Below are 63,623 nucleotides of genomic sequence, written 5' to 3' on the forward strand. Positions count from 1 at the left end.
TAAAATTAAGGGTGTGGTTGCTGTGTTGCTCCAACAAAATTATGAGAAAATGAGACTGGGGTGAAGGTGGGGAACAGTACAGGTTGTGAAAGATTCAGTAGCTGATAGTAGAGATAATCCTCTCTTGAAATCTGACAGTCTAATTCTAAACAACACATTTGTTGAGCAAACCTTTTATCAGTATAGTAGTACTTCCAAACTACTTAGAGCTCAGATTTTTGCTCATGCATAAGCCTCAGTGAAGTTAAAGGGCTTTCAGTACCAGAAGACTCAGGTGCATGAAGACATTATTTCCCTTTCAACCAGCTTTTATTTATGAATTACGACTAGTATTATTAATTGTTGTTTTCTTTGTTATTTTATTTATACCCTGCCCATCTGGCTGGCTTACAACATATATAAAGCATAGTAAAACATCAAACATTAAAAACTTCCCAATACAGGGCTGCCTTCTGTGATGCCACAGATAAATAAGAAATCTGTTCAGTCCATGTTCTACAATTTGCAGAGCCACCCGCTGATGTAAATGATACTCTTTATAATCAGAACGTTGCTTCTTTTGAAATAGTGTATTGATTCACTACTACTGTTAAACAGTGCATTCCTATACATGTCTTCTCAGAAGTAAGTCAAACTGAGTTCATTAAGGCTTAATAACAGGTAATTGGATATAGAATTGTAGCGCTAAGGCTCCATGGACTCTACATCACATGGGTTAACATTCTATCAAGACTTGCTTTTTGTCTTGAAAGTTTTAAATGTCATCGTCTTAAGAAAAGAGCTTGGAATCTTAATGGTTTTCACTGACAACTCCTAGCTGAAGAGCAATTTTGTAGCATAATGGTTCTCACTGCATGCTTTTCTTCTTGCCATAATTTTAAACGCACAACTCACTTTCCCATATCCACTTCCCACACTGACTGAGAGAATCCAGTCTTTGAAGATATCTGTCTCTGACGCAGGGAGACAAAAATGAAAATACGACTAGAGATGACTGTGAACAGCAGCAGTCAGATACAGACTATAATTTCAAAGAATAGACTGGAGATCAGCATCAGGCATCCTAATGTAGGGTGCTTTCAGATATATTTATTAAGTATTCATTCTGATTGTTTTGTGGGGAGGTTAGATGACATTACATCACAACTGTAACTTCACACTTTCCAGTGCATTTCCCCTCTGCTTTCCTTATTGGGAAAAGACTGATCTTTTGGGGAAGCAGGTTTGTTGCACAGGACCTCCCAATTAACTATAATTGCACAACCTGAAATTGAAGTTATATTATTGAATCCCATTCCAATTAGCAAGGGTCTGGAAGTAGCCTCAGACTTGATTCCACAGTGAGCTAACTACAGAAAGGCTGTGATGATCCTTTACAGATGAGTATTGCAGTGTACATGGTACTTTGAGGCAGAAAACTGTTTATTTACCAGGCAAAATAGGTTATGAAATAATGACCAGCGTTGCCAATAAAGGGAAAAAGAGTTTCGATATTTCAGGCCAGAGCTCCCCCTTGTGTTATATAGGCCACTTTACAATAAACAGAGAGATACTGACCATGGTATAGCATACGAGGCTGTTCTGCTCTTTTAGAACCATCAAGGCAGATCTAAACACCATTCATCCCGTGTTTGCGTCTCACATGACATGGTGGTGCTTTTTTTCTGGACTTTTTTCTGGCCACCTACACAGGCATGTTTCCCATTTGGGAGTACAATCCTATGTGTGTTTACTATGCCTGTGTTCTATGGGGCTTGCTCCCTATGCCCAATAGCGGGAGCCTTAAATCAAATGGTCAGTTCAATTTCCATTCTGCTTGTTATGTTTATACATACCAGGGGTGCAAACTTAAATAAAATATGGAGGGGCAGGTAAGCCCCGTCTTGCATAACCAATCACAAATTGTGGCACAGGAACACCATTTGAATGGCAATGCCTATCAACTTTTGAGAGGCCCAGGGCCCCTCAAATATTTTTTTTGGGGGGGCGAAGGGACCTTGGACCCTAGAAGTTGGCTCCTAGGACAGTCATTTGCTCCTTTAACTGTATGCATTAATCTGGATCTGAATGGTTGTGCTGGCAGTCACATATCCCTACATGGAGGTTCCAGGCTGAGACTAATTAGCATATTTTTTGCACCATAACACTCACTTTTTTCCTCCTAGAAAGTAAGGGGAAATGTCTGTGCGTGTTGTGGAGGAAATGCCTATGGGTGCCGTGCCTACAGATTTTCCTCCTCTAAAAACTACGTGCGTGTTATGGTCGGGTGCGTGTTATAGAGCGAAAAATACGGTACTTCCTTGGTGACAAGCAATAGCCTTGTGCAGATGCTAACAACACTAGTGCCCTGCTTGCAACAAGCCCTGATTCGAGACATACAAACCACAACCTTTTTTTTTTTTTTAATGGCCTAAATATAAAATATTTTTTTGTGTTAAGCCTCATTCTTGAGTGGTGGGGTGATATACAGTGTTCCATGTTAGGAAACCTCCTGCAGTTCAGTGAAAGTGCAGCACAAGCATGGTTTGGTTGGCATTGCACCAGACAAGGAAAATTTGCTCCCTTTTATCCTATGTGAGCAAGATTACTCGAGCCAACCAAACTCTGCTTCCTATCGGCCACCGTACTCTTCTTCCCCTAGAGATAGGAATATGTAGAGTAACAAGCATATCTGAAAAACAAACAAACAAAGGGACTAGGAATACAACTGTTGAAATCAATGGACTAAACTTTGTCCTAACTAAACTTATTTTAATCGGTCTACTTTGCATATGACTTAGTGCATGGGTAGGCAAACTAAGGCCCAGGGGTCGGATCCGGCTCAATCGCCTTCTAAATCTGGCCCGCAGACGGTCCGGGAATCAGCGTGTTTTTACATTAGAATGTGTGCTTTTATTTAAAATGCATCTCTGGGTTATTTGTGGGGCATAGGAATTTGTTCATTATTATTTTTCAAAATATAGTCCGGCCCCCCACAAGGTCTGAGGGATAGTGGACCGCCCCCCTGCTGAAAAAGTTTGCTGACCCCTGGCTTAGTAGGTCCCACCCAAATAGCCTTGTGGCACCTTGTTTGAGAGTGCAGATTGTGAACTGCGAGGATGGGGAAATAAAATGAATAGAAGTCCAGAAAGTAATAATTACGCAATTCACTGTGTTCATTCTGATGTTGAACTTTCTTGATAACATATACATACTTGCCTTGGTAACAACCTTGCTTGTTGTGTTTTAAAATTATGTTATTTAGTTGCAAACTGCCTTGAAAGGATTTCTATTCTATTCTATTCTGAAAGGTGGGGTATAAATGATTGTAGCAACAATTAGCACGTGGTGTGATAAAAACCCTTTGTCGAAATTCAGTTCAAAGGATAGCACTGAGTCTCCTGACATATTTTAAATCAGTGGTTTAATGTTGAAGTCTCCCTTTGAAGTTCCTTTGACTTTGAGGTCACTTACACTTTCAACCTGTCACTATTTTGGGGTGGGATTCAATCACATACCAGCAAGTTAGAACTCCTGCGCAACTAACTTGTGCACACAAACAATTCCCAAAAAAATAAGTCAGTCTGCCTGCAGACGGTTGATTTTCTGGTGTGCTCTACGCTGAAGCTGTATACATGTAAGTACTGTACATTAGCAATCACTTTCCTATATAAGGTGATGCTTTTGTGTCCATTATGTAGTTGCACAGCTGAGTTCAGAAAGTAAAACTCCTGCATGGTCTGGCACAGAAATAGTTGTAAAACAGGGAATGGTGAGGGTGAGGGGAGAAGATAAGTGTTAATTGTCACCTCCCTCATAAGGCCAGTATGTCCAGGCTCTAAAATTTCCAGACTGCACTGCTGACTGGCCTTGGTTACTATGCACCTAGACTTGAGTGTGCGTGCAATAAGCTGTTTCCCTTCAGGCAGCAAAATATTTTAGGCCTGCCCTGGATGACTCCAGGCTTTAGTGTTATGAGAAGGAGAAACACTTCAATATGAGGATAACTTTCTCTCTCTGCTTCCTTCCTCCAAAGGCAATATGGCAAAAATAATATTCAGCAGTTTGTTTCTCCTGCTGCTAGAGCAGAAAACATGGCTTGGGTCATCTAAAAAAAAATGTCCCTAAATCAATGTTTTAATATAATGAAAGCTGCGCGTGAAAAGAACATGAACATTTGCCCTTGCTGCTTCTTTGTAGTTTGGGAGGAAGGAATGATGACACAATGTTACTAAATCACAGCTATCATTATGCAGTCTGGTGTTACTTTATTGATTATGCAAATAATGAGGCACGTGGTAGAATAGTACCCATAGTTTACAGCACAATTTGGCATCCATGAAGTATATATTTTAGTTTATTTTCTCCTTCTCCCCTCCCAACCCCTTCCAATAAATTCTGTTACTGATACAAAATAAGCAATACACATAACTACTACACACAATTTCTTATCTGTCACAATTTTGGCATATACACTTGGATACATTCAGAAAAAGTTTATTTGAATGTTTATTGCTTTATTTTTATTTTTATGTATTTGTTGTGTGTCATGTGCTCTAAAGTAAACAAAGATACATAATCTACCAAACCATGTTAAACAGTTAAAAGATGCACATGAATAAAAACTTCGTTACAAAAAATAAATAAATCACAGCTATAATTAAAGTTCTGCTCTCTCTCTCCCCCCCCCCCCGTTATCTCCCGTTGCGTGGAAATGGTCTGTAACAGGCTTCCAAATCAAAGGCTAGTCAGTCTTCACGTTCTTGTGTCTATGTTTGCTTTCTTTTTGAAGTGCGAGGACCGTTTAGCTGACCACGCGAAACGCCTGAATTTCACGAATCCTGAATGGGAAAACTTCGGAAAGAGAAGCCGACTCTCGTAAGCGACACGTTGTTACTCCCCCCCGCTTCCCACTGCAACCGCCAATATTCTAGTCGCCGCGGCCTCGAGCGAAGGCTGCCAGCAACCATACCGGCCTTTTGCCGAGGCACGTCCCTCGGCGCCAGCCGTTGGGGTCTTGTGATTTCGAACAGGGAAATGAGCCAATCGGAGAGGAGGAGGGGCGGGGAGGCGCTCAGTTTGAGGCGAGACGCGGCCGACGGAGGCCACGGCGGAGAGCAGCGGCGTCGACGACGACTGGGATGGAGGCCTTGGAAAGTCGCGGGAGAGGCTTGGCGAAGCTGGCGGTGCAGCAGCAGCTCCGAGCCGCCTATGGGATCAAGGTGAAGAACCGGCCGGCGAAAGGGAAGCCCTTGCCCGCCGCTGCCGGGGAGGGGAAGGTGAGTGGAGTCGGGGGAAAGGGGGCGAGGCGGCAGAGGCGGCAGAGGCAGAGAAGGGCGCCGCCCTCACGCCAACCGGGGAGCCCTGGAGGACTCGGAGCAGGGAAGCCCGGGGCTTGGAGCCAGTGGCGTAGCGTGGGTTGTCAGCACCCGGGGCAAGGCAAGTAATTTGCGCCCCCTAACCCGTGGATTTGCGCCTCCTAACCCTAACCCCCAGATGCTGCGCCCGGTGCGGCCGGCCCCCCCTGCACCCCCCACGCTACGCCACTGCTTGGAGCTCCCCTTCGCCGCCCGGTTTTCACCGGGTTCAGGCGACTCAGGGCCCTTTTCAGCTTTTCCGCTGCCCGCCTGCTGCGCGGGAGGCGAGAAAAAAGTCGGGGGGGGGGGTCTGACCAGATAGCTGAGCCTTGTGCCACCACGTCCACCCTTCCGATAATAATACAAAGAATAAATAAATAATAATATTACTTATACCCCGCCCACTCTGTGCAAAGGTGCGCTAAAGTCATTCAAAAACAAAAGCACTGGGTTGAGAAGGCGCTCTTAGAAGGCGACCCGCTTGACTTTGGGGGGGGGGGACCTTCTAAAAAAAAAGGCTAGATTTTCTGTGCAGACTTCTAGGTCCTTACTCAGGCTGCCTGTCCTTTGAATAAGGAGAAACTATCCAGTCATGTCAGCCTCATCTTTTTGAAAACGTAGGAAGCTTCTTCATACTGAATTATTGGACTCCCTAGTCTTTTAGTATTGACTCTTCAAGAGTTTAGGATCCAAGATCCGTATTTAAACCCAAACGGGTATTTGTGGGGAGGGACTTCATTTTTTTATTTATTTAAACCATGTAACTTCGCAATTCTAGTTGTGATTACTGTAGATCAGGCTGCAGGTGAGAGCATACCACCAGTTGAGATCAAACGTCTGACTGACAGGGGCTCTTGATTTCCAGGCAGGATTCTTTCCCAGCCCTTCCGGGAGATGCCAGGGACTTGCTGTGGCCTTATTAAAAATGATGGGTTGCATGAGGTGTGCAGTCCGATCCTATGCATTTTTACTCAAAAGTAAAGCCAGCTGTGTTCAATAGGGTCAATTGTGAAGTATGTCCCGTTAAAGCCAGTGGGAGTTGCTTCTGAGTAGCCATGCTTTGGATTGTGCTGCAAGGTGTGCTTTCTTTATTTTCTTGCATAGGTCAAGGGAGAGAATGTTCCCTTTTCTCAAACTTCAGAAAAAGCAAACCTTAGAAATAGGCTGGAGTGAGGATGCGTTGATTCAGTGAGGACTTGTCTTGCAGGCATAATAGTGGGCTTCTTTCTTCCTCAATATGAGTGAGAAGATATTGCAGTTCAGTAAGGCAACAAAAGACCTCTGTTGCATAAATAGTAATGTTTTTACTCCCAGTAGCTATGTATGGAGCGCTTCCGTCGCTTTCTTTTTTAGGAAGCAGTAAGACTAGATGCTGTGGCTTTATTCTTCTTGTACATAAACATGATAACTACACAGGAGCCTATTTCATCAGACTCATCATATATGGAGTGTTATCCAGAGTTAGCAGGTATATGCACATACATGTGTGCAATGGGAGGGGGGATTAGCTGTGAGGCCACAGGCAATGATTTTAAAAATACAGAATAAGGGTTGCATTAAAACTTAAATGTATGCAACTGATTGTAGTGACCATTCACAAAAGATGGATGTGCACTCACATCAGGATAACTGTTAAAATCAATACTGCTTTGTATTGATTTAAACTGCCCTGTGATCTTCGGATGAAGGGCAGTATATAAATTTAATAAATAATTTATGAATGGTCACTGTAATTAGTTATATACATTTATACTTTAATGCAGTTATCACTGTGTTTCTTGCAACACAGTTACCTTGATTTTATTATGCAGCCATCAAAAGTACTTTTGAGTGGCCACCTTAATTAGTTTACACAACTTTCATCTTTAATGTAATTATCACTGTCCGGTGTTTTTCATTGAGCTCTGATCTCATAGATTCCACCCCCCTTCTCTGCTCCCATTTCCTACCAACCCAGGATAAAATCCTTTCATCTGATGAAATAAGCTCAAGCCTGTGATAAGTTGTTGTTGTTGTTATGGTTAGTTTTTAAGGTGCCACAGGATTCATTATGTGTTTGCTGCAATATAGCTAGCTACTCCTAAGGAAAGTATCATAAGGATGTGCCTTTAGGTTCCTCATGAACGCATAGACACAAGTAAAGGTTTTCTTTCAGCTCTGGTTAGAGCATAGAGTAAAAAATGGATTTTGTTTACCCTATTTTGTGCTATTGTGTATATTTCTCTCTTTAATAATCATCCCACCCCACCTTACTTCCTGTAGTGCAGCCCTCATATTTAAAGGAGCAACTTAAATTATTTGAAAGACACTTAGATTGAGGCCAGTCTAGATGGCTCATATTACAAAAATGCAAAAATTTCAACTTCCATGTCAAAATAGAGCTAGCATAGGGGTCCCTCTTATGCTTCATTTTAAGGCAAAGATAAAATTTGTGTTCTGGGGCAAAGGTAAAGGAGCATGCAGTTACATTCGCTTGAATAAGTAACTAAGAATGCATGTATATAAGGATCAGGTATTGTGTGATTAGATAAAAATATTATCTATGGTCCCGTCTTAGGCTGCAAAACGAGTAGTTCTTTCATCCGATGAAACAAGCTGTAAGATACAAAATTTGTATTGTACTAAATCAGTATTCAATGAACCACTAATAGAAGGTATAACTTGTGGAATTTCTTTTCTCTGGATTTTCCACTTTAAAATATTAAATTATGTAAATCACTATCATAGGGTAGAATGGAAGCAATGATTTGTGTTTGCAGTTGTGCACAATAATTTCAGAAATGTTTACATCACAAAAAGTTATTTTAGACAGGTCTGTTGGCATTAGCGAGTCCCTTTACATCCAGTACAGAGTAAGTGCAAGTTAATTCTGCTGATGCAAGTGCTGTTCATGCACTTCAAAAGATATTAAGACAAGTTTAAAAGGGTGTTTAATTCATAAGAATCAGTAGTTCTAGTATCCTTTGTGCACTACCTCTGTGTTCTGCTACTTGTTGAAAAAAGTTGTTTTGTTTTGTTTCTTAGGGCAAAATATTTGGAATAGCTCTTCATGAATTACCTCATCAAGATGTGCCTGAATATGATCGTATACCTTGGTAAGCAAAACCTATAATATAGCAGACATAAGGCATAATTAGGTCTTCATGCAGTTTATTCTGGTAGAAACATAAAAGTGAACCTGGGGAGAGAATAATTCATGCAATCAATTTGTTTCTGTCCCCCACCCCACAAATGGTTTGTGCCAAGAAAGGAAAGTTATTCATATTGATGAGGGGAAAGGAAATTGCAACATTCCCATGATCACACCAGCAGGCGTACAATGACCTTTTGTCCTGATAGAAGGGAGATCATTTGCTTTTCTAGTAGAGCATTGTGAAACAGTGCTGTTTGAAATTGTGTAACTGGAGGTGGTGAAAAGCAATTGCAATAGATAACATTTGGGGAGAAAAACTATTTTTTCATTTGCAAGCTATTGGTCAGGAGCACAAGATGCAGGACAGCTGAACTGATTAAATCTTAAACTGCCCTGCTTAACCCCACTTTTGTGCCTCCAAGTTCCAGGGTCTGGGCTTAGTGCTTGTGTTTCCACAGCCTCCCCCCCTACCTTTTTGCTTCTTACTCTGCCAGAATTATCAGACTGTCAAATTATCTCCAGCTGTCAATTTGTATCCTTCCCGCCCCAACGCAGCTTGACACAACTGTTTCAAATATATACCCAAAAGAAGGAAACAGTCTCCAAGGTCCAAGTCAAATTGTTACTAAATCTCCATGGCTGTAATGTCTCTTTGTCTCCCATTCACAAAAACGTCCCTTGCCGAACCTGTCTGCAGAAATCAGAAACTGACTTCTTTTTTGGCTTCCTTTTCGCCAAATCAGTCAATTTAAACCTAATTTTTTTATATAAAGCTTTGTTTGGCTTTTACCTCTAATTGGAAGATCTGCTGCTTCTGGTGACAGTGTGTGGCTTCGGCAATAGAGTGCGTTGGAGCCGTGAGCGGACTCAAGCCCTTTCCCTTTCCCCCGCGTGCAAAATGATGTTACTTTCTGATATATATCAGTATGGACATAATTTTATATTTCTTTGTTTGCAAATATTGAATTCTTAATGCCAAACACACTGACTGTTTTTCGTTTTTTCCTTTAGCTTCTTAGTTGAGGCATGTAAATATTTAGAAGAACACATTGGCACTGAAGGGCTCTTCAGAATATCCGGATCAGTTGTTCGCATAAAAGCATTAAAGGTACAGTACAACTGTCTTTCTCAGTCTGTCTAAGTAAAGTGCCTAACAATACCAGCTATGCACTGTACAAAATTAAAAATAAGGCAGGTTCTACCTACACTTCCATAACCACTTAAAGTAAATGGTTAACACTATCTGTGCCAATATGCCTTCAAATATCTCAATATTTTTTACAAATGGCTGTATGGTCTTCCACCCAGTTCTGTGCTTTTTCACTATGGCAATGTCAGTTTTAAAACTTATGTATTTTATTTTTAGGGTAAACTGGATCAAGGTGAAAACTGCCTGTCAACTGCTCAGCCCTGCGATGTTGCAGGGCTTCTGAAGCAGTTTTTCAGAGAACTCCCTGAGCCCATTCTCCCAAGTGACCTGCAAGAAGCTCTCATCAAAGCCCAACAATTGGGCAGCGAGGAGAAGAATTCTGCCACACTGCTGCTTTCCTGTCTTATGAATGACAGAATAATCAATATACTCAGATATTTTTTCATGTTTCTCAAAAAAGTGTCTCTAAGGTAAGTTGTGCTTGGAATAGCACTAAAATGTTTCACATCATGGGAGTGCAGTTTTTGTTCCTTGCCTTTTATTTAATTTAGTAGGATATCTTTTCTTGCCACTGAACAGGTAGCTAGAAAAACACACGTGCGCACGCTATTTTTAAAGAATAAAAACAAATCTCAGGGGGTCTTCCACAAACAAAAATAAATATGTAGATATATGAAGCAGTATAATCTCCACCCCAATCATCTGTTCCCATACCAATGATTCCCATGTAGAGGAGTTCCTTCCTAACATCAACCCAGTTTCTAAACGACTACACTAATTTAAGGCTAAACATTCACTTGGCCTTTGGGTCATAACTTGTAGTTTAGAAAAGAAAGATATATCAAATATAAAAGTACTAACTTAAAGCATGTGCATACATGCACTACTCCCCCCCAAAATAAGTGAGGAATAAAAAACTGCATTGAAATTATTAGACAAACTGTTAGCAGATGGAAATATCCCCCCAAGAAAACTTGATCTTTCTATAAAACTATTCTGCAACCTGTATGCTTAGATTTCATGAAATACTTGTATTTCATTTCTCTTGAGTGCTCACAAAGCTTAGGTGTCTTGCCTTGTCTACGAAGGAATAATATCTAATTTTAACCAAATGAACCTTGCTTCTTCCCCCTTACCAATGCAGGAACCAGCTCTTGAGTTAAATAACAATTGCTGAATGGCTATATCACTCCATCAGAGTGTTCCATCAGAACAGTATACTCAAATGCCCCACCCATTTCTTTTCCCTTGGTCATGCTGCTTACTCTGAATTTCCCTTTGTGTCTCTTCCTCCCTACCCCAGTACTTCCCCAAATCTAATAGGGAATGTTGAAAATGGTCCCTTCTTAATCCCGTGCCAATATGAGATAATTAACAGCAATAGTTAAACTTGGGAAAGCATGGCATAGGTTCCAAAGTAGCTCCCACATGACTTGAAGTGCTTTTTTACGTTTTTCTCCTTGCCCAAGATGGCTGCAAGCTTGAGGAATCAGAATCTTGTGCTGCTTAGGGTAAGCTAGTTGCAGAAGGTCTAGAAAATAGCTGTATTAACGAGCCAATGCTCAAGAGCTCTTCAAGTGCAGTGCTGATTAGCCGTTTGTGCAGGGGAAATAATAATTGCCTGCAGTCTTAAAATCAGAAATTGTATACAGTCATACCTCATTTTATGTTTGCTTCATGTTAACGTTTTTTCAGGTTGCATCCCGCGGCGACCCGGAAGTACTGGAAAGGGTTACTTCTGGGTTTCGCCGCTCGCGCATGCACAGAAGCACCAAATCGCGCTGCGCAAATACGGCACTTCAGGTTGCGGGCTTTTCATGTTGCGAACAGGCCTCCGGAACGGATCCCGTTCGCAACCAAAGGTACCACTGTACTAGTATGAAACTTCTGATGCCATTCTCTTTTTGATTTTCTTTTCCAGATCTGCTGAGAACAAAATGAGCAGTAGCAACCTGGCAGTTATCTTTGTTCCAAACCTCTTGCAATCAAATGAAGCTGACAAGATGTCGGCTCATACAGAGAGAAAGCTTCGTTTGCAGGCGGCAGTTCTGCAGACGCTTATTGATCATGCAGAAAAAATAGGTACGGTGATAATTTTGTGTGACATAGAAATTTTTAGCAGTTGTGATATTCCTTGCACGGGCAGCTCCTGGGTTGGGCGCATCTGAATGATGCGCAATTGCGAACATGCGCATGGCACTGGACCCAGAAGTAGCGCCCCCAAAGTCATAAAGACATCATGAAAAGGGACAGGGATGGAGTGGGCTTATGGAATGGAATCCCCGCATAACATGCATAACAATTGTTCCCTAATTCAGGGCATGTACCAAAGTTCATCCTGGAAAAGATACCTACTATGCTTGGCATTGATGATCCTGTCTCCACTCCTTCACGGCAAGAATATGAAGAAAGTGAAGGTGAAACTCCAGGTGAACCCACAAGGAGGAGGAGGAGGAGGAGCATGGGAGGTGAGTGTGCTTCCCTTTGCACTTACCTGTAACAAGGGGAAAGTAGCTATACGAGAACCTTCAAATTGCTAAACTAAAGGGGAAAGTACACTTACATTTAATGTTAATGATAAGAATGCTTAATTTCAGTGAGCCGTGTATGTGGAATGTATTTTGATTCTGGGAGCAGGTTGCTTAACAATTGATCTAGGGTTATATATTTAGACCACACACCTATAAATCAATATGTGTCCTGCTTTGGTGTTTTTGTCCAAAAGTGGTTTTAGTCTACCTTATGAGCAATTTGAGTTAGTAGGAAATAGTTGGACAGGAATAGAGCATTTAAATTGTCCTTAGCCAATAAGTAGCGTGCTGGTTTTTTTTTAGTTTTTTTTTTTAAGGAGCACACTTTTGCATCTATTTATCAGTATTGATTTGTACACTCATATTTCTGTGTCCTCTATGAGGTGGCAAGGGAAATTTGATTATTTGGCTATAGATAATAGAAAAGCTAGCTGCTCTTGAAACCTTAACTGTGTTGCCCTTAGTGACCTAAGGGCACTTGACCTTGAGATTGCAATCTACATATGTAACAGATTGCAGATTTATCAGTGAACATGGTAAATATGATGTAAGATCTTCACTATTTCTTATTTTACGTATATATGGGCAAACCTTTAGCACTAGTGATCAGTTGCACTAGCAATAGTGCTATTTCCACATCTGAGTTTTAGATATACGCTGATGTAATATTGATCTTTAGCACGTGATTGCTTACTATGGCCTGATTCACACAATGCTAAGCTAAACTATGGCATACCGTGAATAAACGAAAATAAAGGTTCTTGGATCAAAGATCGTGACTAACTGCTGTAGCTAAGCATGGCTTAACTTAGCATAATGTCTGTACCCAGGCTTGTGGTTGTCTCACTCCAAGCAAACCATAAGCTGCAACCAAGGTTTGTTTTTGGTTTACCATTTGTGGTTAATCTTAGGCAGACAAGCCCAGGTTTGGAAGTAACAGGGTAAACCATGGCTTAGCCTTGGATAGTGTGCTGGCAGCAGCAAGGGTAGAGCACAGGAGTCATGATTTTTGTTCCAGTAACCTGCTAGTTTGCACTAAGCCATAGATTGGCTTATTATTAGTAGTAGTAGCAGCAGTATTTAAGTCTTTATTTATTTATTTCCCACCACATGGTCCTAGGGCAGGTCTCAGCAAATTTAAAGATAAAATATTAAAAACAGTTTGAAACAATTGCATGCAAATTATGTACAAACTGGACCTGTGTTTTGAGTTTGTGAATTTTTTTATATTTGCTTTTCCCCTATGTTCATTCTGTTTAATTTATTATTTTTGAAAAGTATTAACTGTGCAAAGAAAATTCTATGTCTCATTTTGCTGGGATCTCAAATTGTCATGGAAGGATTATTTAACACTTTGGTCATTTTAACCCATTTCTTTGCAGGGAGCTTACTTTCCAGCCTTGCTGGGCAGATTAAAGGGAGGGAATCCAAGTGGAAGAAAATTATCCTGGGTCTTCCAGCTAACCTTCAGAAAAATAACCTTTAAAAAAGTTTATTGAAGGGCGGCGGGGCCTAACAACATTGTGCTTCATAGTTTGGCATGGGCAACATACAACCCACAGAGTGGAACTCTCATTTGTCCAAGGCAGGAACATGTAACTAGGCTGCTTTATTTGTCCTCTGCTTCTGTTTTCGTCCCTGCCTTTGCCCAAAGCAGAGTTCCTCCTCTACTTTAGAGCTCAGGCCTATGTACTTTTCCTTAATTCTTCTTCCTCTCCCGTCCCCAGTTCTCCTGCACTAAATTTCCCCCTGCAGTGTGTACTTCTCCCTTAAGTAGCTGAGGGGTACATGTGGGGAAATGCTTTCCTTTCCTTTTGTCCCTTACTGCAACCTTCACCTCCTGCTTGGGCCTGTGGCACCACTCAAGAAACTCCTATACAGTGGTACTTTCGTTCCCAAACTTAATCTGTTTCCGGGAGTCCATTTTAATCCCGAACCCATTCAAAAACCAAGGCACGGCTTCCAGTTGGCTGCAGGAGCTTCCTGCACTTAATCGGAAGCAGTGTTGGACATTCAGCATCCAAAAAAAGTTCACAAACTGGAACACTTGCTTCTGGGTTTATGGCACTCGGGAGCCGATTTCATCAAGAGCCAAGCCGTTTGACTACCAAGGTACCACTGTACCTTCAAAAAGGGACAGTTTATCCATTTAAAAGTTCTCCTTTTTTTATTAGAAAAAGAATTCATTCAAAGATGTAGGGGGTGCAGACACAGCTGATATTAAGGAGTTTAGTTCTGAGTGTCCAACCCTCCTACAAGTGTTCAAGCTGCTTTTCCTCAACTTCATCTGATTTTCTTCACATCTCAGTCCATCACTATTCCAAGGAAGGAGAAGTTGTCAGTGCTGACCCTAAATCTAGTCAAGCTAAAGTTTCACATGAGCATTTCTGAACACCAGTCTCCTGATTCACATACCACACCCAAAAGGAAAAATCTACCCAAATCCAACTTCCCCTGCTATATGGGTCAAAACCCAGAATATTACCTCAGCCAGGATATCTCCTGCCACCATCTCTTCAGAGAGAAAAGAGGGACAGTGAAGTGACAGAGGACTCTTGGAGCTATAAGATGGCTTAATGGTTTTGATTACAGTATTTACTTGACAACAATGATTTCTGCCTTAGGTTTGCATTCTTTTGAGCAGGATCCAGCACATGGCACTTCCAAAGAAGCTTCTCTTCTGCCAGCAACAAAATTTCCTTAGAGGATTTCCCCTATAGGTTTTAGATACTTGAGTCAAAGTGGACCATACATTTAGGCAGAAATAAATTTAACAGTGTGCACAATTACAGCATGGATAGCCTAACATTCCCTTCAGATGTTGTTGGGCTGCAAATCTCATCAGCTTCAGCCAGAATGACCAGTGGCCAGGAATGATGGGAGTTGGCATCCAGCAACATCTGGAGGGCACCACATTGGCCATCTGTACATTAAACAAGCCCCATAATAGCCCTGCTGTCAGGGCTGGAATGGAATTGTGATGCCCCCTTCCAGGAAGGGGCAAAAAAAGAAATTTGATTTGACCTTAAAGAGGGTTATGAGGCCCTGGCTTTTCCCATAAGGGCAGCTTCTATCCTCATAGCAAGAGCCAGCCATTTGTAGTTCAAGCACTTAACTCCAGTTCCAGACTGACTAGATAAGCTACACAGGGACCACCCCGCAATTATCTAGATTGATGCCACAATGGATGTGTTAATTTTTCACCAGAGCCATTGTGGTTGGTGTTGTAACTAGAATGTCAACATGGCTAAAACACTGGAATGTAGAATTGGCATCCCAAAGTAATCTAGCTTTAGTCCCCTTTAAAGAAGCTGGCCTCCTTGGAGAGGAAGCACTGAAGGAGGTTTTAGCAGAGACACAAGCATTTACTGTCTGTTTCCAGAAGAAGGCAGGCTGCAATCAAAGAGACAGTCCTTTTCCTTTTGTCAAGACTCCAGGAGCAGCAAACCTTTTTGGCACTGTCATTCCTCAGAAACCAGAGCTTCACAACTTAAACCAAACCAGACAAGCACCATTGTGACATCCAGATCCCGGTGGGGAGTGGCTCCATTCTCCATTTTGTAATGCACAGTACATGATAGAACTTGTTTGACTGTCTTGGGACAGTGTCTGCTCATCCCCAACCTCCATGTCCATTCAGAAATGTTGAATGATAAAAGCAGGCATCACCCACTTATTGGAGAAAGAGGCAAAGGAACTTGTTACCCCAGAAAAGAGATTCTAATCTTTGTGCTTCCTACTGAGCCTCAAGTACCTGACCTCATCAGGTTAGCTTCCACCCCCAGGGCCATGCAAGACCTCTGGAACATTTGTACAAATATGTTTTTTCTCAAATTTCCTCAATGGCTATCTTTAACCATCCCGTAGGATAGTTCATCTGGGGTGATCATCTGTATGTTCTGGGGTCTCTTATCCCCCTCATCAGTAAGGATTCTCAGAGTCTGGCAAGTGATCTCTCCACTTTGAAGATCCATAGCGAAACAAGCATCAGAATTCTTGCTTTTACCTAACCAGGCATGCAACAAGGTCTTGGGCAAAATGGTCTCAATCAAGAAGCCTAAGGTCTTCTCTTCTTTCAGCGCCAAACCTTTGGGTTCATATCCTCATCCAAAGAGATTCATCAGAGGGGCTTCCTTAATCTGCCTGCCCACCAGTTTCCTTCCTGGCAATTAAACATGAACTTTTATGCTTTATCTCACCTGCTGTTTGAACTCCTTAAGGCAGTTCCAGTCCATCTAACCTTGCTCAAAGCCACCTTCATCACCATAAGCAAGATTCATCTGAGCCCAGTTCCTTATCAGTTAACAAGAACCTCTGAATCTTCCGTAAGGCTAGAGTTATTCTGAGAACTGATCAGTCTTCATCTGAAGGTTGACAACATGTTCCACATATCCCAAGAGTTAATTTCCCCCTCTTTTGTCCCAATTCTAGTCATTCTCAGGAGCATCTTTGGCATAACCTAGACATTAGGCAGACCCTTGAGTTACTCATTTAAAGAGCAGGGGCCTTTAGATAATCTTATCAGCTGTTCCTTTTTATTCTGTGACCCTGGTCATAGGAGGGGATGAGAAGTGACTGGCTTCACTGTAGCACACTGAATCAAGGCCCACATAACATTGGCCTATGAATCCCAGTGCTTACCCACTCCATTGTGCATTACTGATATCTCCATTTTAATGAGCCACTATTAAGATAGGTCTATACATGCAAGAAGAGTTCTCCAAAACCTACTACTTCCTGACTAGGCAGCCACCTTTATTTCTGCCTGCTCTTTGTCTATCTATAGCTTTTATATGTCTCTCAAAATGGATTCCTCCCATGCCACACTGAGAATGGAACATCAGTTTCTTTCCTTGAATATTCCTTCTTGTTTGGCAACGTAGAGATATCCATTGCCACACTCAAGTTGTGGCATTATTTTATTCAGGTAGCTGTTTGCTTGCATGCATGAAAACTCCCAATCGAAGTTTGTTTGTGGCAGGCTTTTTTCTTTTCCTACTACTATATGGCTGCCCCCACCCACCCACTTCTCTTATCTAAACCTAATGTTTCTTACGAGATCCCTTCTGCTTGGACATGGTGCCGAACTGGAGGAGGAGCCAGAAGGGGAGGGAGAGGATAATCAAATTGCCTAGTCACAAGTCCCTGCCTTGGCTGAATGAAAGAGATACAGCTTACATAGTCACTGTCTCCACAGGCAAAACATGAACCTTCATGGTAAGGAACCCAAATCTTGTAACTGAATACTTTTAAAGGTTCTAGTGAAGCGTTTCTGAATACCATTTTCCATTTCATGGGGCTGGCATAAATGTGCTAACCTAAGAGGTAGGGCCTTAGAGCGAAACAAGTACTTATTTCAATAGTTGTATGCATCTTCGTCAGCACGACTGGGATTCATTGTGCTGAAACAGTAATTTTTTTAAGGATCAGCTTGGTAACGGCACATAACAATTTTGACAAATTGGGTTTCAGCTTAAACAGAAGTACAAAAATTGATGCATCATTAAGAAGCTATCCTTTCTCTTTTTTAATAACAAAAATCACTTTATATTTAGAAATTGAGCAATATAAAATTCCTAGTAAAAGCTTGATTGCTTGGTGTGTCTTCAATTTCAGATATTGTTAGTGGAGCTCTGAATAAACTTAAATCTAACAGAACCCCCTCCACTACACCACAGAAAGACAGGCATGGTAGGTATAGTGCATTTGCATGGAGCACTTCATACCTTGTCCTCAAGACTTGTGCATTTTATAACAAGACTGTGCTCGGATAGGGTGCTGCAGATTACTATAACAAGTCTGTAATACTGGCTTGCTTGCCCTTGCCGTTGCACTTGCACTGATTGTAATGGTCTGAGTTTCAGAGTTAGAAACTGGGCTGCTTTTTGCTACTGCATACTGGGGCTTAGGTCCCATTGATATGCTATCCATCAATGCAAATTACTAAAGAATCTCTCTTAACTTGGGTACATTTTCCTTCAGAAACATTGCTTTTCTCCTAAATAAATTTTGCCAATGAGATATCCTTGTCTAACATTGCAAAGAGTGCATGGCTTTAAATGTTTGTTATCTGCAAGGGGAGATGAGACTTTCTAGAAGTTATGGAAATAAAATTTGTGTTTTTTTTTTAAAAGGCAGGAATTTACTAACTGCAGGAGGAAGTAAGCAACCACTTAAAAATGTTTCCTATCTGTATTTTCTATTAACCTATTATTTCACCTATAAAAAATGTGAGTGCCACACCTGCTCTAGCTACTAGTGCAAATACCAAGTTCCACTGTTTCAACTGTACAGCAGTTTTATCTTGTTGCTGTCTGCCATTTTAAAGCTTTTATTTCATCTGTTGTTTTCTTTACAGTCTTTTCATCAGTGACTCCAGTGATACTTACACCAAATTTTAAACGTAAATGTCCAACTGATTCCTCTCAAGGTTTCTCTAACAAGAAAAGGCGATCTATCAGGCATAACTTGGCTCTTGAATTGCTACCAAGTAGCCTTTTTAGCGTTGGATCAACACCTGGTTCAGGTAAAGTAATGATTATTTAAATATTTTCTCCAGCCTAATCAGTTCAGAATTCTGTCCCTCATGGTAACCCTCTTTGCCTTACAAAACTGTAGAGTTACTGCAGTCAAACATGGCTACATAAAGATGACTGTTTTGCATTTATTGTTTATGTTCCTAATTGTACTTGCATTATGAGCCCTCTCATGCATTGGGCTAAGTTATGGATTGGCGCCCATGGGAGACAAATCAGCTTCCCTAACATATGTATGAAAAAGCATATAAAGGAGAGTGGATGGGTTAAGTCCCAAGAGAGACGTTCTGTCTTCAATAACTAATTTGAAAACAGTTAAATACACAATTTCTTGAACAACTTTAATGAGAACTTACAAATTTTCAGTGAAAAATGGAGACCCAGATCATAGGTTTTTAAAAGGGGAAATAATTTTGTAGTTATTTCAACAATAGATCATTTAAACACTTCTCTCTAACCTATTCACAGCTCATTTTGAAACAAGCCCTAATGTATCTCTTGACGCACCTCAGAGTTCTGCGTCTATCTCAGTCAGTAGTGAAAAGCACCTGCCTAGTGTAGGAAGTCGAAGAAGCAAAAGAATTGCCAGCAAAAAAGTACATAGGTAAGTTTGTCAGAAGATTGGCATTACAGGAACAGAGGGGGAAATGCTGCCTATGTTTCATGATGTTTAAAGAAGTCTATATAGAACTCTAAATTTTCTAGATTAAATACAATTTCCAAGTGAAATGAGTTAACTGAATTCTGTGACCTTGGTTCTTTTAAAAACTGGAGTTTATATTTTGGCTCCCATCCTCTCAGTGCATCATCAAATGTATTTTCAAATCATTTAATGGGGTAGAACTTTGTACAGTCTTTCACACCGTCTCCCACAATTTAGGTATAAATGGCCTGTTTTATGCTTAAGGGGTGGTTACTGTGTTGGAGCCAAACTTAACCTGTAAATGGAAGGACCTTCTATCAACATAATGCTTTTATCCACCACATTATTCACTGGGGTCTCTCAACTCTCCAGAGCAGATTTTTGAAGAGCACAAAGGGAACTTGCAAAAGCTGCTTCCTGCACCCTTTTTTGCCAGTAGCAGTACCCCTTGAGTGAAACTCTACTTGGGAAGCTCCCACTGGCAGAAGCAAAGTCTGGATCCAAGCCAAATTATGTACATTATTAGACTTAAAACCTAGGGTATTTGAGTTCAGGACAATGTGTACTCAGCCTATTTCTGATTCTTTTCAGGGTTGAGTCTGGAAAAATGGGTTGCTTTTCTCCTAAGGTTAGTCGGAAAGAAATGGTGCGCAGGTCATTGCGATTAAAGTTCATTCTGGGAAGGAGCAGCAAAGAGGTACTATTTAACATCTCTTGTTATTGTATTAGACTCTTAAGAGAAGTGATTACTTTCAGTCTTGCGGAGCTTTCAGTTAATTGTTGCAACTGTAGAGAATTTTTTTAACGTTAACCGATTTTTAAATGCTTTTAAAGTAATCAAATATTTCCATGACCCATAAATTCAGGCCGTTTGTATGCGTTTTTATATTACTTATTGGTTTTCTGTTGAGTTTTTGTCTTAGTGATGTTGTGTACTCTGAGATTTAAAAAAATATTAAGTGCCGTATTTTTCGCACCATAGGGCGCACCGGACCATAGGGCGCACCCAGTTTTCAGGGGGGGGGAAATCAAGAAAAAAAAATCTGATGCGGCCAGTCAGTCCCTTCTCCCTCCTGTGGAAAAGCCCGCAAGAGCGCACAGAGCTTGTGTGCGGCTCTTGGGGGCTTTTCCCGCCTGCCTCCCCCCTGCATTCGCTCCATAGGACGCACACACATTTCCCCTTGCTTTTTAGGAGGGAAAAAGTGCGTCCTATGGTGAGAAAAATACGATATTTATAAATGATTTTATGTAAACAAACTGCATTCTCTGTGCAGATATGCACTGGAACTGAAGCAGGGAGCCCTTCTCTCTTGATGACTTGTGATCTTGTTCCAATTGTAATCTCTAGTTTCCAAAAGCCTGTCCCAGCTACAGTATTTGTGTTTTAGGTTGTTTTTAACAAGTAAGTAAGTAAGTAAGTAAGTAAGTAAATAAACAAATAAGGGGCTGAAAGGTTAATCCATATGATGGAGAATGTTTGGCAAATGTCACAAATTCTAAATACTGCATGCTGAAGTCCGTGAAGGTCTGTACTACTGCCATTTCTCTGTCCCTTGTTCACCTACTCAGCTGTCTCCAAATAGGTGATCCCTGTTTGTGTTCCTCTTCTACAGCTGCTTGATGTCTATCTCTTGCCATTTGCAGCTTTTTCTCAGTTGTAGCCAGTTATTCCTATAGACTTTGGATTGTGGTGCTACCATGAATTCCCAATGCAACACACTACTTTTTCCCATTCACATGACAGACTTAACATTGCAAGCTTTTCATTGCATTCCTTGTTTAAATATATAGTACAGCAGCATCTTTAAATTCTGATTCTTTCCTTAAATTGTAAAAGCAGTAAAAGCATTTGTGCTGTCTACATAAAATAAACTTTTTTTTATCCTAAAAAGAATACTGCAGTGGAACATCTGCCTAGCAACAGATCTGAAAATGTTGGTCGTCGACTTGCAAGTCAACAAAATGTTGAAAGTGGGGTGAATCATGGAAAGATAGCTGCATTTTTAAGCCCATGTGTTGGTGAATATATAACAAAAAAAGGTAAATTTGGTTTACCCTCTAAGTGTCAAATGTTGCTTTCTATATTATAAATAAAATTACCAAGCATGTCTGAAACAGGTATGGCATTCCAATCATGATACCAGTTTCAGACAATTTGAGATATTGCCCAGCCCTAGTTGGGACTGGTGCTTTATAGCTTGTTCACTGCTCAGCCCTGACTTCAAATGATATGAAGTGGCCTAGTTTGCTGATGACACCAAATTCCTTGGAGCAGTAAACTGGTTGGCCACTCTTATAGGGACTCTTGCTTTCTGATCTTCAAACAGGTAGATACTATTCGGGCTGAATGCTAAGGTCACAGATTTTTATTGGCTGTTTGATCTTTAGAGAAGGAGCTGAGATGATCTAAGCTGATCTTGGGCACACATGTTCTGAAAGATTGCTGAGAGAAGTATTAGTGTGGATCAAGACAGTAGCATGGTGTGCATGTACTTTCTCTTTTCCTAAGGAGAATTTGATAGTAACATCTATAGGTTGGAGTAGGGCAGTCCACAGACCAAAATGAACACACATATTTATGAGCACAAGTGATTATTTTTCTGGAGCATCCAATCTCGTATTTGGTATAAAAGAAGTAACCATAACAAACTATATGGTCATTCTCGGTGTTTAAATGAATCTTGCTCCCCCTTCCTTCCTGAAACCTGAAATGGCACCAGAGATTGAGGTAGTGATCACCAGTTTAATACCCATTGTTGTGTTCCCAAGGTTAGGAAAAACGTAAGTGTGGTGTGTCTGTTCCTTCTGCATTTTTTCTTGGAAGTGGTGTCACCCGTGATCGTATGGTAGAAAGTTTCACTTTATACAGGCAAACAGGCAAATGTGTTATTCAGATGTCAGCAGCCTTGAACTGTGGACACATCTGGAATTTTCTGAGAGTGCTGCGGGTACCACCTCTCTGATTACTTCACTCCCCACTCCAGACAAAAGAGAAAAACATCATCATTATGTTTTGCTTTTCCAATGGGTCTGGGTAAAAAGTCGAATCAAATAGAATTGCGGCAGATCTTGAATTTTTATCATTTTACACAATTCCTGCCCCCAAAATCAATTGTCAAATAAAAGCTTATGGTGGTGGACTGCACAGAAAAATTGCAGATCCAGTTCTTGCCAGCAGCACAAGAACATTGATCCAAGGCACAGATTCTCATGACAGTTTTGTGGTCATCCTATGTAACTCAGACTAATCATGGAGTATATATGTGGACCCAGAGATTACCTATTAGTTGATGGTGGTTTTGAACAGATCCCTTGTAAAGAGTGTGCAGATGATAAGCATTTGTACCACATATCCATGTTTATGTGCTATGGCAATACTGGAAAGCAACAGGTTTTTGTGGTTCAATCAATTGAGAAAGATACAGGGGTTTTGGATTATTTTTTATGGGATGTGGGGAACCCAAGAATAAACTGGAATTTTAAAAGGATGTGTTTTACTGTGTGCACGCATGCACATGAGCTATCTCCTGACATTTGTGACATGGCACTTTTTACCTACTGGTCACTCCATTTTCCTTTCCTCAAGCCTCCCAGATTGCTTCCCTTTCCCTACTACCTCAGTGATTACTCTGCTTTCTGTTCAGCTGCTGGTCAGATCCTGATTTCAGCCTTGAAAAGCAGGTATAGCTGAAAGAGGAAGTGGGAAGGAGCATCACTTCTGCCTTCAACTCTATGTACTTTTCAAGGGAGAAAAAAAGGCAACCCCCATTTTACCTCATGATTAAGAGTGCAGTGAGCAGGTGCCAAAGTCCTTAATGGCACTACTGCAACAACAAGCATCACATTGGCGATCCCAAGTGGTTTCAGTGTAAATTTAATCAGCAAGATTATAACTTTCTGATATACTTACTGTGTGTGGTTTTTTGTTTTTTTTAAGATTCCAAAAACATCAGCAAGTCAGAGGAAAACTTGCAAATTGAAAACCATCATAATGAAACAACCTACCGAATGTCCTGGACTGGCCCCAGTACTGCAGGGTCTGAGAAGACTAGCAATAGGGCGGCTGCTTTAATGGCATGTCGTGAAGCAGAAACCTCTTTTTCTGAGCGTCTTCTTACAACTAGAATACCACCAATCATTCCTGTTAAGTCAAGACCCACTGATGCAAGTTCTGAACAGGAAAGCAAAAAACAACAAACTTCTTTTTGTGAGGATGAAAATGATTTGACTGCAGACACTTTATTGAAAATTAAGACAGCATTTTCTGAATCGGGAAGCAACCTTCATAATTTATTTGAAACTGAGCCTTCAAAGTTAAATTTAACACAAGGTACAGCATGCTTTTCAGAACTCAATCTAGAGGAAGAGCTCTCTAAAGCCCAAGCTCAGAAATTGACAAATGTAGAACAGAAGACTCCATTTGTAGGTTCTGCGAATAAATCAAACGTCTCCGACAAACGTCTGCCAAATATGGATCAAGTCAAAGCTGTAGACAGTTCCCTCTTCCCAAACAATACAGAGACTAATCTTCCAGTCCATGATCTTAGCAAAAGTGAGGGATCAATAAAAAAGGAGCACTTGACCATAATGACATCTCCAGGGATGCATTTAAATAGCACAAACACCCTGAAAAATGAGACATTGGAATCGGATAAAAAAACCGATGAAGAATTTAGATACTGTTACTCAGAAATTAAAGAATGTCTTGAAAAAGGGGAGCTTCTTTCTCAGTTGCCAGAAGATGACGACAGAAACAATACATGTTATCTACACATGGAAACTATTGAGAAATCTACATTTTCCCCTCCAGGAAAGGTTGCTGACCATATACATTGGTTCAACAAACTTTCATTAAATGAGCCATGTTCTGCAACCAAAGCCAAATCACCACTTAAATTTCAACGTACGCCTGTCCGTCAGTCAGTACGGAGAATGAACTCCCTCTTGGAGGCTAACAAGCCGTCAGTTGCTTGTGGATTAATAAAAGCTGGCAATGACTGTCCTTCTCTTGTTAAATCAGTGAGTTTTGAAACCGCATTGCCGTCCTACATAGAAAATACCTCTAGTACATCTACAGCTTCTTTGCTTTCTTCTGAATCAACCTGCAAGCAAGAGTCTACTTGCAATCGGTATTCTCTGCCTTCCAAATCCTGCCCACAACAAATACATCCATCGCAGCAAGCCAACAGGCCTGGTACAACCTGCAAAGAGACACTGACTACCAGTCATCAATCCAAGTCAGTCCTTGAGGACCTAACTAATCACGAAGCACCAAAAGCTGTTGTAAAAACGAACACAAACGTAAATATTCTGGTTGCTACACCTGACAAATGTGATTTCAGGCGAAAATTGTCAGAAAAGAAGGTTCGCTATAGAGGGTCTCCAAAGAACCCAATAGCTACAACCAAACTCCTTCCAGTTGTTAAACCTCTTGACTTATAGGTTAAACAACCCAATTCCTGGCATGTTTCCTATAGACTTCAGTGGTCTTTGTATTTAGGATTGTAGCCAAAGTCTCTTGTTTATCTTAAACTATCAATCTGCTTCTTTATTATTATTTTTTTAAAAAAATCTGTCGTTTTTGTTTTTAAATAAGATTCTTTCTTGAATTGAGAGGAAATGTAAGCTGCAACTGAAACTTGAATAAGTTCTGTTGGGTAGTGTTTACCTTGTGGCTTCTAATAAGTATTTGCCTTTCATATTTTGACTGGATTTTAGAGGGGGTGGGGAAGCTTGAAAATGCTGCTGGTTACAGTTACGAAGAATCTGTTTTTAGTTGATCTTGTAGTGTGAGATGTTTAAAATTGCATTTGTAAGGAAGTGCATTCCTCACTTGCAAAGTATAACACTGTGTTTGCAAGTCTTGGTTCACAGTCATGAGTCTCACAATATAGTTAGTTCTTACAACATTTTAAGTGTCTGTAAGGTTGATATCGGGTACTGGTGCTCAGGTAAAAGCAGCTGTTAAGAAGCTCACAGCTTGTCTACTGATCGGAGGTGCATTTTTTTGTTGACTCAAACAAATAGCCACCAAATAAAAACATTGGCAAGTTAAGCAACTATGTAATTGTAGGTGGATGCACACAGAGGATGCTAGCACAATTTACGGTAAATATTCCAATGCTGCTGGATGCACATTATTTTCTAACTGCAAATTATGGGTAGGGGTATGCGCAAAAGAACTTGCAGGTCTTAATTTCTTAAAGTAATGTGGTACAGCAAACCACATGATTAAAAATAATGAAATATGCCTATTATGTCACCACAATAAAACTGTATAGAGCCATACTGTTCATTTGCACAGATATTTTGCTCTGTCTGCTGTAATATTGAAACTGTTCAGTTCTGTTTATAGTACATAAATTATTTAAACTTGAAGTTGATTTTTATTTAGCTTTTCTATGTAATTTGATTTGTGATAGTGCTAAATTTATTTTTTCCAAAATAAAAAACTTATTTTTTTTCTCTTTAATGTGTGTGTGGTTCTTGATTCGTGGACGATTCTTAATTTGCTGTGCTTGTGCGTTTTAATGTATAATATTAGCTACTTCTTTTCCAGGCCACCCAAGTTAACTAGGAAAATATCCATCTTTATAATACCACTTAGATTTAGTAATACAGTATCACTTTATAAAGTATCTCCATTCTTATATAGTACTGCTTACAACTACAATTAGGTTTGTTCAGTGCTTTTTTTCTTTAAAAAAGTTTAGGGGTATTCTCATTTTGATTAAAGAAAATCACCATTTTATAGTACAGATCAGGAAAAATAAATACAGTAAATGGACAAAAGTACAAAGATTCACAAAATGTTTCGGGGTATGCGTACTCCCAGAAAAAAGCACTGGATTTGTTACAGTTTATTAACTATGAAGAGAGGTCCTGCAAATTACAGCAGCCTAGGTTCCTTCGGAGTCCCAAGTCTGCCTTTTAGAGGAGACTGGCTGAGCCTGTTATCACTAAAGGAAATCCCAACCTCTTATCACCAGGAACTTAAATTTAAATAATCTTAATTTGCTCAATTATTATACAAACCTAAAGTTTCCCTTCTCTTCCCTCTGCCCTTCTACAGAGCTGTGGAGTACTGTTACTCACAGGCTCTGCCTGACTTTTCCTCCCAGAAACTAGAATACTTACTACTTTTGTGGACTGGGGGGTGTTGGTAAACAAGACCCAGTGAAATCAATGTGCATGACTACTTGGGCCCATTAATTTCAATGGGTCTAATCTGGATAGAACTTAGTTGGATACAAAGCTCCTCAAGGCCATATATGATAAGATTAACTTTTTAGAACCAATTCAACAGAAGGAACATTTCTTAACTGCAAAAGGAAATAACCATTAAAATTTGTGTAGCAACCTCTTGTGCACCGAAGCTGGAAGAAGCTCCCTAAAGATGTATAGCCTGATTTAGGGTTGCCATATTAAAAAATGTACTCAGGACTAAAGGGAGAAAGGTGCTAAGAGGAAGGCACGCTTGGCAAATCCACACCGTTATCAACTCCCACCAGGAAACCAATGTTCCCACTGTGGAAGGACGTGTGGATCCAGAATTGGTCTCCACAGTCACTTACAGACTCATTGTTAAAACTGTGTTTAAGGAAGACAATCTTACTCGGCTACGAGTGATCGCCAGAGAAGAAGATTCCAAACAGTGAAAATCCAGACAGAAAAGTTGAGTTTTTTTGGCAGAATCACAAAAAATTAATCTGCAAAAACTGCACTGCTGCCATGAGCTGCTATACATACAGATTTTCCTGGAAATTTTGTGGGGGGTTTTGTCCAGGAAATTCTGGACATATGGTGACCCTACATGGTGGTGAGTAAAACATGGTTGTGTGAGTCTTGTACAGACCATAGGATGGGCGAAGTAATCAAAATCCTGAGATGAGGGGTTGGCTGTGGAAACTCCTGGCAGCAGTTTTCTTCCTGGCTTCATAACCCCACCTTCAGAAAATCTCACAGCCTTTTCTATCCAAGCAATGACTCCCCCTTCTCCTGTACCAAACTAGTAGAATGACATTTAGCTGGTAAAATTATTCCAGGGTTAGGCTTAGCTGTAGTGAATTAATTCAACAGCTTTCAAGGAAGGAACTGTAAGACAAGGTAGACTGGGTGGCTGTCTTGTAACCTCTAAAGATCACTGAACCAGAATAGGTTTCCCAGCTATCAATTCCTCCTGGAACCGAAACATTGGTTTTCACCTGACCCAGGTTTGCAAATTGTGGTTATTTTCTCAAATTTTCATGGAGTATAAGGTGGTCAGTGGCTACCAGCTGTGCTGGCTATGTACTACCTCTAATAGAGGTGGCAATATAGGTCTGATGATCAGTTCCTGGGAGTCACAAAATGGGGAGAGAGCTTGCTGTGCTCGTGAGCTTTCCCATGGGAACTTGGCTACCATGAGCACAGTGGTGCTGGGCTTGATCGGCCTTTGGCTCAATCCCGCAGGGCTCTTGCATTGTAGATGCGGGTTGGAAGTGCCTAGTGCAAGTTTTAATCCCCAAACTCTGGAAGAGTTGGGGGAGGCTGCGGCGGACTATTAAGAAGCTCCTATTTCTTCTTTGGTGATAAGCCGTAGCCAAGCAAGATTGTCTTCCATTAACACGGCTTTAATAGTGAGTCTGTGACTGTGGAGGCCAATTCTGGAGGGCCTTCTCGGTGGCGGCACCCGCCCTGTGGAACGCCCTCCCACCAGATGTCAAAGAGAAAAATAACTACCAAACTTTTAGAAGACATCTGAAGGCAGCCCTGTTTAGGGAAGCTTTTAATGTCTAATAGGTTATTGTAGTTTAGTGTTCTGTTGGAAGCCGCCCAGAGTGGCTGGGGAAACCCAGCCAGATGGGCGGGGTATAAATAATAATAATAATAATAATAATAATAATAATTATTATTATTATTATTATTATTCCACAGTGGGTGGGAGTTGATCACGGTGAGGGTTTCCCAAGCGTGCCTTCCTCTTAGCACCTTTCTCCCTTTAGTCCTGAGTTCGAGTGTCTTCAACGCCCAAAGGCTGTTCTCCAATTGCAGCGCTCGCAAGCCAGTGTTTCCCAGTTATCCCCGTATCAAAACACCAGGAGAGGACTCGCTGCAGGGCGGGGCGGGGAGGGGGAGAGATTCAGTGGCCAAAAAGCAAACAAAACCATCTGCGCCCTCCCACCCTTGAGCGTCAGGCCTCTTATCTGCAGCGTGTGTAAATGGGAGGACAAAAAAAAAAAAGAAAGCCCATCTGCCGGGGCTCGCGTCTCCCTCAGGGAATCCTGGCAACCGTTCCTGCTGCTGCACCTGCGAGGAGAGAGGAGAAGGATGCGGCGGCGGAGGACAGAGCCTCCCCCCCCCCCCGCCTTGAATGATTCATAGTTCATCGCGCTGTGCGTCTACGCGGGCAGCCTCGCTCTGCGCCTGGCCGAGCAGGTGACGCTCGAAGCAGCCGGCGAGCCGCAGAAGCGAGAGGGGAAGAGAGAGAGCGAGCGCGCGGCCCTCGGGCTTCTCCTGGTCCAAAGTGGTGAGTGCGTCGCCTCCTTCCCTTGGGAAACGGAATGGCGGCGGAGGGGGACCGGCAATACCCAGGAGCGCTGAGCAGCGGCGACGCGGGAGAACTGGGGCTGCAGGGGGCACGGGCTCGAGGGGGGGGCGGCAGGGAGGTTTCCCCGCTTCCTTTCTCCCCGAGGAGCGGGGAGGTCTTTGCTGAGGTGGTGGTGGGGGGCCAAGAATGGGAAGCGCTGCTCTCGGGTGGAGTCTCGCGCTTCCTACTCCTCCCTCTACAATAGGGAGAATTTGGGTCGCCACCCAGCCCTTGTTTTCTGGTAGCGGGGGACGGGGGAGAGAGAAGATTGAAATGAGGAAAAATTCGTCTCGAAACCCCTTAACTAGGATATTTTAAAAAACGCGGGGGGGGGGCATACAAAACGAATAGCCTTTGAAAGGCATTCGTGGGCCACTCCTCTTGTTTTCCCGCTTAGGTAGGCCTCCCGTGTTGGCTTAATAATAATAATAATAATAATAATAATAATGCCGCATGTGCTGAGCCGGGTATGAAATAAGCTTTCCCAGCATGCACCGTGAACGTGAAGAAATGAAATAAAGGCTTCAATTTTGTGTCCACTTGGCAGTGTAAAGCTACAAAATCCTCTTGTGTTCCCAGTTACAGTGGTGCCTCGCAAGACGAAATTAATTCGTTGCGCAAGTCTCTTCGTCTTGCGAGTTTTTCGTCTTGCGATGCACGGTTTCCCATAGGAATGCATTGAAAATCAATTAATGCGTTCCTTGGGAAACCGCCTTCAGACCAGGTCCGGGGACCTGAAGGCTGGGGGGGGGGACAAGGGCTTTTCTTCCCACCCCCAGCATTTTAAAAAACCCCGGGACAGCGGAGGACTTCTCCGCTGTCCGGGCGATCTTAAAATGCTGGCGGACGGCATTTTAAAATCGCCCCGGGACAGCGGAGGACTTCTCCGCTGTCCGGGGCGATTTAAAAGCCCCTGGGAAGGCAGGCAGAGGGGACAAAGACTTTTGCCCCCCGCCAGCCTTCAGAAGGTGTTCCCGCCCCCCGCCCCGCTTCGGAGCACCGGGAGAAGCGATCTCCCCGCAGCCCCTTGCTTCAAAAGAGGTCCGGGGGCAGTGGGAAGCGCTTCCCGCTGTCCCCGGACCTGGGGCTGCGGGGAGATGATCGCTTCTCCCCGCCGCCCCTTGCTTCAAAAGAGAAGACCCGCTGTCCCCGGGGCAAGCTTCGTTTTGCGAAGCAAGCCCATAGGGAAATTCGTCTTGCGAGGCAACTCGAAAATGAAAAAACCTTTCGTTTTGCGAGTTTTTTGTCTCGCGAGGCGTTCGTCTTGCGGGGTACCACTGTATCTGGGAGTGACCCCCCCCATTGAGTTTGATGGGGTTTATTTCTGAGTAGACAGGTGCCGGAAGTTTCATTAAACTGAGGAAACAAAACATGCCTAGCCTCTAGGATGCGGCTGGGATCTTTTACAAAGGTAAACAAGATGGTAAGGTGATGTGATTTGGTGTGTTCTGTCTGTTTAATCTCTTCCACCTTTTGGAGAATCCTATCTAATTCGAATAAACAGGATGAAAGGGGAGAGGGGGACATGCGGGGAACATCTTACATGTAGGAGCATGACAGGTTACAAGTTCCTTGAGTAAAATAAACAATGCATCAGTTACAGAAAATGTTCTGATTTCTAAATCAAGGCTGGCAGCCCATGACCATTCTGCCATTTCCAAATAAAAATCCTTGACTAGGCAGTGCAGCACAGCATTGTACAATTTAATTGTAAAGGAACTGAGGCTTGATTTCAAATCAAAGCTAATAGATTCGGGACCCAAACTGAAATAATAACTAAAAGATAGAAAGAGAAATACAGCTTGAAACATACAGCTTGAAAAATCGTTTAATACTCAACAGTAAGTTATTTGCATTATTTAGTCGCACTTGTTCAATTGGCAGTGCAGAGTTGAATATAAAGGCTCTGGAGCCAAATTCCAGTTCTTTATTGCAGAATTACTAATACCACTATTATTACTATTATTTATTAAATTTCCTATACTACCCTTTATCCAAGGATCAGAGGTTGGTTTACAATATGAAAACACAAAAATATATAACATACTAACAAACAAAAACAATACCCCTACCACTGCCATTTTAAAAGGCCATAGATTGTTTAATTAGCTAAAGGGCTGGGAGAAGAATAATGGTTTTGCCTGGTGCCTAAATATATGTAACAAAGCCACCAGGTGGGCCTCCTTGGGGAGCTGCTACAGAAAAGGCCCATTCTTATGTTGCTGTCCTCTGGACCTCTCGTGGAGGAAGCACACAAAGAAGGGCCGCCGAAGATGTTCAAAGGGTCTGGTTTGGTCCATATTAAGATAGGCAGTCCTTGAGGTATTGTGGTCTGGAGCCATTTAAGGCTTTATAGGTCAAAACCAGCACTTTGAATTGGGCCCAGAAACTAATTGGCAGCCAATGCAGTCAGGCCAGGATTGGCGTTATATGCCTGGTAAGCAACCTGACTTGAATTCTGTAGCAGCTGAAGTTTCCAAACTTCAGCCCCATGTATAATTGTTGGCTATTTGCAGATTAGTTGCGCTGTAGAAGGCGTGCTGGGGAGACCACACATTACAAGGAATGCAAAAGTAACAAAAACTCCTTTTACAATATATCAATAAGCATAACCCATCCACCAGGGTACTGCTACATGCTGCTCTTTATATACCATACCCAACGGCTTAATTAACATAACTTAATAGCACCTGCTATACTTCTTCACAGCTATAAAACTAGGTCACGTTATTTGCTCTGGCCTTTAAAGAAATACACATCTTGTGGAACAATAATAAACCTTCAAATTTAAAGAGGCCATTCAACAATAATGTGTTGCAGTAATCTAAACTAGAGGTTATCAGAGCATAGGCAGCAGAGGCCATTTGAGCCTCAAGAGGCAGCAATGGATTGAGAAGTACCCCCAAGCTGCATACCTACTCCTTCAGAGGGAGAGTAGTACCATCAAGAGCAGACAACCTCCCATCCATCCAGTTTAGGGAACTGCCCACTAACAGTGCATTGTAGTCAAAGTGATTCCATCCAGATATTGTGGACTACAACTCCCATCATCCATGACCCTTGGCCATGCTGACCGAGGCTAATGGGAATTGCAGCCCACAAGATTCTGAAGGTGGGGTACCACATTGGCTACCTTGGGTGGTTTATAGAGTTCAAGCTTGGGTTTCTCTTCTTAGTTTTGGTTTTGCTTTTTTTAAAAAAAAGTCTCTTGTGGTCCACTCACAGTTAGGTTGCCCCCTTCCCCTAGCTAGAGGGGAGGGAATCAGAGTGGATCATCTTCTCCAACCATCTCCTTACCTTCTTGTTTTTAATAATAATTTTTATTAGTTTTCAATTATAATCCAATAATAGCCTCATTATAACAATACCAATTTATAGTACAATTATTAATACCAATTGTTCGAATACCAAATTATATAATTTAGATAAAGTGGCCCCCCACGTGCTAGAATTGATGGCTTGATTATTTGCTTTATTTCTGCGTTCCAAAATCTTACTAATTTACATTACATTCCAGTCATAATAATTATCTCCTTACCTTCTTGGTTATGACCTACATTTTTCCTAACAAAGGATATCTCTGTCCATGGCCTATGAAAGAACATTTACAGTCATTTTGGCCCCATCTACCCTGCTCAAACCCCTGATCTCACAGTACCATATACATGTAATCTACCTTTGTATAAAAGGTCCCACCACTGGTTTGTGAAACGTTGCCTTTGGGAAACTAGTATATTTATTTGCCTACAGAAGCTGACCAGTTCCTTTAAAAAAGAAGAAGAAAAAGGAGGAGGTGTGTTATTTTATATTTTCATTCATTTATTTCTTTGGCACAGGTTGCAAAATACAGATTGACGGCAGCATGGCTACTACTGTGCTTTGCAGCATGATACTTCTGCTGACCTTTAGACTGGCTTTGACTTTTAGTCACAATCCCAGGAGCCCAGACAGAGTTTCTGAAGCTGATATCCAAAGACTTCTGCATGGGGTAATGGAGCAGCTGGGCATTGCTAGACCCAGAGTCGAATACCCAGCGCACCAAGCAATGAATCTTGTAGGCCCACAGAATATTGAAGGTGAATATTCATCATTCTGAATTATTATTGCTGTTAACTTTTATAATCATTCAGTTTTTAAACCAATACTTAACTGTCATTCTGTATGTGATTCCTTAGCTCTGGATTCATATCAAATGAAAAAAACCTATCATTGAAAATAAGGTTAGTTACAGGTTAGTGTTAGATGGTTTATTCAATTTGTGAAGCAAGTGTTGCTGATTAATGGTAGAGTCCTAAGCACATTCATTAGAGAATGAGTTCCCCTGAACTCTGGGACGTGCTTCTGAGTAACGATGCTTAGGAACACTCTGAAAAATTGTTTTCTCTCTCTAGTTAAGGCTATGGGCCAGTTCAAGCACTGCTTCCATCTTGTGGAGGCAGCTGGAAATTCTTCTTTGCAGTAACAGCTCCACGTGGCTGTCATAACAGGTTAAAGCTGCTAAAGACATGGATTGTCAATTGTGTAGAGAGTCTCCTTGTCAGTATGCCCCTTACATTTTGCCAGGCATTTGGCTTGTTTAACTCCTCCCCCATTCCTTGTGGTCCTCTCCACGCACAGTTGCTATTTGCATTCACACAATATCCCATCAAGTTTGGCTCTGTGAGTAGCTCTAAAGTGCAGCTTTATTTCTGTGTTCCAAAATCTTACTAAGCCAAAAAATCTTGTATATTTCTTTTGCTTCTTTTACTTGTGTTAGTAGCTGTAATTTATGACTGTGAATGTATTATATATAATTGTTTTCGTGCCTGAAAAAAAAAAACATTTTTGTTTAGGCAAGCTTATCCAGATATGTAGAATGTTGATATGCATTTTAACTTGTTTTTGGCTTATTGTTGATTTTAATTATTTTTTGGATGGTTTAAATAGCTGTTTTTAACTGCTTTTATTGATAATTTTGTTGTTTTATTCTTTTTGTAAACCACTTGCAGGGTTTTATTTTCTAACAACCAAGCATTATATACATTCTATTGAATAAATAAATGGTTGCAAGCCACTTTGGGGATTTGTTGCTGAAAGGCAAAGTAGACATTAAAAAAAGTAAGCAAATTTCCTGATAGCTACTGGCATAGAAGTTCTCCATGCCATTGGAGTCCTCCATGGGTTGCATTGTTTATGACTACCATATTGAGCTGTTGCTATGTTGGAAGCATTCCCTGCAGCTTCTATGTGAGCTTTAACAATTGAATCCCATTCTCATTAAGGAAGAAAGCCCAACAGCTTGTATACTTCTGCACCAGGGGTGGGGGACCTGTGGTCCTCCATAGGTTGTACTGCGACCTTCTGGCTGGGGCCGATGGGTGTTGGAGTTCCCTGCCCTTATTCTACACCAATAGAAGTTAGTGAAATAGAATAAGGCATTGAAATGTTACAGATCATGACATTGTATCGCCAGTATATGACATCTGTGTCAAATGCATAAGCACCAGCACAAATGTTGACCATTGTGGTTCCAGAACACCTGATGCAGTGGCGTAGTGTGGGTTGTCAGCACCCGGGGCAAGGCAAGTAATTTGCGCCCCCTAACCCGTGGATTTGCGCACCCTAACCCTAACCCCCAGATGTTGCACCCGGTTCGGCCGGCCCCCCCTGCACCCCCCACGCTACGCCACTGACCTGATGTGCTCCAATTTTAAACTGTGAGCAGCATAAAACACACTGCAGTGCTTTAATCCCCCCCCCAACAATTACTCAAATTGTTTACAGGTTTCTCTTCAGATGCAAATAGCAGTTTGACAGGTGGAGGGTAATTTTAGTCAGGGGCACAGCAGAAGTGGGAAAGGGTTTAACTCCTCCCCCATTCCTTGTGGTCCTCTCCACACACAGTTGCCCTCGGAACTGGCCCTCAGTGTCATGGAGGTGGAGACGTTCCTTCAATTATACAGGCCTCTTCAACTGTTAAAGGGGGGGGGAGGCTCAAAACTTTCCTGACCTTTGCAGTTCTTTCTATTGAGATTTCATCAGCATATAAAATGCCACTTTTTAGCCACATCACAGCATAAAAGAAAGATCATTTTAGAACATTTTAAACATTTACTTAAGGTAATGTAAAACTGCTGTACAACTCTGCCTTTCTAGTTATCACTGAGACTCTGAAATATGTCTAAATGTGTTCATGAGACTTGCATTGTTGATTATGCAGTCAGGGACCGTGTTGTTATTAAAATAGGTTTCAGTGGGCTACCTTGATAAATGCTTTGCTGTTCCTTGCTTAGACATTAGGTGGCTGTTGAGTGCTGGAAGTAAGTTCTAGGAATCCAGTTAAGACTGTATTTATACAGTTTAGTCAGCGGATGGTGCACTGTATGTTAACAGCTAAGCAGCAGCCAAATGCATTTTGGAAGTGTGTAATGGAATAATGTCCAAGATGTTAGTGTTACAAATCAAAGCTTTATCTTAACAACAATTTATTTGCTGGTGACTGTGTTTCCTTTGAAGACCTGCTATAATTCCTTATAAGAACAATAAAATAATTAAGTATAGCAGTAACTGCAGCCTTCCTGAATTTTCTACTCATATTGCTGTGCAGTCTTGCTTGGTGTAATTTAACCATCTACAGACAGATTATTTAAAGAGCAGGGAGTGGGGGAGTATAAAAGCATGTATTCAGAAGAGCAGTTCTTTTTTAATAGACTATCATAAACCAGAATTTGGAGACAAAAGATTTAATCTGCCCTGAGTTCATCTTCATCAAGTATTTCATGGTGGGTGGAGCCTTACGTTCCTCAGAGGGCTGAGTGAGCCGGTGGGGAGGGGGATTTAGAGATATCTTATAATCTGTATTCCAAGGACCATGAGCAAGGAATGCTAAATTGAACTGTCTCATTATGGCAGTGCACCATAGGCTTTCTTTCACATGACAGCTTGTCGGCGCTGAGCAATTGTGTAGCCTTTCCTCAGAAAGTGCCAATGAGACTTGCCACTTATACCTAATCTATTTACTTAGTGCCTTTCTACCCCACCTTTGAGGGCATATTACCCTTACAAGGCAGTTTACAGGAAAATAAAATTAAACTACTAGCACTTAAATAACACAGAGTCCAGAGAGAAAAGTATTGATAACTCTTTACTGAGGAAATTATGGGTGGTGGTGGGGGACTTGAGAAAGGAACAGAGCAGTTTTGTCTTTCTTAGTTCAGGCTTTGTACGTAGCAGGGAGGCATTTAATCAAACCTACAGAGGAAAGTTCTTGCAGAACAACACAGCCAATCGGAGCACATGCTGCCTCAGTGAACATCATGCCATTATGCTGGGTTGCTCAGTAAGACCTCCACCCATCAACTCTCTTGGCTAGTTGACTTCAATATTAAATGAATGATCTCTGCTTCTGCACTGCCAACAAAAAACATCCAAGAATTAACAATAACACTAGAAGAATTTAAAATTTCCCAGCACAGCAAATAAATAAAGAATAGACCTGAATAAAATATAAAATTCAAAACTGAAAGCATGCAGTATTTATTCCCACCCCACCATGCCAGCACATGTAGGGACATGAGGCAGAGCATGTGACACCCCCCTCCCCGCCATTGTGCTGGAATTACCTGCTCAGGAATAACATGAACATGACTTATGAGGCTGGAGAATATTGAGTAAACCAAGATTACTCAGTATGAGTATTGCCTCCACAGGTGACTATTGTGTGTATTATGTGATAAATTTGCACTGTGTCCAGGCAACAGTCTCATCAAGAGGGTGGCCTTGATGCTATCATCGTCATTGAGAGGGTGGTCTATTAACTTTCATGGTTGACAAGGCAGCGTGTTTATACTGTGTTATTTTGATTTTTGAGCTGTGCTTCTAGTAAGCCTAACATCGAAAGAACAATGCTAGAATTAATGGCGTGTTTGAATTACTGTTAGCAATATAGCAGTCAGTACTTTGTTTCTGTCACCCTGGTCCTTTGCTAGGTAAACACTTTATGAAGGTTTACAAAATCACTCAAAAGTGCAAAAATAAGGCATTAAAATTGTGGGATTAAACAAAGGAACTAGGCTAGGGAGAAATTTTGAACTGAAGGAAACAATAATGTGTATTGGCATAAAAATTGCTTTGTATGTAGTCCAGGGGAATTTTGGCAAGCACTTGACATTTTAACTATGTACACACAGTAAATAATAGACTATATCTGGAGGCTCTGAGATGCTTTTTTTCATAGTGGGCAGAACTCTGGTGCAAGAGGTCTGTACAATGTACGGAAGTTGACTTGATGGTGTCTGAAGGATGTTCTGCAACTAAATGGTAAACAAGAATATCTAAACACTTGGAGGAATGTAACACAAAACAATTAAATCTCCATCTTTGGGGTTTCAAAGCATATAACATTCATTTGAAAAGCCTGTGTTTTTGTGCATTGTAGAGATGCTGCAGATGCCGAAAACTCTTGTTTGTTAGCACAATGACCAAAAGGATATAATAGTGGGAATCATTTCCTGTAGACTCGCTACTCCACTCCATAACATATCTACACTAAAAACTTGTATTGGTGAGGTTGCCATGTACACATCACTAGAACAGAGGGTATGTACCACAAGAAAAGAGGAGACAAAGTTGCACACACACACATGATGCATATTTAGAAATAATTTCAGGAATTTAGTTACAATTTTACAAAAGGGAAGCCAATTAATTTCCCACCGAAACAACTACAGTACAAATAAAAAATAGTAATTAGAAATAAATAAGATGTGCAAAAGAAGCTCAAGGCAGCTAGCAACCTTAATATACTATATGGAAGTGCTAAAGCACAATAATATACCATGAACACAAAACTGAAAATATATGGAAAATACAAAACAACTGCACTCTATTGACAACTAAAGAAATTAATTCCAATTCTTTTGGGTTATGGTGATTTTTACTATGAGGCAAGGTGGCAGTCTTGTTCTTGTTTATTAACCTTAATTAATTGGCAAGCCAGCAGCTCACAGCTGCTATTCACTGCAGATTGAATCCTCAAATGCCCCCGTTTCCTTTTTCAGTGAGATGGGCGTATGGGGGCAGCCATTTCTTCCTCCGTATGATATCCCTGAAAAAGGATATTGTGCCGTTTCCAAAGAGCACTTGATGCTTTGATTCATAATGCACTGCAGCTGCAAGCTATTGGCTTGCCAGTTAATTAAGCTTTTTTTAAAAAGGTTGTAGAGAAGAAGAGGAAAACCAACCATAGGCTACCTCGCAATTCTGGACTAAGAGTGAAAGAGGACAGGTTTGGCATGAAAGAGGACCCTTGGCAAAGCTATGTACTAGATTTACTGTACCAGTTTTAATGGTCATGGGTTTTCCCGAAGAATACAGTGGTACCTCAGGTTAAGTACTTAATTCGTTTCGGAGGTCCGTTCTTAACCTGAAACTGTTCTTAACCTGAAGGACCACTTTAGCTAATAGGGCCTCTGGCTGCCGCTGCGCCGCCAGAGCACGATTTCTGTTCTCATCCTGAAGCAAAGTTCTTAACCTGAAGCACTATTTCTGGGTTAGCAGAGTCTGTAACCTGAAGCATATGTAACCTGAAGCGTCTGTAACCTGAGGTACCACTGTATTGGGAGTTTTGTGAGGAACGTTCTGAGGTTTTCTCTTAGAGATCCCTAGCCTTCCTTCCCCAAAGAAGTGGAGTTTCCTGTGAGAAGGAATGACTGTTAAACCTTTCTATGTCTGTGGCACAGAGAGGCCTTTACAGTTTGAGTTACAGAACAGGAAGCTTTAAATTATTATTATTATTATTATTATTATTATTATTATTATTATTATTATTAAGTTTTATAAACAAGAATAATGTTATACAAATAAGTATACCAAGTTTTCTCATGTTATTTGTATATCACAAAAACATCATAATAAATGTGGAAGAATATCTACAACATGTGTTTCATTATTAGTGGTCAATGTATGAGTTTATGAATTGATTTAAACAATTAGGAAGAAAAAGAAGAAGGGAAGAGCGGGAGCGGGGAGGTTATGCTTTTGTTATTCTACTGAGTGTGTGTGAGGGGTTGTGTCAGCGTTACTTGTGTGGGTTCTCTTACTATTCACTTGTTGTACTTCCTTGGTGGTGAGAGAGGTTGGGTGTGGCTGGTTGTCTTTGGCTGTCTTTACTTTTTAGCTATAAAGGGAGCTTTGGTAATTTTGACAGAATTTGAACAAATCGGAAACAGATAAGCAAATGAGGAATACATTGTTTCCCACTCTCACAGTGAAGTGAAAAGAAGACTCACGGGCAGGTACTAACATGTTGGAGAACACTTTAACTTTTTAACAAGCCTGTTTTGAAAGCTCATTCCCTCCAGATTAAGAATTTGCAAGGTAGCAAGTGATGTGATGCAGAAGGAGTAAGGTCTGAAGAAATCTGAATTGTGTGCTCCAGTGTACCCTCTTTGGCAGTTAATGCTGGATCGACCATTCCAGAATAAATAATCTGTTGTTGCTCTTTGATCCATTAAACTACTGGTGTGCCAGTAGTGGCTGCTTCTCATTATCCCATCAAAGACAAAAAGACATGAATTACTTCAACCTGCCCACCTCCACTATTTTTAGATGAATAGATGTGTTCTTTTCATGAAATCTATATTGACATGGGAGAGAGAGATGCAACAAGTAGGAATTTTGGATAATTGAACATAACAGAAAAAAACTGCCGTGCTGGACCAAATTAGGATCTGTGCAGTATACCACTGCTTTCAACAGTGATCAGTCAGATGCTTCTTTGATTTCAATGTCAGCACATGGACTAAAGTTATTTGTCCCCAGCACCAGGGACTCTGAGGTGTGTGCTGCCTGTGAGCTCTTTACCTCAAGAAAAGGGTAAGCTGACCACAGGCTATATGAGACACCCAACAAATTAATTCAGCTTGTGGCTTTTTGTGGACTGCCATTCATTGTTCATCACCTAAGCTAAGAGGCAAGTCAAACAAACACGACAAAAGAAATCTGAGGCGTTCTTGAACCTGCTGTACTTTGTGTGTAAATTTTTATTAAAATAAAACTAGACCTAAAGTTAATTTTCAAAATATTTCTATTGTTTTCTGTTAACCAATTCCAAATAGTCACTATTCTCCAATTAAATTTGGCTGTGCAGAAAGGAAGTGCAGAATCCTGAATTCCAAATTTGTGATTTTAAGGATACTAATATTGCTTTGCACTTTTTTTGTATGGAATTTCTTAGCCAGTTGCCTATACTTATTCACACCCTTCATTAACTAGTTCACATGTGAAAGACATAAAAGATGCACAGAAACAATGTTTTGCGTATGATTAGCATTTTTCTCAAAACATCTGGACTCTTTTCCTATGGTTACTTAGGTAATTTCTAAACCAAATTATAATTTCTGCAAAGCTACACATTGTATAGCATTTTAAATGATATGCTTAACTTTGTCTTCTTGCATTATGCTGTTGTCCCACAGCACTTGATTGCAGCTTTGCAGAGTCATTTACATGAAGATTTATAGCATGACAAAGTGTTGTCCATGTTCCAAGGGAAAATCTTCATTCTTGCATGTTCTTAATCATCTCTTAACTATTTTGAAAAAAGCAGTTTTTACTCGTGGAGATATAAATCCTTATTTATGATCCTGTTTGTTACATGATTAATAAATAAATAAAATAGCCAAGACTTCCTGCCAAGTCACTGACAGCCTGCAACTTGTCATTATGGTTCATTGTAAACCCCCCCCCCCACATTTATACATTGCTTGATTGTGATAAAACCTCAGTATACAAAAAGAATAGAGCAATAAAATTATCAGTAAAGAACAGTTAAAATTTAGTATTTAAAATCTTCAAAAATATTTAAAAGCAACAATAAGCTAGAACCAGATTAAAACATATGACAGCCTCTGCTTGTCAGGATAGGCTTGCCTGAACAATAATGGTTTTAGCAGGCTATTCCCATTATAGTTCACTCCATGGCGGCTGAAGTGCATTCATGGGAAAGCTGTTCCCATCCTACCTGCTTTCTGCATAGTATAATAGCTTCAAGTAAGGCCCTGCTTCAGATCTAAAGTGGTGGTGGGGAGATGGTTGGCCTAGTATGGTTAATCTATACCAGGCATGGCCAAATTTGGCCCTCCAGCTGTTTTGGGACTACAACTCCCATCATCCCTAGCTAACAGGGCCAGTGGTCAGGGATGATGGGAATTGTAGTCCCAAAACAGCTGGAGGGCCAAGTTTGGCCATGCCTGATCTACCCTGTCCTCCTTATTGGCTAGCTTATGACATCACCAAAATGCTACATCGTGATGGTGAAGCAATTGTGAGGCACTAATGTCACATTCACCCCATCCATTTAAAGCACATAGCTTCCCCCAAAGAATTCTGGAAACTGTAGCTTATCTCTCACAGGGCTACAATACCCAGCACCCTCAACAAACTACAGTTCCCATGATTCTTTAGGGGAAGCCATGTGTTTTAAATGTATGGTTGGATTTGACCTAAGGCTACTGGGATTCGGTGTGACCCTAAAACAGATGGGAAAATGCTAGCTGTGGATCTTGACTAGGATGAATGAACACTTTCTCCATCTTCAGGAAGCCTCCTTAGGCCAATGACTGAGATTTCAGATGCCCATATTTTAAGAGTTCTGCTTTTCCTTTTCTGAGTTTGCTACCCTTGGGGTCTTTCTTCCTGAATCCATGCAGTATTTGAGGCTAGTGTTAATGTACATCCTCAAGTGCACATCCAGTTTCAAATCCAGATGTTGTCCAAGAAGAAATGGACGTGGAAAGTTATTGAAAGGGAACAGAGGGAGGCTTCATGTTCTGTCATATTGTCCATTAATGTAGCCCTCTTGATGTTAGAGAAGTAAACCAGGGTCTTGACTTTGGTTTCTTAGTAATTCTAATGTAGTAAAATCGTTATGTTATCAAAAAGATGCTGCGTATGGTTCTGTCTTTATTAGGTGGTGCCCATGAAGGACTTCAGCACCTTGGTCCTTATGGAAATATACCAAATATTGTAGCTGAGTTGACAGGTGACAACATACCTAAAGATTTCAGTGAAGATCAGGGATACCCAGATCCTCCAAATCCTTGCCCAATTGGAAAGACAGGTAAGTTGCATGGACTTACTACAGAGTTTTGTGTTAAATTCTGCAAGAGAAGTGAGAGGCATTGCAGCCAGCAAAAAGACTCAAAGGAGGATGTGAAGCATGGCCACTAGGAGTGTGACTTGGGGAGAATCCTAAGGGTTAGACAGAGAGATGTGGAGGGCCGCATTCAGCCCCTGAGCTGACATTCCCCATCCCTGTTTTACATTAATCCACATTTTTCTACTAAGAGTGAATTATGAACATAATCGTGGGATTTAGATTCTATTTAATTTACACGACTGGCTCTGCTTCCAAGGTGCAGATTTAGAAAATATTGGCCATTTTTGCCAATGGAGGCAACAGGTAGGATGAACAACTGGGGACTAATTAGTAATGGGAACAGGAATGGGGGAAGTGAAAAGGAATGGTGCAGGTGATTGACGCCTTGACCATGGTCTGCTTTTGCATAACTGGCCAGTGTTTTCTTCAGATACTGATGACGGTGTTCACCACACAGAAAGGTGGAAAGTCCATGAGATTATATATTCCATTGTAGCAACCCCATAATGTAAATATGTCATACAGGATTTTGGGTTATTCACGTAATCATTTTCCAGGATGCTTTAAAAAATCCTAAGCACACTTACCATAAAGGTGCCTAAAGTAAGGAATGCTTAAGATTAGGACAGCGACCCTTCCACAAAACAGTGTCCATTGTTCATTATAACAAAGCTGCCTGATCCTATGTAGGCTTATTCAGTTCTGAGATAAGCATCCAAAGGGTTGTTGTCCAGTAGCACAATCCTGTGCATGTCTACTCAGAAGTACATCTCACTGAGTTCCATGTGACTTATTTCTAGGTATTGTGTGTATAGAATGGTAGCCTTGGTCTTCTTCCCCTTTCTAACTGAGTCTAAGGCAGAGCTAGGAAAACAGGAAACAACGTTATTGACATTTTCAGTGAATACTTCCAGGTGACTTAAGTACTTATGTGGGATGAAACACATTCAGAAACCTCTTGTGGCATGCTTGAGAATAGAAAACTATTGTGTAATTTCTTTTTCCAGAAATAACATCTCAATTCTTAGTTTTCTGTTTATCTCTCTAGATTTTTCCCTTCTTCTTCTCCTTTTTTCCTATATTGTTTAGCCCAATAGACTCTGTTAGTGGTTAAAATGTCAAGATTGAAATAATAACTCCCGTAGTATGTCTATCAAAAATAGATTTCTGGCCTCCCCCCCCCCCTAATTTTAAAACTACAGCCAAAATGTTGTTGGTTCGACTAAGATGCATCCAGATATGAAAATGGATAGCATTCCTTGGAAACTCTTGCTGTCATTGTAAAACTGTTCTTTTGGACACTTTCTGGCTAGTGAATCATATGTTACTTGCATTTAAGCAAAGCGGTTTTCAGAGATTTAAATATAAACTCCAGTCTGTGCCCAAGTAAAGATTGTAAAAACATATTACATGTTAAACTTATTAGAGAATTTCCTCAGTGAGGTTTGTGGACTGGCATATTGAAAGATGGGCCTCTCTTAGTGGTTTCCACAGTAAGATGTTCTGTCCAGATTTAAACATCTTGGCACCCAAACCTTTCACTATTAGGGCCCCTACTGCTCTGCTGTGGCCTCATCCCTTTCCTGAAGTAGTAAACATAAGAGATGGTAAATTATGGCTTGTTTCCATTTCCAGGACTGGCCAATTGTCTTTTTTGTTCTGTAGGGTTGCTCTGAAATTACACCTGCAAGCTCCTTTAGTAGTACCCTTTGGTATAACTCATCAGGCCCTGGAGATTTGAATTCATTTAAAGTGGCTAGGTTTTCCCTTACCACCACTTTTCCTATCTTGGGCTGCAGTTTCCTCCTTGCATCATTTATTCTGTTATCACCAGATTGGGCACTTACTGAGCAGGCTAAGCATCTTTCTGCTAATAAATGCCCTGGAAGAAGCTCATCTTCCAACAGATATACTATTTGGCCTCCCCTCTGCCCACAATTCTTATACAGTGGTACCTCTGGTTACGTACATAATTCATTCCAGAGGTCTGTTCTTAACCTGAAGCACCACTTTAACTAATGGGGCCTCCTGCTGCTGCCGTGCCGCCGCCGCACAATTTCTGTTCTCATCCTGAAGCAAAGTTCTTAACCCGAGGTACTATTTCTGGGTTAGCGGAGTCTGTAACCTGAAGCATATGTAACCCGAGGTACCACTGTATTTCAAAAACTCAGGGGGTATTTGATAAAGCTGAATGTTGGAAGATTCAGAACAAATGGAAAGCATTTCTTCACACAATGCATAGTTAAGCTACAAGTATTGGCTACCATCTTAGAAGGCTTTAAAAGATAATTGGACAAATTCATGGAGGATAAAGCTAGCAGTGGCTTCTAGCTATGATTGCTATGCCCTATCTCCCCTGCCAGAGGCAGTATGCTTCTGGGTACTAGTTCCTGGGAATCTCAGGTGAGGACAGTGGTGTGATGCTCAGATTCAGCTTTGTGGGCTTCACAGGGCATCTGGTTGGCCACTGTGAGACCAGAGTGATTGGCTTGTTCGACCTCTGGCCTGATCTAGCAGGCTCTTATGTTCTTAGCATTTTACAAGAACAGTATTTGATAAAGATCTATTTCTTAGCTAGGTTTTGAGGTTCTTCTTTTGATTTTTGGTACTGCCTTTTTTATTTAATATTTGAACAGCAGTTCGTTTGACTTACACATTAAACATATTCAAAATAAAAAAATTCCTTCCAGTAGCACCTTAAAGACCAACTAAGTTAGTTCTTGGTATGAGCTTTCGTGTGCATGCACACTTCTTCAGATACAGATGTAACTTAGTTGGTCTTTAAGGTGCTACTGGAAGGAATTTTTTTATTTTGACTATGGCAGACCAACACGGCTACCTATCTACTACATTAAACATATGACCCAGCAAGAAATCAGTAAAGAAATGAATTTTACTTTATGTCTCTTGCAAGGAATGGTGGAAATGAGTGTTGCCTCCAAAGAGGAAAAGTACCGTTTCCTAATCCTCTATCCTTTTATTATAAAATTCATTGCATATGTTCATGATGTGGTTTTGCTGATATATTTTACAAGATGTCAAGCAGCTCAGCCCCCTCCCCCATTTTTTCTTCTTCAGTTGATGATGGATGCCTTGAAAACACACCAGATACAGCTCAGTTCAGCAAAGAATACCAACTTCACCAGCATCTTTTTGATCCAGAACATGACTATCCAAGCATGGGAAAATGGGTGCGTAAATCTTGTTTACTTTGGAAATCTCCAAATAATGCTGAATTAGCTAAGAAAAGGTTTTTGTAACAAACTTTATAAAAGAAGACTGTCAAACACACCTTTAGAGCTAGATTGCAACTGACACAAAAGGACATTAATCTGCTACACCCTGTTATGTTCACTATCTATATATTTTGTGTATGAAGAATCTAACAAAACATTGAGAACTTTAGAATGAAGGAAGCTGCATTACAAGGTTGCTATAAAGCTTTCAATTTAGTTCATCGCAGCTTAAAAGCTGTCAATGCTCAGTTGATAAATACATTGGTTTAGCAATGCTTGTTCACAAGAAAATACTCCATTATAGCTGACTCAATTTTAGATTTATAGCACTGATCACCTTTAGGATTCCTAAACTTTTAGTCAGTCATGTGAAAATTACCACGTGCTGGAAATTCTTATTACATTGTGCTTGATTATCAAAGATTGCAACATTAAACAAACCAGATGTTGAACTCGAAATAACTATTTATGCCTGTTCCACTTAGGTTTTTTTGGTAAGTTATTTATTTTTGTACCTCTACTTTGAAAACTTTCAGGTACTTGTGTCGAAAGGTGCATTCCTAAAACATAAGCCATAATCTAGCCATAATTTATCCCATTGGTTTCAGTAGACTAGATTGAGACACATGCTTAACTCATTCAGTGAAATAGTGGGTTAAACTTGCCTAATTTTGGCCATCTTGTGCAAATAATATGTTTTTTAAAATACACTACACACTTAAAATGTTTTGCAAAATACATTACTATGTCTCTTATAAAGCAGTAGCTCATTATACGATGGAAGAAAGATTGGCGATAAATATAAATAATGATGATGATGATGATGATGTTAATATGATTTTGAAAACAAAATAAGAAAATTGAGATCCAAATGAGATCCAGATAAAAGCATGACAGTTTCTGCCTCATACATCCTCTGATGTAAAATATGCTTAATTCTTGTTCAGTTCCAAGAGGAGCAAGAGATGTTCAGTGTCTCATCAAAAGTCTGAACTCTCCACTAGGGGAAACTTGCGCTGTATTTTCAAATTTACCCTTATTGCAGGGATAATGTTCTTATATATCAGATTTCATAACCTTATCTGCACTCTGCTGCTTATTATATTTAAGCATTAGTTATGGTTTCAAAATATTCTCAGGCAGACAAAACAGAATATGATATTTGTTGAGCCGAGTCTGTCTTTTCTTTCACAGTGCAACTTTTTGCCTTAATTACAGTCCAGCTTTTTTTAAAAAAAGAAATTGTAGGAAAACATTTATAGAAGATTCAGGAAGAACAATAAGTTAAGGGAAAGTACACTTGATACCATGAAGAAATAATGTACAGTTCTGTTGTTGTTGTTGTTGTTGTTTTACATGTTAAATTGATTCCCCCCCCCAAGTGAGTTTGCAGAAATTAACTGTAGCCAAGAATGTCTCTTCTTGGCCAATTTCATCTCTGTTTCCTTGTCTCTTTGGCACAGCTCTGATGAAATAGTTGAGGCCAGGCAAAAAGCAATGTCTTGTGAACTTGGGTTTTAAATTAACATGAGAAATACTAAACAGATAATGTTTGGCACAAAAGACGCCAGCCCTTGGGCCAAGTAAGCTTATACTTACATTGTGCCAGATCTGAAGATAGGCTGCTGTAATGCCAGAATGACCACCAAATCCAATGCATGCTTAACCTAGAAGGGGAAACACACGCAAGAAGTACAGAAATGGCATAAGAACAGCAGACGCACCTCCGGCATCCCTAGAAACAAATGTCACGTTGAGAGCAAAGCCAAGTGAGCTCCTGGGACTGAAACAAACACCACAAGCAATCACACACAGCCACTCTCTAACCACTCAGTCGCAGCCGCAGAATGGCGTCAGATGCTCCACAGGGCCTTTATCGCCCCCTCCTCCCATAGCTCCAACACCCAGTCACACAGATGCCGGGAGCCAAGGGGCTGCAAGACAAGCCATGATTCTGTCTCTCATTCTACACAATGCGGGTCCCTGCTTTGAATCCAGGGGACAACCTCAGTTGGAAAGTGAAGAAGACTCACCTGCCAACCCAGACACATCTGAGCCATTCGGCAAGAGCGCTGCATCAACCAAGAGTCTGCTTTGCTTGGGCCAGTCCACCCTTTGGGCCTACTACCTCCCTCGGGCAGCCCCAGTGACTTAGGCTGTGTACACATTCCTGTTTACTCTGCATCCAGTGCATTCCCACTTCCGGTTTGGGAAGCATCCCCTCCTCCTCCTCCTCCCACCTGACTGCTTCATCCCCCCCTCCCCCAGGAGCACTCATTTCCCTTGTGCCCATGAGGTAAGGTTACCAGACATCCCCATTTCCCAGGGACAGTCCCCGGATTTACAAATCAGTCCCCTGACAAAATCCATCTATTTAGTAGGAAGTTGAAAAATGTCCCCCAATTCATTGAAGGAAATCTGGTAACCGAAACATGAGGGGACCATAGTTAGCTGCTGCCTCTTGAGCCCATCAAGCTCTCCACACCCGGGACTAGGCTTGGGAACTGGGATCCAGATCACTGTGCTCTAGCCACAAAGGAAGAGACACACGTAGCAAAATCAGAGCCTTTACCGAACAGTGTCCACAACGAAGGAGCTCCTGAGAAATAGCAACACGTGTGGGTTTATCAGCCATTAACTCCAGAAGGGCTTCTGCACTTTGGACACACAGCATGGTAGCAGGTAATGTGTTGCTTACAGCCTCAGCTCCATGCTAGGAAAATGTTTTGCCTGCCCGTCATGTGGTATGAAAGAGGTACCCATTGTCTGACTTGCATTCTTCCTGTGCGTGGGTTTTGTACTGCTGGTGGTGTGCTCTTTCATGGCAACATGGATGGAACAGGTGGAGATATGTGTGGGGTTCATATATCCCACCCACGTACACACTACTGAGCTAGGGGAACCAGTGGCCTGACACAGTATAGTGGTACCTTGGTTCCCTAATGGCTTAGTTGTCAAACAAATCGGCTCCCGAATGCTGCAAACCCAGAAGTGTTCCGGTTTGCGAACGTTTTTCAGAAGCCAAACGTCCAATGCGGCTTCCGCTTGAGTGCAGGAAGCTCCTGCCGCCAATCGGAAGCCATGGCTTGGTTTTCGAATGCTTTTGGGAGTCGAACAGACTCCCGAAATTGATTAAGTTTGAGAACCAAGGTACCACTGTATAAGGTTGCTCTTTAGGTGCTGTGTTCCTGTGTCTCCAATCCCATTTCAGCCACCTCAGCCGATGAATCAGCTGCTGCATACATCACATGGTGGGCAGAATATCTTGAATTCTACCAGCACTGCAAGGCTCCGGATACACCCTAGAACCCCAGGGGAGGCAGGGGCTTTCTCAAGAACAGGACGTGTCCTAAAGCATTTGTTTCTCAGAAATCAAGGTTTAATTTCAGAAGTGATGGTTTTGTGAAACTCTCACCACATCTGTTGTTATTGTGACTGTTGGGTCAATTGCTTACATAGCAATTACGCAGTAATCTGATTACGCAGTAATCATATATATATATATGACAGACACACACACACAGAGGTTTTCTCTTAATTTCTCTTAAACCTTTTTTTAGTGCAGCACCACTGAATAATTGCAATTGAAACAAAAATCTGTTGAGCATGTGTCTGACATTCCAGACCTTATTTGAGCTCACTACATCTATGAAATATAGCAATATGTGGAAACACTTGTACAGGCTGTGGTCATAGTCATCGCCTTTTTAAATTTTATTTTTTTTAATAGTTTTCTGTCTGCCAAGACAACTCTGGCAGTTTTTAAAAGGTTCACTCTATTAAAAACGTTCTAGACCAAACAGGTTTTATTTTTTTGAAGGTTTATTAGGATGCTACCTAAATGAAGGAAGGAATTGTGACTAGGATTTCTTTACCCAGAGGGTGCTTAACAGTCTGCGGGGGAAGCAGTTGAGATAAGAATTCTTTAAAAGAATTAAATTGTGTTACACACAGAAGCCACCAGGAGCAAGTGCTGTATAAAAAACCAATACTGTTCTGCCCATAACCTGATGGCTCTGCTCTTCCTTGCAGTTTGTATACTATAGGGACTAGGAACCTGTGGTCCTGCAGATGGTGGTGACCTACAGCTGCCATCATCCCTGACCACCGGCCTTACTAGATGGGACTGTTGGGAGTTGGAGTCCAAGTTCCCCATCCCTGTTATACCAAGTAAAAGACTATTGGTGCACCTAGTGTAGTATTTCGTACTCTGACTGATGACAGGTTTCCCACAGAGGTCCTTCCTAACCGGTGCCTTGTATTTTTTAATGCAGATACTGAACTTGGGATGTTGTGCATGCAAAGCATGTGGTCTACTACTCAGCGATTTTTCCACTCTCCGAGACAGTTCAGATTAAAACCATCATGCAACTTAGAATCATCATATATTCCTATTCATATAATGGTTGATGACACTAAGTGTCCCAGAAGAATACCAAAATATTTTATTAATAGCTACAGTAATTCAAATGTTTTCTTGTGGTTTATCTTTCCAACAACATGGCATTCTCTCCTGAACTGCTTTCCAAAATATTCATATGCTAATATTTAGATGGCACAAAGTCTTGCTTGAAGAGCTACAAAATTTGATCCATACTTTTGTGTTTTCCCCCTCTTCTTCTTCTTTCAGAATAAGAATTTACTCTTTGAGAAAATGAAGGGTGGACCAAAAAGAAAGAAAAGGGTAATTTTCAGAATGCAACTTGTTTTCATTTTAGTGCCTTAGTGTAGAAAAAGGCAAAAATGCAAAGTAAAAAAAGACTGTTGAAATACTATGATTAGTACATCTATATTAAAACTTGGACTTTGTCCTTTCTTCCAGTAAATATCTGTGATAAGCAATACAACTTTTGCAAAAAAATTCTTCCGTCTAAGCCAGCATGTCCCAATATTTTGTTAACCAAGACCCTTGATTTTGAATTAAAACTGGAAGTATACTTCACCTTACACCTCCTCCCAGAGATGCGCTTCCAAGTGAAGAAGAGTAAGAACCACTCTCAGTTGAAAACTCCCTCTGTCTTTTTAAACTTATCAGTGTTTTGTGTGTGCTTCATATTATTATTAATATAAAATTTATTTCTTACCCTAGGGTCTCATGGCAGGTTACAGCAATTTAAAATACAACATTAAAAACAGATTTTAACAACTTACAACCACAAAAATAGGGTGGGCCCTAAAAATCTCAGGTGTCAAAGTCCAGGGTAAAGAGATGCACTTCAGCATTCACCGAAACTGTATGGTGAGGTTGCCAGACACATCTGTCAAGAGGGAGTAGTACAGAGTGGCTGCAGAGTGGCTCTTCCCCAGGAACTGAGGGTGGCTGAATTACCAGGAGGGCCAATTTGCTAATATCAACACCTGAGAGGGTCTGTAGGCAAGGAGACAGCCTTTCAGGTATCATTTAGTGCCTTAAGCAGTAATATGAGCACCTTAAACTGGGCCCAGAAATGAACTGGCAAACAATGCAGGTGTTTTAAAATAGTGGATATGTGAGATCTGAATAGAACTCCAGCCAGTAATCTGGCTGCTGCATTTTGGACCAGTTGAAGTTTCTGAGTCATCTTTATGGGTGGCCCCATGAAGATCGCACTGCAATAATACAATCTGGAAGTTACCAGAGCATGGAGTACAGTGGCCAAGACACTTCTGTCCAAAAGGGGCTATCACTGGCAGACCAGCTGGGTCTGGGGAGAAACATGCCTAGCCGCCGAGGTCACCTGTTGAATCCAGGAGCATCTCCAAGCTGCAGATGTCCTCCTGCCAAGGGAATGCAACCCTGTTCAGAACAAGCCATCTTCTCACCTTCTAGTCATGAGAACTTGGGGCACATCTCTGTCTTCAGGATTCAGCCTGTTTATTGGCCCACGCCCAGACCATCACTGCCACAGTCTAACACCTGAACTGCATCTCCCGGATTCAGATGGAACAGAGTAGTGTGTCATCTGCATATTGATTACAATTTATTAATAATAACAATAATTAAATGTGTATACCACCAGGGACACGGGTGGCGCTGTGGGTTAAACCACAGAGCCTAGGACTTGCCAACCAGAAGGTCAGCGGTTCAGATCCCTGCGGCGGGGTGAGCTCCCGTTGCTCGGTCCCTGCTCCTGCCAACCTAGCAATTCAAAAGCATGTCAAAGTGCAAGTAGATAAATAGGTACCGCTCCGGCAGGAAGGTAAACAGCGTTTCCGTGTGCTGCTCTGGTTCGCCAGAAGCGGCTTAGTCATACTGGCCACATGACCCGGAAGCTGTATGCCGGCTCCCTCGGCCAGTAAAGCGAGATGAGCACTGCAACCCCAGAGTCAGTCACGACTGGATCTAATGGTCAGGGGTCCCTTTACCTTTACCTTACCACCTGTAATCTGAAGGTCACAGGGCGATTCATTGTTGAACTACTCTTGCATCAAGTTTCTACCTGATGTTCAACTGAAAGCTACCCTCCAGTCATTTAAGTCCATTAGATCTAGTTCTGCTGTCTTCTGTGTGGCAGCTTCAGTTATTTGAAGAGTGCTGTTATGTCCCTCCTGCCAACAGTCTTCTCCAGGCTAAACACGCTCAATTCCTTCAGCCAAGTGACTTGGACAAGGCCTTAGAAAAAAACCTGTGTTGTATAAAGATTTGCTCATTCTTACCAATCAGATACTTGGGAAACTAAATTATAGCGCTATTGGTTGAATGATGCTTTTGCTTACAGAGTGTTTAATCACACTTATTTTAGTTGTCTTTATTAGGTGGGTCATCATTACCCCCATTTTACAGAATTGAGATTGAGGGAGAAAAATTCAGCTACAATCCTAAACACACTTACTAAAGAGTAAGCCCCACTGAACACACTTAAAATCTCCCTGAATTCTTTTCCATTTCTAATTGCATTAAAAATATTTTTTCCCCAGAGTGTAAATCCATATCTTCAAGGACAAAGGCTGGACAATGTTGTGGCAAAGAAGTCTGTTCCACATTTTTCAGATGAAGAGAAAGAGACTGCAGAAAATGAATGAAGCTTTGTGGAAAGCCCTAATACGTCTTATATAATCACTGCATAATCAGTGATTCAAATCCTCATAGTGGTTGCATGTTTATTACTAATATATTTGTTGCTGAAAAGCAGCTGGATTTGTAGCATTTGTTATCCTAGATACATGAACACAGTTGTGTTTTTTGTTAAGTTACGGTATTAGGAAGCTCTTGATTTACTTTAGACCTGGAGCAAGCTTTGAAAAAAATTATCATTTTAATAACTGGCATGAATTAAACAGCTTTATGAAACAGCTTGTAAAGAAGAGGACCATTTTTCCAAAATTTTCCTATTATTGTACTTATGATGTGATGTTTCTTCTCTGGGAACAATTATTTCATTAAGTTTTGTTTGTAAATAACCGCCTAATTCACAATAAATGTCAGATACTTGCTGTTTGTTTTAATAAACACTGAAAGCAGTCTTCAGTATTTGCATGGATATATAAACGTGTTTCGGATGATTTTTGAGGAAATGGCTTGCCTTATTTTACTGGAAGACAAATAAACTTTGCTATGAATGGAATCTACACAGTAAAACATTTTCACTTGCTTGCTGGTGAAACTTAGGTACCGCAAATGTTAAGGTGAAATATTTATTTTCTTTATACAGCTGTGCATTATACAGTGTGCATTTTTAACCAGGAGATGCCACAGCTAATAACGGAGCAATAGTCTGTGATCCTGATGGTTTATCCCACACTAGAAGTTCAGACTACAGTAGTACCTCGGGTTAAGTACTTAATTTGTTCCTAAGGGTCCGTTCTTAACCTGAAGCACCACTTTAGCTAACGGGGCCTCCTGCTGCCGCCTCGCTGCCAGAACACGATTTCTGTTCTCATCCTGAAGCAAAGTTCTCAACCCGAGGTAATATTTCTGGGTTAGCAGAGTCTGTAACCTGAAGCGTATGGAACCTGAAGCGTATGGAACCCGAGGTACCACTGTATTGCCTTTCTGCGCATGCTGAATTTCAAGGGAAACCCCATACAGTAACATTGCCTTGAGATTACAAATCACAAATGGTTAACTAATGTTAGGCCTGAATCAAATATACCTACCTGCCTATCCACAATATGATTCAATTTCTCTGCCATCATCGCAACATAAAAATCCAGGAATAATGATGTATAGGGAAGCTTTTAAAGGTTTAATGTTTTACTATGTTTTTATATATGCTGGAAGCTGCCCAGAGTGGCTGGGGCAACCCAGTCAGATGAGAGCAGGGTTTACAAATGATTTATTATTATTATTATTATTATTATTAATTATTAATTTAAAAATGTCAAGGTTATGTGACCAAGAGAGTTCAAACCTCATCAGTAATGGGTATCTTGACACACACATGCACACAATGGGGATAGCCCATGACAATTGTTTAAGCTTTCCTCCCAATAGTTGTGGCTTGAGAAGCTGACATGGAATAAAGGAAGTCTAGGTAGAGAGATGGCGCCCATGTGCTAGGTAAGCACTATTTCCATTTTTCCAGCTGAAAACGCAGCACTTTTAATATTTTCTCATCGTTTCTGTTTGGCTGTATTCTTACGGGGGAACATTAAGCACTCAGTTCTCCAGCAACATACATGGCATACTTATTCTTTTGTGCTGGAGCATTCAGACACAAGTTGAAGGATCAGCCTGAATTCCTCCTGTGCCTTCTTCCTAATTCACCATGAGAAGGCCGCCTGTAGTAACGGTTTGTGCTTGCCTTATTTATGACAAAAACTCCCCCCTCCCCAGTGACTATGTGGTTCCCCACATTAGAACTATCTGGGAGCCATGTGTTGAACACATGGGAGCATTGCAAATCTTAAATGATAGTAAATGCCATGGCAGAAACCTTTGCAATTACAGCCGACAGAACTTTGAAGATCACGTACAGCTAACGCTATCTAGGGTGGTGGGGTATTGTTTTTTTTAAGGTTTCAGGGCACAAGGGAAGGAATAGGGTGAAAGGTTCCAATCTTGAAAGGATGGGGTGACTAAAATCATTTTTCCATCGAAAATGAGAATAATTGCTTTCTGCAGAAACATGGAAAATAAGAGTGTCGGTGGCACAACATTCCCCCATACAATTAATCTGTTGGATTAAGCTGAAAGTATGAAGAAGGAAAATAACTTGGTACCTCCAAGTTCTTGTCGTACTGCCCTTCTGTCTTCGTCACAGGTTCCTACCCCAGTGCGCATGGATTAATAAATGTTAAGCAGATGCTATTGCAGACCTTGTCATCTCTTTTTTAAATCCACTGTGCTTCCAGTGATATTATACACAAGGGCACTTAAAATTCGCTTAGGAGACCTGAGTGAGGAAACTGAGCTGAGGAGACGTGACTGAGAAAATACAGTAAATTAAAGTCAACATGCAGTTTTCGCTTCATACCCACTTTTAACTCTGCCACAATTAGGTATGGAAGCCCATTACTAATTATTACAGGTTGCACCCAACTAAGTTCTCAGAATACAGTCACTGAAATAAATCGAATTGTTAGTCAAGTCAACAGCTTTTAAAAGGTTTCATCCACATATGACTTTTTAAAAAGTGTAAAGTGACAGTTAAGTCCAGTCGCGAACGACTCTGGCGTTGTGGTGCTCATCTCGCTTTACTGGCCGAGGGAGCCAACGTTTGTCCACAGACAGTTTTTCTGGTTCATGTGGCCAGCATGCCAAACCACTTCTGGCAAACCAGAGCAATGCACGGAAACGCCGTTTACTTTCCTGCCAGAGCAGTACCCATTTATCTACTTGCACTTTGACGTGCTTTCAAACTGCTAGGTTGGCAGGAGCAGGGACTGAGCAACGGGAGCTCACCCCGTTGTGGGGATTCGAACCACCGACCTTCTGATTGGCAAGCTCTAGGCTCCATGGTTTAAACCACAGCGCCACCCGCACCCCACATATGACTTAGTTCAACACAATCCAGTAATTCTATGCCTCCACTGTACAGTCCTAGCAATGTGAAGGTCTCCTGCTGTCTTAACTTAGTCCACTCATTCTCTTTTGCTGCCTCAGTGCCTGAAACTCCTCCCTGGACATCATGGTACCACCTCTGTCTCTTCCTTCACAACTCTTCTCCAAACCCACCTATTTAAAGACTCCAATTTCAACTAAAACAAAGCCCAAGTGTGCATAACTGTATTCACTCACATTAAAATGTAATTACTCTCGCCCCCCGTCTCCCACCCCTCCAGCGCTGGTTTGGGCCTGGAGGGGCCTGGGCAAGATGTTGGGGCACACCAATTCCTCCTTGTTGTTGCCACTGCCCATTTGCTTTATCTTTCCCACTGGACGTACATCACTTTCCAGCAAGAGAGAACAGGGTATCTGGAGGTTATTGCTCCCACTTCTCCTTGCTCCTCTCACTTTCTTGCATAGGGCAGGTAAACAGGCAGCAACAGCAAGGATGAGCAGCAGTACCAAACTGCCTTATATAGAGTCAAACCATTGGTCCATTTAGCTCACTACTGTCTACATTGGCTGGCAGCGACTCTACCGGGCTTCAGGCAAACAAGATTCCAAGCCCCATCTGGAGATGCCAAAGACTGAACCTGGGTCTTTCATGCAAAGCAGGTGCTGTCTTTCAGCTGCTGCCCATTGGCAACCCCAAATGCGGGCGTAGGAGCACATGACGTGTTTAGCTGGTCAAGCACTTAAGAAACAACCACTTGTATCATAGGCTATACTGCCATATCACCTCCAGCTCACAGGAAAACCAAGGAACTGATTCAGCGGGTCTCTAGGAGGTACAATGTGAAACAGATCATTGTTCTTCAGCTGACTGTGGACCCTGGGGGTCAGTGCAGCCAGTCTTTATCAGGTCCCAAGCCCTGTCCACCTGGTCCAGACAGATTGGCCAGGATTCAAATAAACAGATGGCAGGAAAGTCCGCCAGTCTCCAGCAGCCGGCCTGGGAATTCCCTAATGGCCTAGTCCATGTGTTGCTCCCAAGGGAAAGGAGTTTGGCATGATGGGATGCAACAGCCGCCCACCCTGTGACTGGGTAAGCAGCCATTTCCTCATTCCAGAAGTTGTCCAGGTCTTCAATAAGGCCACCAGTCAGGGCAACAAGGCATTGCCCCCGAGCCAAGGGGCTCGTGGTCTGCCCATAACAAAGGATTAGAGGTACAACAAGTACCCCAGATTATTATTCTGACCAGAATGGAATGTCAAACTGAGAGTATGTCTAGATTATTGTACAGGGGTAGGCAAACTAAGGCCCGGGGGTCGGATGCAGCCCAACCGCCTTCTCAATCCGGCCTGCAGATGGTCCAGGAATCAGTGTGTTTTTACATAGGTAGAATGTGTCCTTTTATTTAAAACACATCTCTGATTTATTTATGGGACATAGGAATTCGTTCATCTCCCCCCCCTGCCCCAATATAGTCCAGCCCCCCACATGGTCTGAGGGCTGGTGGACTGGCCCACGGCTGAAAAAGGTTGCTGACTCCCTGTTATTGTAAATCACCCAGTGATCCTCGGATGAAGGGCCATATACAAATTTAATAAATAACAAGAATAGATTACTGAAAACGAGGCACTTTTGCTAGTATGCATATTCTGAAACGATACTGATCAAAACATCTTAATCACACACTGAAAGGCGAGGGATCTGCTCACTTGCTGCTTAATTTTGTCACTTGTGCCTGTCATGGAGAGAAAGAATGAGAGCTGATGCAGTGCTGGGATAGGGATTGGCTGCAATTCTTATGAAGCATCCAAATGGCTTGCTAAACAGATGGCAGAGAGCAAAGAATAGGGGCCAGCTCGAGTGAACTGAGCGTCTTTCAGCCACCTTGTGCCTCTCTTCCTTTTTGTGCCCTGAGAGTATGGTTCTCACTCTCTGGCCCACTCTGTGTGCCAGCAGACAACCCAGAGGCATCTTGAGGGCATGCCTGGGACAGGCGTGGGGCACTCAAAGCATATTTCCATGTCAGCTGTGCTCTCCCAGTCTTCCTGACTCTCTCCATTCCTCTCGCCCACGCCCGGAACAACTGACCTCTTCCTATGACTGGAAGTGGTTTTTGAGCATTAGGAGCATTTACGCTTTGGCAACACACAGTTTATACTTTATGACTTGTCCAAATTTATTTAAAAACACAAAAGATTTGAAGCATGATTTATTGCACATTCTTATGTTTGGGTTGCTAAACTGTTCACAAAGCCCCACTTACCGTGTGGCGAATTTCCACATTTGGACACATCGTTTATATATCTGCGCATGCATGTGTGTGTGTTATTCACAACCCTTTAATGTTTCAGTCAATTAAGTCAATTACATCAACTGGATTTTTTTTTTAAAAAAGCTAATAGGCAACTTCAACTGTTTGTGGAAAATAAAATATTACTCCCCACCCCTTTCTTGGCTTCATGCAGCTCAAATTTACAAAAAGGGATGAACCATTCTTGATGTGGATGTGGTCAGGGAATAAAATACAAGAACTGGTGAATGCTAATCACATTTCAAGATATTAAGAGGCAGAGATCAAGAAGTAAACGTACTATTGCCCTAAGCGAAAGTAGGGCAGAACAGGGGTTGTTGTTTTTTTTTTGATAGAAAAACATATGAAGGAAAACAGAACAGTTGGAAATAGAAAGACAAAAGATTTGGCCACAGGCTTGTGGTACCATTTCCCAGAAATGGAAAAGCTCTTGGCAGTTTCTTAAAGACATGAGAGAAGTTTGGTAATAATACAACTGAAAGGTAGAGACGTGTTTATTTTTGCAATTCATAGTTTTGCTTTAACTGTACAGGCACTTAATTTATAATCCAAATCCTTATCATCCATGATTACATTGGCAGCTGATAATGTGGTCTTAGGCAGAATGGTAGTAACAGCATGTAAGATGAGTAATGTTTTTCACTACTTTTATCTTCACCTGGACCTGAAAGGCTCAGAACTGGTCCTTCTGTCATATTTTAAAAGGTTTTTGCTTCATATATTGTGGTTCAGCAAAGAGGAAATTAAAAGCCAAACTACTTGCTAAAACCTCAGTGAAGTTAATGGCGATCACTGAATCAGGATCTACATATTTGAATGCTCAGCACCAAAATGCACTGCATACAACCCTACTGTACTGGAATTTATGTGCAAATGACTCATCAGCTTTCTTGTCATCCTTATTAAAGAGTTCCACATGTGAGACTGGCTTACACATTGAAAACCATCTTTTCAAATCATTCATACATAAGAATTCCTGCACCCAGCGGCATAGTGTGGGTTGCCAGCACCCAGGGCCATGTGGAGGGAGGGAAACAGACAGAAGACGCATGTGCATTCAACTGCCTAATGGCGTCCGCATCACCCAGGAGATTGCAGCCACAGAGATAAGAAAAGAAGAGTCATTCTGTTATCTAGTGAGGTTAACAAGGAGAAGCTGTTTTCAATGGAGGCCACTGACAGAAGTGCACAGCTGTATCGAGCCAGCACCGGGTGTTGAATTTTTGTGCCCCTAACAATTTTGTGCCCAAGGCAACTGCCCCTGTGGCCACCCCCCCCCCGCACTACACCACTGCCGGCATCTGAGCCATGTCTGACTCTGAACCTCCTATTTCAGTGCTGGACTGAATGTCGTGATCTATCCAACATCTTGCTTCAGCTTTACAGTGTATGTATGCAAAATGAAATACGACCTGAGAAGAGTTCTTGGACTGAGCTGATCCCAAATCAAAATCATGGAACCTACCATATTTTTCTGTGTATAACATGCTCCCGTGTATAAGATGCCCCCCAATTTTGGGGGACTTAAGATTAAGAAAATGGGGGGGGGGTCCCCCGTGTATAAGACTACCCCCCTTTCTTAACATTATTTTTTAGTAAAAATAAATAAATCCTGGTCTTATACACAGAAAAGTATGGTAATTTAGAGGCACTTATTTTTGACAATACGGCGCATACAGAATTAGGAATAGCTTAGCTATAGTCCATGTACTTAAGTCTTTTAATGAGGGTGAAAGAGGAGAGCGCAAAATATGGTCTGAAGCTCAACATCAAAAAAACAAAGATCATGGCCACTGGGCCCATCACCTCCTGGCAAATAGAAGGGGAAGCAATGGAGGCAGTGAGAGATTTTACTTTCTTGGGCTCCATGATCACTACAGATAGTGACAGGAGCCATGAAATTAAAAGACACCTGCTTCTTGGGAGAAAAGCAACGACAAACCTAGACAGCATGTTAAAAAGCAGAGATATCACCTTGCCGACAAAGGTCTGTATAGTTAAAGCTATGGTTTTTCCAGTAGTGATGTATGGAAGTGAGAGCTGGACCATAAAGAAGGCTGATCGCCGAAGAATTGATGCTTTTGAATTATGGTGCTGGAGGAGACTCTTGAGAGTCCCATGGACTGCAAGAAGATCAAACCTCTCCATTCTTAAGGAAATCAGCCCTGAGTGCTCACTGGAAGGACAGATCCTGAAGCTGAGGCTCCAATACTTTGGCCACCTCACGAGAAGAGAAGACTCCCTGGAAAAGACCCTGATGTTGGGAAAGATGGAGGGCACAAGGAGAAGGGGACAACAGAGGACGAGATGGTTGGACAGTGTTCTTGAAGCTACCAGCATGAGTCTGACCAAACTGCGGGAAGCAGTGGAAGACAGGAGTGCCTGGTGTGCTCTGGTCCATGGGGTCACGAAGAGTCGGACATGACTAAACAACAACAACAGCCCATGTACTTAAGTTCTCTGGAATCAGAAAAGAGCAAGAGGATCAAGATTATGGAGCAATTCCCTTATGAAGAAAGATTGCATCATCTGGGGCTTTTATTTCAGAGGAAAGGCGAGTAAGCAGTGACATGAAACAAGTTCATGAATTTATGTTTATGCATGGCGTGAGGAAAGTGCTGAGAGAGAAGTTTTTCTCCCTCTAGAGCACATGGACATCCAACGAAGATGAATGTTGAAAAATTCAGGACAGATAAAATAAAGCACTTATATAGTCCAATACAGAACTCGCCACCGAAGGAGATGATGATGGCGACCAACATGGATGGCTTTAAATGGGGATTAGACGAATTCATGGAGGACAAGGCTATCAATGGCTACTAGCTATGATGGAGGTTATGCTCCCCCTCCTCACTTGAAGGCAAATATGCTTCTGAATACCAGTTGCTGTAAACTGCAGGAGGGGAAGTGTTTTTGGACTTGGGTCTTGCTGGTTTCCCACAGGCATTTGGGTGGCCCCTTTGAGAACAGAAGGCTGGACTAGATGGGCCACTGGTCTGATGCAGAAGGAGAGCCAGTGTGGTGTAGTGGTTAAGAGAGGTGGACTCGTAATCTGGGGAACTGGGTTCGCGTCTCCGCTCCTCCACATGCAGCTGCTGGGTGACCTTGGGCCAGTCACACTTCTCTGAAGTCTCTCAGCCTCACTCACCTCACAGAGTGTTTGTTGTGGGGGAGGAAGGGAAAGGAGAATGTTAGCCGCTTTGAGACTCCTTCGGGTAGTGATAAAGTGGGGTATCAAATCCAAACTCTTCTTCTTCTTCGTCTCTTCTTTTGAATCACCATGCTGCCAGCCACTGCACCACAAACCCGTGTATGAGGTACTTTGTAGTAAGCTGTTATTAAAACTGGACACATCGAACAGCAGGATGGACCTGCCATTCCTGCCTCAAACAGGATGCCTCTGTAGCCACATCAACACAAGCCACTCTGGGCACCATCACAGTCACGTATATCTATGGTTAGTTTAGTTTGACATGAACAGAACCATTTCAAAATTATCCTGATTGGGGCTGGTAAATACAGAAGTGGTTTGCAATGTTCAAGTTGGTGTGGCTGAGTGTTTTAAAGTCTCCTCTCTTCTCTTCTTTAATCTGAGTTTTGCACTTCCAAACATGTATGAAGTGTCATGATATTTCCACCACTGAACGTCAGCTGTGCAGCAAACATAATGGCTTTTACATCAGAGGATATAAGAATGGCTTCCAAACACAGCTGAGTCCCAGTATCTCTCATTTAGATATTAATCAGTCACACAGATTACAGAAATCTTGAGAGAACAGCCTTCCGCAGGTGGTGATGGGTGGAAAGAGGCATACTGGAAACCAAATAGCTAGATTGTGCTCACATGAGGAGCAAATAGTAGTGGCATGGCAACTGCTGGTAACCATGCAAACATCACCACGCAAAGGATAAACAGCCCACCAAAATCCTCATCATCGTTCACTGAGGGTCCACATCAACAGTGACTGAAGATGCATAACAGGTTATTCTTTCTTACTGGGTTTTCCACATAATAGGTAAATTCAAATTAAATAAAGAAAAACCACGGGCTAGCATTTTGATGATAATGATGCTGACAGCATCATACGAAAAATGCAAAAAACTTCCATGCACGAGAAGCACCAGTTCCACAATAAACTCCCTTCTGGAAACACCAAAGACATACAAATGTGTTTCTCTGAGTCAACTCCCTTCCACTCTTTTGATTGGGGGAGGGGGTGGAAGGGGGTCTCTGCCCTCCAAAACGCATCATGCTAGAGTTAACCTGACTAAAAGAATAGTTCCTGTAGAAGGGACTGAAGAAAATTTAACAAAACAGAGAGGAAAAGTGATTTCCAAGGCCCCCTAGTGAATGCTGGGTGTAATAGCTAGAGCATCGGACTGGGACTTAAAAGAGTAGGACTCAAATTCCCACTTGCTCATGACACTCACTGGGTGACCCTGGACCAGTCACAGTCTCTCAGCCTAACCTACCTCAGAAGGTTGTTGTGAGGATAAAATGGAAAGGGGGAGAAGCATGTACAGTATGCTACCTTGAGTTCCTCAGAGGAATAGAGAGAGTGAGTTGGCAGAGCAGGAGACTCTTAAACTCTGGGTTGTAGACTCGAGACCCACGCTAGGCAAAATATTCTTACATTGCAGAGAGTTGGGAGTACCTAACCCTCGTGGTCCCTTCCAACCCTACAATTCTATGATTTGTAAAAATAAAGATAAAAGCAAAAATAAAAATAAGGAATAATTACAGTGATTTAATAAAACGTATCTACATACAATAATACATAACATTAGTATATAAAAAGTAGGACTGGCTACACAACGCTGCAGAGTGGTCCCAACAGACACTACATAGCATTCTTTCACCACTGAACATACTCAGACAGCATTGGGCTATTTTGGAGTGCCCCCCAATATGATTTTTAAAAACAAAGAAACCTTACTTCTGCAATGCTTGTTCCCACCCCCCCACCCCAAGCCTGCTGATACCCACCCCTTGTTCTCCCTCCCAACACACAGTTACCATGCCATGCCCAGTGGCCATGTTCAGTCTGCCTCAACCGATCTGTTTGTGGCTTCTCCCTCACCCACCTTTCAAGGCTTCTCCATCTCTATTTGCTTGTGTGTGTGCCAACCTTCGGATTGCGAATACCTTCCTCTTCCACATAGGTAGTGTCTCTTGGCTATATAAAGGCAGGTGCCCAGAGGAAGAACTGACTGTTAATATACCTGATGATAAAATATCAAGCTATACTCAAGTCATAATAATTTTTAAAAAGTGAGTAGCATATCTAAGCAATTATCACCTCAACCAGTGATTGCCTGACTTATACCCCCATCAATGATAACTGGAGAGCCAGGTTATAGACAAAAGTTTCTGCCAGAGTGACGGTATGTACCAGCGGCAATTGCACATTTTCTGTGATAAGCGAACACGATCCCTGATTGAACTTTAGCAGTAAAACTTCCAGAAGAACATTCTTGTCTCCTTTTGCCAACATTAACTGGCAGACCTAAACAACTCTAACAAGAGAGTATCTGTCCCAGACATACATTTCTGGATGCAGGTGTGGCGAACTCTTGCTGATAACAGCATCAGTTTAATTTAATTTAATAGTCTACTTTCTTGTGGGGTGGCTTTTAGAGTCTCCCAATAGCAATCATCAGGGTGCTGTGGTGTAAACCACTGAGCCTTGGGTACCGCTCTGGCGGGAAGGTAAACGGCGTTTCCGTGCGCTGCTCTAGTTTTGCCGGAAGCGGTTTAGTCATGCTGGCCACATGACCGGGAAAAACTGTCTGCGGACAAACATCAGCTCCCTAGGCCAGTAAAGAAAGATGAGCGTCGCAACCCCAGAGTCGTTCGCGACTGGACTTAAGTGTCAGGGGTCCTTTACCTTTTTTAATAGCAGTCATCAGTGACACTAGCCTGATGTAAATCGTGGATTAATTTCTGAGCATAAATGCTTGGGCCTGATTCGCATGGCTGAAATCCTAAAAACCTGGGATTATGAGAAGGAAGAGGAGGAGTGGGGTGGGGAACTCTCAGGTCTCTGGCTTGTGATCCTTCTGTGCACATTTACTTGCATACAAGGACCACTGTGATTATTGTAACTTAATCCAAAGTGTG

The 63,623-nt window shown here is 41.7% G+C and overlaps 2 protein-coding genes and 2 long non-coding RNA genes across 5 annotated transcripts; 2 read left to right on the top strand and 2 right to left on the bottom strand.

Annotated features, from left to right (window-relative positions):
- Positions 1 to 4,766: 4,766 nt before the first annotated feature.
- On the top strand, positions 4,767 to 25,801 carry ARHGAP11A (Rho GTPase activating protein 11A). Of its 2 annotated transcripts, XM_082239538.1 has the most exons (12): positions 4,767 to 5,258; positions 8,361 to 8,431; positions 9,481 to 9,577; positions 9,836 to 10,089; positions 11,541 to 11,701; positions 11,938 to 12,087; positions 17,767 to 17,841; positions 18,509 to 18,676; positions 19,155 to 19,290; positions 19,921 to 20,026; positions 21,222 to 21,369; positions 23,267 to 25,801. In XM_082239538.1, exons 1-12 carry the CDS (start codon positions 5,121 to 5,123, stop codon positions 24,769 to 24,771), a joined length of 3,009 nt encoding a protein of 1,002 aa, XP_082095664.1. In that variant the 5' UTR covers positions 4,767 to 5,120; the 3' UTR covers positions 24,772 to 25,801. The 2 variants fall into 2 exon arrangements, with proteins under 2 accessions (XP_082095664.1, XP_082095665.1); XM_082239539.1 differs by lacking the exon at positions 17,767 to 17,841 and having other exon boundaries at positions 4,826 to 5,258.
- A 2,680-nt stretch (positions 25,802 to 28,481) lies between these two features.
- On the top strand, positions 28,482 to 52,815 carry LOC309542390 (neuroendocrine protein 7B2-like). The gene is made up of 6 exons (XM_082241156.1): positions 28,482 to 28,837; positions 32,734 to 32,973; positions 41,847 to 41,996; positions 45,114 to 45,226; positions 49,902 to 49,955; positions 52,169 to 52,815. Exons 2-6 carry the CDS (start codon positions 32,760 to 32,762, stop codon positions 52,271 to 52,273), a joined length of 636 nt encoding a protein of 211 aa, XP_082097282.1. The 5' UTR covers positions 28,482 to 28,837; positions 32,734 to 32,759; the 3' UTR covers positions 52,274 to 52,815.
- LOC309542759 lies at positions 32,982 to 41,838 on the bottom strand. Its single transcript, XR_014224400.1, has 3 exons — positions 40,899 to 41,838; positions 34,571 to 36,286; positions 32,982 to 34,415 (listed from the first exon to the last, which is right to left on the bottom strand). It is a non-coding gene; the product is annotated as an uncharacterized lncRNA (long non-coding RNA).
- On the bottom strand, positions 45,146 to 52,159 carry LOC309542739. The gene is made up of 3 exons (XR_014224393.1): positions 51,074 to 52,159; positions 46,871 to 46,938; positions 45,146 to 45,254 (listed from the first exon to the last, which is right to left on the bottom strand). It is a non-coding gene; the product is annotated as an uncharacterized lncRNA (long non-coding RNA).
- Positions 52,816 to 63,623: the final 10,808 nt, after the last annotated feature.

Source organism: Podarcis vaucheri (genome assembly GCF_965113315.1).
Source record: "Podarcis vaucheri genome assembly, chromosome: 1".
Lineage (NCBI taxonomy): Eukaryota > Metazoa > Chordata > Lepidosauria > Squamata > Lacertidae > Podarcis > Podarcis vaucheri.

Excerpts from the sequence above, each read along its gene's own strand:
- ARHGAP11A (XM_082239538.1), top strand. The coding sequence starts at position 5,121 with ATGGAGGCCTTGGAAAGTCGCGGGAGAGGCTTGGCGAAGCTGGCGGTG. Across the intron at positions 8,432-9,480 it reads GAATATGATCGTATACCTTG|CTTCTTAGTTGAGGCATGTA; the intron begins GTAAGCAAAACC and ends TTTTTCCTTTAG. Across the intron at positions 12,088-17,766 it reads GAGGAGGAGGAGCATGGGAG|ATATTGTTAGTGGAGCTCTG; the intron begins GTGAGTGTGCTT and ends CTTCAATTTCAG.
- LOC309542390 (XM_082241156.1), top strand. The coding sequence starts at position 32,760 with ATGGCTACTACTGTGCTTTGCAGCATGATACTTCTGCTGACCTTTAGA. Across the intron at positions 32,974-41,846 it reads AGGCCCACAGAATATTGAAG|GTGGTGCCCATGAAGGACTT; the intron begins GTGAATATTCAT and ends TGTCTTTATTAG. Across the intron at positions 49,956-52,168 it reads GACCAAAAAGAAAGAAAAGG|AGTGTAAATCCATATCTTCA; the intron begins GTAATTTTCAGA and ends TTTTTTCCCCAG.